Genomic DNA, 72,089 nt, shown 5'->3' with positions numbered 1-72,089 from the left:
TACTATTTGATGCTTCTTGGCATTGCTCGTTTGATGCCTAATAATGCCCGGTGATGCCCGGATGTTATGGGATGCTACATATATGCTTTGGGATTGATTTGGAGCAGATTTGAGCACCGTTTAAGCTTCATTTAACAGTAAATTACTTACAGTAATACAGTGGACTGAAGCTCATTTACTTGGTGTCAAATACATGAAGCAATGTATTTGGAGGTTGTCAAATGCTTCTTCTTGGTTCCGGAATGCTTTTGAGCTTGTATTAAGCTCCGACTTGGTTGTTCTTCACTGGCATTTGGCTTCAGTTAGCATGCTTTGGACCGGTCTATGCCTATTGTCACTGCTTGACAATTAGGCCTCTTGTATTTATGCTTTGGTCAGATATGGATGCCACTTGGTTTGCCCATGCTTAATAGTTACTTGGAGCTTCATCTTCAGATGTATTTGAGCATTTTGGATGTACTGGGTATTACATTTGGTTGTCAGTTACATGCTCTTTGAATGCTTTCAGGCTTATGCTTTACGGGTCTGAGATAGCTTGGGATTTATGCTTCGGATGTACCCTACTAGGATTTGGCATGTCTGATGCTATGTATTTGATGTATTAGAGCGTTGTTTGCTCTCTTTGCATCTGATTTCACTTCTAGTGGGAGCCTCTTGGTATATTCGAATGTACATAGAGTCTTATTTACAAATGAGCTTAAGCTTGTGGAACAGTTACATGCATTTGCTCTCTTGAGAGCTTTATGTCTGCAGTTAGTCTATAGTGGGCTGATTTGATACGCCTATTGGGACAGGCACCTATCTTTGTCACAGGTTTGTCAGCTCTGTATGCATCTTGGCTGGTTATGTATTGAGCTTCTTGCTCTATCAGTTGTGCTTGTGCTTGTCTCTTCTCTTACCCTGAGACCCATTACATGCATGACTTCTGGACCTATGAGATGTCTCTTGCCTGACAAGTTATTGGTTTGACAATTCTTGGTATCTTCTTGCCCCTGGAAACTCATTGTTGGATGTATCTTGTTATTTGGTAGTTGGAGTGACATATGTATTAGTGATTGCTTCATTTTGGGACAGTTTTACATACTGCTGTCATTTATTACAGCAAGCTGAAATCTGCAGATTTTGAGCACTTCTATGAGGGTAATGCCTACTACTTGATGTTATCTTGGTCATATTTGGTGGACAGGTGCTTCTCTTGGTAAAATCCACTCTTTCAGCCAGTTTTAACAATGATTTTAGTGCATTTTTTACTAATTACAACAACCTGTAATTTTTCTTTTTTGCATTGATTTGGGATATTATGGCTAGTCATTTGAAAGGCACAGCTCTCTTTAACATTGCCAAGTTGGATAGTACCAGCTATGGGTATTGGAAGTCCCAAATATGGCAGGTTTTGGTGCAGAAGTTGCAGATTAAACCCTTGCATTTCAAGGGTGTCAAACCTGAGGATATGGATGATGACGTTTGGATGGAAGTTGATGAGTTATGCAAGTCTACCATTATTTTGTCACTCTCAGAAGAGGTCCATTATAATGTTGTTGAAGATAAGAATCAGAGTGCATGGGATTTAGGGGAGAAGATTCAGGAGCTCTATGCGCAACACAGTCCCGCGTCACAGATGTATTGGCTGAAGTAGTTAATGGACCTTTGCATGAAGGAGGGGACCTCCCTTTCATCTCATTTCAGTCAGTTGCATGCTATCATGAAGAGTTTGTTGTCACATGGGTATTGAGTTCAAAGACAACTTGCACCCGTTGTTTCTACTTGGCACCTTGCCTGAATCATGGGATGTCTTCCGTACTGCCATATGCACAAACAAGCTTGATGGGCTGAAAATCAAAGATGTTGAGAGTGCTTTATTGACTGAGGAAATCAACATGAGAAACAAGCTTGATGGGCTGAAAATCAAGCTTGATGGGATGTCTTCCATACTGCCATATGCACAAACAAGCTTGATGGGCTGAAAATCAAAGATGTTGAGAGTGCTTTATTGACTGAGGAAATCAACATGAGAAACAATGATGCTTCCCACTCTTCACATGCATTGACCGTTAGAGGTGGCAGACATGGCATGCATGATAATGATCATAAGGGTAGGGACTCTCAGAAGTCCAGGTCCAAGTCACATGGTCGTAGTTAGTCTCATGGACGGAAGTTTGATCTTATCTGTCATTATTGTGGGAAAGAAGGACATATTAGTCCATAGTGCCATAAAATGCATGATGATAAGCGCAAGCAAAAGGGAAAAGAAAAAGTGCAGGAAAAGTCTTCTAAGCGTAGTATTGTACCTGCAAAGTCTAGTGTGAAGATAGAAGAGGTTAATATCATACTACATGCCACTGATTCAGATGACGATTACATACTTGCAGGTTCTTCATGCGATGCCTTACAGACTTCTGAGATACATTCTATGTATGCGCAATGCTGGCTCTTGGATTCAGGTGCGTCCTTTCATGTGACACCCTGTAGAGATTGATTTCATACCTATCGTACCATGTCTAGTTCTGTGCGTCTTGGTGATGACAGGTCTCTTGACATTATGGGCATTGGAGATGTTAGGTTGCAGTTTCCTTCTGGCAGTTCTTTTATTTTGCATGATCTGCACCATGTACCTGCGTTGAATCGCAGCCTTATGTCAGCTGGACAGCTTGATGATGCAGGGTATTTTGTATCTTTTAGAGGCTCTGCATGGAAAATTACTCGTGGCAGGCTTGTGCTTTTGCAAGAGGTGCCAAGTTTGGCAACCTCTATCCCTTACTTGTATCTGGAGCTACATTGAATTATGTTTTGTCTGTGGGTTCTATTCCCCATGTATCCCTTTGGCATGCTCGCTTAGGGCATATGTCTTTTAAAGGAATGAAAATGCTTCGTGCTTTGCAGTATCTTCCCCCTTTTGACTCTTCGAATTTTGATTCTTGTGATCATTGTTTGTATGGCAGGCAGACTAGAAACATGCATAAAAAGTCTGGTAAGAAATGAGTGGGTGAGCCCTTGGCTCTTATGCACTCAGATATATGTAGGCCCATGTCCTATCTGTCACTTGGTGGGGCAAAGTACTTTGTTACTTTCATAGATGATTACTCACGTAAGGTTTGGGCTTATCCCATAAAGAGAAAATCCGATGTGTTAGACAGATTTCAGTGTTGGCTTGCATTGACAGAGAACTAGTTTGGGAAAAGGCTAAAATGCCTAAGGTTAGATAATGGGGGTGAGTATGTATCACGTGCTTTTGAGTAGTTTTGTGATGAGTGGGATATTAAGCGTCAGTTGACCGGGGCACCCCTTACACCCCATCCCAGAATGGTATGGCTGAACGCATGAGTAGGACCATTCAGGAAAGCGTCCGTACCAGGCTGGCTTACTGCAACACTTTTGGGCTGAGACAGTTACTACTACAATGTATCTCATTAACAGGTTGCCTAGTAGTGGCATTGACTTTCAGATTGCAAAGGAGGTATGGGCAGGCAAGCCCCCCCTCTTATGATCATTTGCGTGTCTTTGGATGTGAGGCATTCTGCCATGTGCCCAAGGACAAACACAATAAATTGGATCGTAAAAGTATCAAATGCATTTTCATTGGCTATGGAGATGCAGGAGAGATGGGATACCATCTAATGGATCCGCAAGCACGGAAAGTGATCCGCAGCCATGATGTCATCTTTCATGAGGACAAAATGCATATGCCGCCTGAGAAAGTGGTTGAGGTACATAGAGTTATCTTTCAAGAGGACCACTTGCTTCAACCCACTCCACGATCAGCTAGACAGTGCCCAGCATCACCTGATGCTCATGGCCCAGATGCTAGACATGTTGATGTTAGACAGGATGTCGGTCAGGCAGTAGAGCCTGGATTGAGGTATTCTACTAGAGATAGACGACCTCCTGACCGTTTTGCACCCTCTATGGATTATGTACTGGTTACAGATGCAGGAGAGCCTCTCACTTATGATGAGGCTATGTGCAAGGGTGATTGCCACTCTTGGGAGAGGGCTATGCAGTCTGAGCTTGACTCATTACATAAGAATCAGACTTGGGATTTGGTTTCCTTGCCTCAGGGTAAGAAGGCTTTGCCATGCAAGTGGGTGTACAAGCTGAAAAGTATCCTTGGACATCCCAAGCCGGCATACAAGGCTCGATTGGTTGCTAAGGATTTTAGGTAGGAGCATGATGTTGACTTTGCTAAAGTCTTTTCTCCTGTGGTCAAGATAACCACCCTACGCTTAGTCTTAGCCTTGGTTGCATAGCTTGACCTGGACTTGTACTAGATGGATGTCAAGACGGCCTTTTTTTCATAGGGACTTGCATGATGAGATTTACATAGAGCAGCCTAAGGGCTTTGCAGACCCTGGCAGGGAACACCTAGTGTACAAGCTAAAGAAGAGTCTATATGGCTTGAAGCAGGCACCTAGGGAATGGTACCATAAGTTTGATGCGTTCATGCAGTCACAGGGCTACAACTGCAGTGCTATGGATCCGTGCTTGTATACGAAGAAAGCCCATGACGGTTCTTTACTGATTTTGGTACTCTATGTGGATGATATGCTTTTAGCAGGGACAGCTCATGAGGAGCTAGATGCTCTTAAGGCTCAACTCAAGAAGAGCTTTGAGATGAAAGATCTGGGACAAGCTTCTCATATACTTGGTATGCGCATTACGCACAATAGATCTCACGGACTACTTATCTATCACAAAGGGAGTACATTCATAAAGTCCTTAAGCGTTTACGCATGCAGGATGTTAAGCTTATTGGTTGCCCATTATCTTCTCATGTGAAGGTTTCACAGGCCAATTGTCTGCAGACAGATGAGCAGAGGGCCGAGATGGCCAAGTTTCCCTATGCATTAGTCATGGGCAGTCTTATGTATGCCATGATAGCCACCCGCCAAGATATAGCTTTTGCAGTTGGGGTTGTGACACGTTATATGGCTACACTTGGCAAGAAACATTGGGATGTTGTGAAGAGTATCACGAGGTATCTGAAGGGCACAACAGATATGTGTCTTTGTTATGGTAGCTAGGATACAGGAGTCATGGGGTACACTGACTTTGATTATGCAAGACATGCAAATAGTAGGAAGTCCACCTTTGGCTATGTGTTCATTTATGCTGGAGGGGCTATCTCTTGGATGTCCAAGAGGCGCAGAAGTGTACGGCCCTTTCTACTACAGAGGCTGAGTATACTGCAGCCACAGAGGCTTGCAAAGAGGCTATCTGGTTAGGTTGTTTGATTGCTGACCTTGGTATGACAGATGCTATGCCTACAGTGCATTTGGATTCTATGAGTGCCATTCAGTTGGCCAAGAATCTAGTCTTCCATGCGAAGACGAAACATATTGAGGTGAGGTATCACATCATTCGCGAGGTCGTTGAGGATAGGTCTATTGACCTTGTCAAGATTCCGACTGAGTAGAATCCTATAGACTTGCTCATGAAGAGTCTCTCTACCGAGCACTTTGCCTTCCTTAGGAGATTGATGGGCATTGGATGAGATGACGTCTTTTTCCTCATCCTGATTGTACATGTGTACATGTTGTACTGTCTTTTCTTTTTTCTCTCTCACTAGGGCAGATTCGCCTTTAAGTGGGAGGTTGTTGGGGGTAAAAGCGCCTCCGCCTAGTCGCTCATGTATTACTACACTGATAGTACTTGCCATTGCACACTGTAGGTGGTGGACACCTGTCACAGTCACTTATTCTTTATTCTTTTAGTGACAGTTTGAATAAAGGAAGGCCCGGCCACACATTGTGGTTGTTGGAGTTCCCACTTTTGGCTCTCTCTCTCTCTCTCTCTCTCTCTCTCTCTCTCTCTCTGCTCTTCTTCCTCCCGGGTTTCCACTTCCCTTTCACAAATGGTTGATCTATAAATGAGTCCAATACGGCAACTCATAGAAAACAGAGAACTGTTGCATTCTATTTGGATGTGACTCCTTGTGGACCATTTTCAACTCATACTACCTTTGGGCATTCATTTGTGTTAGAGGTCGTCCAAGAAAACCTTCCCTCAGTTCATGACCTTTCGGCAAGAAAGCGGCGTGTCCTTGATATACCATCTTCTTCATGGGTTGTGACCTTCGGGAGTCTCACAACGGACATGCATGATAACTTGAGGTAACCAGATCTATCACAATATCCCTATTTAGTCAACAAAAACTTAAATGAGCTATGTTAGATATCACCAATGAGAACGGAAGCCCGCTTACTTGAGCACTCCCCAAATCCTAGAAAGTCATGTATGGTCCATGTGAGAATGGCTCGTATATTAGCGGATTTTCGACCATTGTGCTTGCTCATGTCTTCTACAGCGACCCCCTCCTCCCACAAAATCTTGAGCTCATCAACTAATGGACGGAAGGTAGACATCCATGCTCTTGACTTTATAGCGCCCAGGAACGAGCAAGCTAAGGATTAAGTGTCCTTTTTCCGTAGAAAGCCATGGTGGGATGTTGTAATTAACAAGGACTACACGCCACACATAGTAAGAAGTTGAGCAGAGACCAAATGGATTCACACTATCCATAGCAAGACCGAGCAGAAGATTCCCTTGCTCTCGTGGAAAGCTTGGAAAGGTGGAGTCAATGTGGCTTCATGTGCATGAATTTGCTAATATTCGTTGGACTACATCTATGGATCTATTATATGCATGCCACGTTGTCAAGCTCGCTATGCCTGATGTATGAAACATGTGACATATACGTGGTATAAGTGGAAAGTATCTAAGAACTTTCTAAGTGATGGTTTGCCCTTGCAGGTCTTGTCGATACCTATGAGCACCACACTTTGAACATGTCTCCATAGTCTCGCAGTCTCCTCGAAATAACACACAATCGTTGACACATGCATGGATGCTATTGTAGTCCATGACAAGCTTTTTTAACACCAGTCGTACATTATCATAGGACTCAAGCATTGTGTTTCCAGGTGGTAATATATGATACTTTACCAACCTGAAAAAACTCAGAATATGCCTTGAGAAAGCACAATAAGTGTTTTTTATAATAAAATAAAAAAAATCAATGGAGCATAGAATGTACCTAAACAACTCGATCATACTCATATCGCTCCACTCGTACTTTTCTTGCACACTTAGGAACACAAGTAGCGTGTTCAGGCAAGATACTCGACACCCATCATTAATTGTATGAACACTTCCTCTCTCAGTAAACCAGATGACTCGGCATCCATGGGCATCAATGCATTGATCATTGCCTCCATCTTAGGCTCCAGGATTGGAGGAAGGTTTGGAAGGCTGATTGTCTCCTCTAGTATTAAGGGTGTAGATTGAGTCGTCCCTTCAATTGGTGTATTGGCTCAGGCACTCCATCCATCACACACCCACAAATTCTTCTAACTAGTCGCAATAGATACATTCCTTGGGATGAGGTGTCACCTTCATGTACAAATTTTACAGACACGTCTATATTTTTGTATATGATTTTCAATTACTTTGCGAATGTAAAGCATAATGGATACACACTTTTCTTACCATTTGCTCAAAGTTGGAGATCGCCTAATCAATGATCTCCGATATTGAAACTCATCGAAGCGTCATATGTATTCTATGGACAAGCAATGCTTTCATCTGATTGCCAACTTACATTGAGTGCAAGGACACATGACATGTTGATTAAGATATGCCTCATGATCTTGGACATCATGACCATCATCGTTCTCCATTTGGTCTATGTTACAACAAAGAACGAGTTTTTGTTCCCCTCATTGATGATCTTCCTTCGTTTTAATCTCTACTCCTCTTTCTCTTATTTTCCCTTCATTTGTTTGCCTCCCTCCATCTTTCTTTATCCGTTCGTTTTCTCTCCATGTCTCTTTGTCTTTATCTATCCCCCCCTCTCCCTCTCTCTCTCTCTCTCTCTCTCTCTCCCCTTTTGTTATTTGCCTCCCTTCATCCTTCTTTATTTCTCTTCCCATATTTCAAATTCTCTCTCTTTCTCTTTTTTTATTTGTCTCCCTTCATCTTCTTTGTTTCTCTCTCTCCCCCCCTCTCTCAATGTTTCTTTCTCTCTCCCATCTTATCTCCCCACTCTCACTTCTTCTTTCTTTTCCTTTCCCTCCCTTCTTTTTTCTATGTCTTTCTCTCTTTTCCTCTCCACTCGCATTCGACACATCTCTTTACAATCAAAATCAGAGATACAAAATAAAAAACTCATAAAACAAGACATTGAAAGAACCTCTCTCCCCACCCCTCTTTATGTCTCTCTTCCCCCTCTCCCTTTACTTTTCTATCATTCCATTCTCTCTAATTCTCTCATTATTTCCGTTTTTCTCTCACTCTGTATTTGTTGTTCCTTCTATCTCTCTTTTTCTCCCTCTTTCCATCCCTTTTTCTCCCCCTCTCTTTTTTTTCACTCTCCTTCCTCTCTTTACCTCACTCTTTTATCCACATGTTCCTTCACTCTTCGTTTCTTTTTATCTTCCCCTTCTCTTTCTTTCTCTCTTTCTCTTTCTTTGTTGCCTCTCTCTTTGTTTCTCTCCCCCCCTTGTTGTTTCTCTCACTCATTCTCCTCTCTCCCTCCCTTTCTCTCTCCCTTTCTTTTTTCCTCTCTTTCTTTATTACCTTTCCTCTTTTTTTCTCTCTCGTTCTCTCTTCCTTCCTTATTCCCCTCTCTCCTTTCCTCTTTGTTTCTCTCTCCCCCCGTTGTTTCACTCATTCTCCTCTCTCCCTCCCTTTCTCTCTCTCTATCTCTCTTCCTCTCTTTCTTTGTTACATTTCCTCTTTTTCTCTCTCTCGTTCTCTCTTCCTCTTCCTTCTTCTTCTTCTCTCTCTCTCTCTCTCTCTCTCTCTCTCTCTCTCTCTCTCTCTCTCTCTCTCTCTCTCTCTTAATGCATCTCATTACAAAGAAAAACAAACAAAAGAAAAGAAAAAAACACAAGAACAAAGCAAGAAAATGCAATGTACCTACCACAAAGGTCCAAGGATGGATTCTTCACCTCCTCTTCATGACGTCCCTTCTTTCTCCCTTGCGCACTTCTCCCTCTTCTTTTGCGTATGGCCGGAGCGGTGAGAAGCTCTCCTTCTCTCTCTTTCCCTCTTTCTCTCCCTCTCCCTCTTAAGGCAATGATCTCTATCGCTTTCTCTTGAAAATGTTTGCAGCAAATGCCACACTTGGGCTTTTGGTGTTTTTTTTTTTCTTAGAATGGCATTGCTATTTGTGTCACAAACAACATCGCAAATAGTGTCGCAAAAGGTTGCAACACAAATAGCGACACCGCTATTTTACGTCACAAACCGTCGTTTGCTATTTGCCCATTCCCTTTTAGTATTAGATAAATGGCACATTTCTCTAGGAGAGTGTGTTGGTCAACTACTACAAAGGTGAGCTTCCAACTTGTTTTGCCTCTTTCGAATCCCTTTTATTGATTTGATTTTGATTCCGATCTCTGTGATTGAATTGATTCTACAACACTTCAAGGTAAGAAACAATGAATGCCACTGTGTCAGTTGGATAAGGTGGATTCATAGCGAGTCATAACAAGTTGTCCTTTGCATCTCTTTGATAGTCTTGCACGCTATCATGCAATTGAATACAATACTAACTATTAGTTGAGGTTATCCTACAATATCACTAAGCTGTATGAGGACCACAAATCAAATTGAAGTTGAATTGTGAGTAGCATTGAAAAGCTAAACTATTCATTCATTCAAAGAGCCTACTTATAATAATCTTAGATAGATAGCTACCAAGGACAAATGTTGGTCTTTGCAATCCGCCTTTGAAATTTTAGTGAGGTTCTATAGTTTCTTCAACTTGATGAGTTCCCTTTTCCATGTAGATTTTGGATAAGAGTAAAAATATGTCTTCTGACATGGCAAGATAGAAACTTAGAATTTCCTTAGGCTTTACCATAGGTTAGTATTGTAGGATAACCAACCTACAAAGTGCATGTGAACCCTCAAGACCATGAGAGAAGAGCAACTCCATCCTATGTATGATCGACAACATGGAAGTTCTGGTAGGCAACTACGTGATAAGAGGTCAAGACCCTCCCTCCCTCTCTCCCCAAGCACCTATTATCATGGCCCATTCTAAGTTGAGGTCAAAGAGAGTGTGTAATTGTGGCAAGTAGGGTTGGAATCAAGGTAGAAGGGTGAAGAGAAGCGATCATGAGGTGCACATGATCAATTAGGAGGCTTCAAGGATTGGTAGCTACACAACATGATGTTGAGACTGACCCACCCACCCTCCCTCCCCCCCCTCTCTCTCTCTCTCCTAGCTCCCACCATCATGGCCCATTTTGAGTTGAGATGAAAGAGATATATATGTTGGTGTGTGGCTATTGTCAATAGGGTTCAAGACTCAGACTATTTTACCTACTTTCTTCAAAGGCTTTGATAGCATGCTAGCTTCAATTTTGTATCTTGCTTGGCCAAAAAGAAGAAAAATATGTGTCATGACAAAGAAATAGAACTTAGAGGCCCTAATAGGCTTGTGTTCAAGTAGAAATAATTTGCAAAAACAACAATACTTGACTATTTCTATGATTTGCCTAAGTTTGCATTCAGCAACAACGAATTGTTGGACTCTCAGAATCTGTAGCCCCCCAAAGTTTGTGGGACAATCCATGTCCCTACAAGTAGTCCGTGTGAGCTTCATTCTTTGCCACCTAGGAGGATAGTCCTCCATAATTCATTAGACAATCCACATCCCTGTGAGGAGCAGCTTGGATGGGAGTGAGCAAGTGAGAGATGAAGGGGAAGGAAGAGAAACGGGGGAAGGGAATTGTTAGAACTATAACTTGAGAGAAAGAGAGAGAGGTATGGGGAAGTGGGCTAGTGTGGTCCTACCATGTGGCAAGTCATGCATTGCATGGCCTGCCACGTTGCACTGGTCCTACACTCCCCCATTGCCTCACGCCTTTATTATATGTGTCCTCCACTCCCCACTCCCACACTAGGCGTCATCCCCACACTTCACCCACTAATTAAATTAAATATATCTAGATGGCTTAAATGTAGATATAGATGGAGATAGTTTGTCTATATTTTATTAATATAATTAAGAACATACATTTCTTTCATCAATATTTGTGTGTGTGTGTGTGTGTGTGTGTGTGTGTGTATATATATATATATATATATATATATATATATATATATATATATATATATATATATATATATATATATATATATATATATATATATATATATATATTGGACTATGCACATTTAGATTTATTAATTGATGCATTTAAAGATATAGTATAGATTAATACTTAATAATGCTTATGCATATCTATGTTATAATTTCATTATTACTATGTTGAAATAATTATGTTTGCATTGTTAAAAGTGATGTAAAGCGTAATAAAATGTTGTGTGTGTGGAATGTTATTGTTTCCTCCCATTGCTTTTTATTAAATGATGCTTGGTTGCTTTGATCTATGATGCGTTTATGCTGCATGAATCGCTCTCTCTCTCTCTCTCTCTCTCTCTCTCATTACATATTTATACGAATAGATTAATCTTTTGTCCTTCTTGCATCGAATTTTTATATGTCACATTAATTTTTTAAAAATATTTTATCACTATAACATATAAGGCTTATATTGACCATTACTAACATAGTGATACTAATAGTGATGGTTATAGTAAAATAGCAACAATAAGAATGATGATTGCAATAAAAATTTGTGATACTAATAGTCATAATTTCAGACCCAAAAAAGAAAAGGGTGGCAGGGCTACATGTCAGCAACATTGCCATCCTTCTAGCCACACGGGCTCAATATTCTTCAACATTGCATATACAATCAAACACACAATTAAATTTAAAAGATTGTACATCATGATTCGATAGAATGTAAATACATTTCCAAAAACAAGTAATCCATTAATTAAATGTCCAAAAATCATAATGATAATATGAATAACATAGAACTACAAACAATGAGCAATAAAACAAAACAACAATATAAAAAAGTCTCTATAAATATTGGTCAATGTAAGCCACATTCAATGAAGGGAAAAGATATGCATAAACATGAGATGTACACAAATAGTCAAAAAAAGTGTGTATGGAGCACAAGGCCAAAAAATGAGAGGGTGCTCTAGAAATCCAAGATCTTATAGATAGTCACCATTAGACAACTCATCTTGATGCAATGGATCATCAAAATGGCTCTTCAACATAATAAAAAATCAATCCAAATTAGACAATGGATCATAAGAACTAAAATTTTGCTACATGATCAAAAGAGACATGACATTTCAGACTAGAATGCACATAGAGCTTGTCAAAAAGTGTAGTTAAACCATGTCTTTATACATATCATGTTTCAAGGCCTGTAGGATTGTGATTTGTGATGGAGTATTATAGTAAAAAAGATAAATTAATATTGTTAGAGTTAGATTAGTATTATGAGCAATAGTGAAAATAAGAAAGGTATCATAACAAATAGAGAACTTACAAAATCCTCCAGGTAGGTCCTGTGGGCAACCACTCCCACAATAATGCATGACTCTCGCCTCTAGTTGTGGCCGCCACTCCCAAGGTGATGTACGACTCCCACTGCTAGTTTTGCCCTCACCGCTTCCTATTGTGCTACCACCATCACTATGGAGAGGAAGTGGCCTCTTCTCTCAGCTTCCTCTAGACCTCCTAATCTTTCTGATCATAAAGTGGGACATGTAGGTGAGCATTTGCTCCATCATCCATCCTACATAGAAATAACCTATCATAGAAGGTGATGGGGACTCCTGTGCAAATATTCTATCACATAGTCCTTACTAGCCTCAAGTACATTTTATCCAAGTATCCAATACATCGTATCTAAAGATCTATTAGCACAACTTGCATATATATGTTATGAGTTTCTTCCCCTCATCTTTCATGTATGCAACACTAGTGGACATCTCCACCAAGTACCCATAGCCCAATGGGGTAGGTTTGGTATGTTTCCTCTCCCACCTAAGAGCATGATCCTAAGCATATCTAGGAGATCTATATACATTTGGTGTACCTATAGGAGTGGCACCTATAGGAGTGCAACTTGTAGATGGCTAAGCAAATCCCAACATCACAGGAGTGGAAGTGCCTATAGGTGTAGCTAATGTTGGTAATCGGCATCCACTCTACCACTCTATCAATGTGAGGGAAACATTGCATCTATATCTCTATAGCAATCGTAAAAATTACATGGTGCAATGAACATAATCTGAGCAAGGAGTAGAAAATACATAACAAATATGAGAAGAACATAAGCTACTTAATATCAAATAAATCGATACAAAGATGGCTTTGTTTACATATACACTTCCATTGTGAAGCTCAGATGGTAATCCAGACAAATGATAAGCGAAGAGCTTAAGGCTAGCTAGAAGAACTTTGACAAGGTGAAATATGGATTTTGGATGGCTTTAAAGGGGTCTTCATTTTATAGTTGGAGAATGTATATTTAGCTTATCTAACCATATTATGAACCTTTCCTAATTAGTAAGGGAATATTCCCTTTACTATCCCAGGCCAAAGGTATTGCCCCCATACCCCCCTAAGACCCCGAGAAGACCCCATAAGATAGGGGCTGTGGAATAGGGGTCCCTCATAACTCCCATACTCTGCAACTCGATGTATTGTGCCTCAAGTTGTTGTAGCATAACCACTCTATCTAATCCATAAGCAAGATCCACAAAGATCGCATTTTTGCAATTTGGTCACATAGACCTCATCTAGCATACAAGTTAGGACCCACTGAGCTCACACATGGCTTCTCCTCATAATGGGAGCCTTACAACTTAGACATACAAGTCAAGACCCATCGAGCTCACACATGGCTTCTCCTCATAATGGGGGCCTTACAACTTAGAGCACCATGGATTATTGGTGGCACCCTAAGAGCGTGGGGCATTGAGCATATATGATAGCCACCACTAGACCCATCCTCCCTAGAACCTCGATAGAAGCAAGGAGTACCAACTAGCCATGGGATCATAGCATGTATATCTCCGTAGTATCCCCAGAACTAGTCTTGGTATGATGAGGAGAGGAGCAAGGCATACTTGAGCCACCTTTCTTTGAGGCCAACTCTGTCTTTGAAGCGTGCCATTTGATCTAGATACATACATATCAAAGTTCCCTCCAGCTCCTCATTTGTGAACTATCAATTCATATTTCTTTGTAAACCAAATGTGGTGACTTGCACAATAAAAAAGAGACATTTTGCATTGTCATTATATTTTTATACCAATAGCTACAAAAACCCTCCTTACACACATCTCTCTCTCTCTCTCTCTCTCTCTCTCTCTCTCTCTCTCTCCCCATCTTAATCTCTCTCTTAATATAAGTGCCCATTATTTAAAAAACATTAGATCAAAGAGTTGATAAAGAAGAATTGATTTGTATGTTCAAATAGTTGATCAAAGAGTCTATCAGCCAAGTCTTGGGTTATACGTACCTCCCAACTCAAGTGGTGACTACATTTGGTAAGGAGAGATGAAGTTTTCCCTCTCTTTTTTCCCCTTTTTGGCAACATAACACGGTATGTGGGAGAAGAAGAGAGAGGGGGAGAGAGAAGAGAGATGGGAAAGAGAGAGAGATATGACGAGAGAGAGGAGGGATGGAAAAGAAGTATGTTACCGTTGGACACTCTTGAGTGTAGTAGTAGGGTTTCCTGATCGCTCCCTCTCAACGTTGGAGCACCCCCTTCCCCCCATGGAACACTTCCTAGTGTACTATAATGATTTATAACTATCAATTCAAATTTTTAAAAATTTACTTTCTTTTAATGCCATGGCCTGTTAACTTGGTAGTACATGCTAGCCCTTTGTTAAATCTCCATCAAAACTCCTAGGAAGGCTTTTAGGGCAAATACAAAAAACAAATCTAAATAATCCTAGGTGGTATTTGTAGATATTAATAATATCTTACTCTCCCTCTCTTTCCCTCCCTCTTAATCTCTCTTCCCTCTTTCTCTTTCTTTATCTCCCTCCCTCTCTTACCCTCTCTCTTAGTCCACCTCTCTTCCCTCCCCCTTAGTCTCCCTCTTAATCCCCCCTCTTACTCTCTCCCTCTTAATGCCCCTCTCTCTTAACTTCCCTCTCTTTCACTCCCTCAATCTCTCTCTCTCTTACTCTCTTCCTCTCTTACCCTCTTGCCCCCTCTCTCTTAATCTCCCTCCCTCTCTTTCTCACCCACTCACCCTCTCACTTTATCTCCCTCCTTTTCTTTCCCTTCCTCTTAATCACTCACTCTCTCTTCCTTTCTTACCCTCTCTCTTTATCTCCCTCCCTCTCCTACCCTCTCCTTCTTAATATCCATCCATCTCTTTCTTTTCCTCTTAATCTCCCTCTCTTCCTCCCTTGTCTCTCTCTCTCTCTCTCTCTCTCTCTCTCTCTCTCTCTCTCTCTCTCAATCTCCCTTCCTTTCTCTCTCCCTCCCTCTTAATCTCTCTTCCTCTCTTTCCTTGATTGTACTCTCTCTCTTAATCTCTTTCCCTCTCTTTCACTCACTCACTCACTCACTCACTCTCTCACTCTCTCACTCACTCACTCACTCACTCACTCACTCTCTCACTCACTCACTCACTCACTCTCTCTAGAAAAACAATCGTGATATTTTGATGCAATTGTTTCGACTTCCCCCATAGTATAGTGTTGGTATCAGTGTCAATATTGAAGTTGCTACTAATCTTGCTATGCAACATCACTATTACTGCTGCTATATAGTGATGCTAATTATGACTTTGATTAAAAGTATTGCTATGGTCCATTCCCTTGTAGTGTATGTTTCCCTCCCTTTTATTTCATAACGATTTCTTTAATGTTTTAATGTGTGATGCATTAACTCTCTCTCTCTCTCTCTCTCATTGTGTATTTATATAGATGTATTGATTTTTTTGTGTGTATACAATTGTATGTTACATGCTTGTCCTTAATTACCTCTCTAATGAAGTGATAACACACCTCAATGTGCTTGGTTTTCGCATGAAAATCCAGATTGCATGCCAACTAGATGTCACTCATAGAGTCAAAATGGAAGGTAGAAATCATATAAATAATACCAAGGTCTATAACCAGACAACCTAACCATAGGGCCTCCTTGCAAGCCTCAGCGTTTGCAATATACTCAACCTTGGTAGTAGACAATTTTGTGCATTTCTACACCCTAGATATCTAAGAAATATCCCCTTGAGCAAAGGTGAAGACATAGCTAGAGGTGGACTTTCTACTATCTGCATGTCTTGTATAATCTGAGTCAGTGTAACCAACGCATCTAGTATCCTTGGCTAACATAGCAAAGACACAAGTTTGTAGCATCTTTGAGGTATCACATGATACCTTGTACAACATCCCAATGTCGCCATCCAGGTGTCACCATGTAACAAGCCACAACCCCCATTACAAATGCTACATTAGGTTTAGTGGCTATCATAGCATATATCAGGCTACCCATTGTGGATGCATATAGAACCTTAGCCATCTTAGCCTTCTCATCATCAAACTAGGAATATTTTGCTTGACTAATCTCCACATGAGAAGGTAAAGGGGCACCAATGGATTTACCATCCTATATATGGAACCACTCAAGTATCTTGCTCGTATCTTGTGAATGTATTCCTTCTGCGAGATAAGTAAAGGAGTCCCTTAGAGAGATTGCATGTAATACATATACGAAGTATATGAGAAGTATGGCCCATGTCCATCTCAAAGCTCCTCTTGAGCTGTCTTTGATGCATCCAACTTATTATGAGCACTCCCAACAATCAATATATGATCAACATATAATATTAGGATAATAAGGCTACCATCATGAGCCTTCTTTGTGTAGAGACAAGAATCTGTGGCACTATGGAAATAAAACTATGAATATTTTAAGACATCAAATTAGGATACCATTCCCAACTGCTTAGGTCCATAGAGGCTCTTTCTCAACTTGCACGGTAGGTGTTCCCTGCCCTTTTTCACAAAACCCTTAGGCTATTGCATATAAATGTCCTCATGCATGTCCCCATATTGGAAAGTTGTCTTAACATCCATCTATACAATTCCACATATGGATGTGCAACTAAACCAAGTGAAGGGTAGTCATTTTGACCATAGGAGAAAAGATCTCATCAAAGTTGAACTCTCTTTTCTTATTTAGAATCCTTTGCAACTAAACATGCTTTATATGCCATCTTAGGATGACCAGGGGTGTACCAAGGGTGTTCTTCAACTTATACAACCAATTGCAAGGCAATGCATGTTCTCCACTAAGAAAGGAAATAAAATCTCAAGTATGGAATATTTTGCAATGAGTCAAATTTGAACTACATAGCCCTCTCCCAATAAGAACTATCACCTCTGTGCCGCATAGCCTCCTCATATAAGTAAGGGGCTCAATAGAGTCTTTCACCATGACGTAATCCATAGAGGGCTCATAATGATCAAGAGGATGTGAGGCTCTAGTAGACCATCACAAAACTAGATGTGGAGCTAGTACATCATCCCTCTGTATCCAACATCGATACGATCCTACATGATAGTAGGATCTTGGGCCATTGGAGCATCAACAACAACTACAAGCTATCTAATGGGGGATTAGCTGTATAGTAACATGAGGTTCCTTGTTGTAAAAGATCACCCTACACACCTCAATCACCTCCTCAGGTTTCTAAAGCACCTTATCCTCATGAAACACAACATCATGCTCCAGATAACTTTCCTAGCCTATAGATCCCAAAGATAATAGTCCATCTCATATGCATGACCATATCCAAGAAAGACAATAGTCCATCTCATATGCACTAACCTTTGGAAATATGGCAAAATGCCTCACATCCAAAGACTCTCATGTGTGCATATGAAGGAGGTTTATTAGACCATACCTCCTCTGCAACTCTACCACCAAGAGTTGTGCATGGGGATCTATTAATTAAATTATCTGCGATAGTAACTACCTTAGCCCAAAATATATGGGTTAAGTAGGCACATGACTAATCATACTATGAACTCTCTCTTGAATGGTCCAATTCATGTGCTTGGCAACACCAATCTTGGGGTGGGGTATAGAGAGTGGTAAACTAATTCTTAATGCTCCAATCATCACAAAACTGCTCAAAAGCATATGATGCATACTCACCCCATTATATCTTATCTTAAGCATTTTGCTTATGCCCAAACTAGTTCTCAACTAAAGCAACAAAGTGTTGAAAAATAGCTAGAATATCATCAATCTGACAAAACACATAGCATCACCCAAAGGTTGATAGGGCATGGGACTACATTAGAATAAATAAGAGCCAGTAGCTCATCCATGTGTGTAGAGCCAAGCTTCTTACAAGCAATATGAGTTTGCCTGCAATACAAGTAATGGTCATAAGAATCAAAACAAGAATAGTCCAAGGGTGGGAGATATTGAAAATGAGTCAAAACTTTAATTTATTTAAGTGGCATATGCCTAAGGCAACAATGCCACAGAGAAACATTAGGAAGATCAATGATGGACAATACATGATCGGTAGATCCAAAAACAAGTAAGGGACAAAGACTGCCAACTTTGGCACCTTTAGAAAAAATAATGTTGCCATGAGTAATCTTTCAAGAAAAATCACCAAAAGGGACATGATAACTAGTATCATCCTACTGTAAATAAGGCTTTTCACCAAAGTCGAGACATGTCATATATCATGCAAAACAAAAGAAGTACCTATAGGAAACTGCAAGCAAAAATCACTAATGCCAATAATGTCACATACATGATCATCTTCCAATCATATAGAACCTGAAATGGCACGGTAGGTGTAAAACCAACTATGATGTGGGTTCACATGAAAGGAAGCCCTTGGATTAAGAAACCAACACTAAGAGAATGAGAACTAACCACTAGTCAACTGTGTGGCACCAAGTGAAGAAGCAGCCAATATGTAGTTATCTAAATTGTACTCTAATGCATTAATCTCTTTAATCTTGATAGTGGATTTAGTGATGCACTAATCATTTGATGATTTAGCATTATCTTGCATTTTCCCTTTGCCTTTATCATGCCCTATCCTCGCGTATCTTATAGCACTCTGGCCATATGTGTTCATGCTACTGCAATAATAACATGTAAGTGAAGACTTAGGACTTGAGGATTTATTGTGAGCATGCCCATTGAGATCTATACTTAGACATGTTTTACTAAGGGTCTCTACCACAATGGTCATAACTGCCTCTAGCATCATTCCTGCCTCAAGCTGTGAGAGCATGAGAGGCACAATTGCATCAACATTCTTCATAATAACCTCTTCAATGATGAGTAATGCTAATGACTATAAAAAATGCATCCCATGACTCATGGAGAGTGAAAAGCAAGAACATAATTAAAATTAACATAAAAGACAATCTTACGTGATGTAAGTTGGATATAAATAGAATGGAACTCATTCAAATGAATCAACATAAGAATTCCTTCCTTCATACAAAGGTTCACAAGCTTCTTGAGCCAATATAATTGCAAAGTCACGCTTTGCTTATCATAAAGATCACATATCTTTTTCCATAACTACCATGCACCACCAATAGTCTTAGTGACATTAACATAGACTTGCTTAGACAAAGACAAAATAATTGTGGACTTGCATAGCTCATCATGTTCTTCCCAAGTGTGAATGTCAAGATCTTATAGCTTTATACATTTGCATTTCAATGGCTTAACCTTCTTCTTTTAGACCAAATCTTGCCAAATCAATGCCTTTTAGTAGTTAAAATTGTTGGCATCCAACTTGTTAATGTTAAAGATAACACTATCACCAAAAGCACTAGAAGAACATGCCATAATGATTGCAAAATAAAGAGAATATGGGATGATGTAATTTTAATAAAATAGCCCCAAAATTGAGCCAAAAGTGCATACAAAAGGAGGACTACAAAGCAATGTATTGCTATTCATAAAATAGTAGCACTAAAGTGCCCTAAACAAGCGTTTCCCCTCAAGAAAATATTCAAAGATGAAGTATAGTAATATTATCCATAAAATTGTAGCAAATGAGAACTCAATAAGCTGCATGCAAATTTTTAAGATAAAATGCTCCCACTACTAGGAAAGGATAGAGCGTACAACAAGTATCAAATATTGTTAGAGAAGCATAGAGTGTCTCATACATAGATGAATCTTGAACCAAGGGGTAACCAAGTACATAAGCTAATTGTGCATAAGAGATCTCCAAGAAATATTAAGATCTACAAAGTTGCAACCAACCCATTTCTCATGTATAATAAAGCTTAGTATATGGCAAAGGTATATGTCCATAACTAACAACCTCTCTGACATGAGGAAGTACTAGGTAACCAAAAATCAAATGAAGATCAATTCACAATTATTAATATTTGCAAAGATAGTGCCTACACAGAGCGATGAGCATAGACGAGAGACTCCCACAAGCTCTAAAAGCCAAGCTCTATAATAAAATCTAAAAGTTATCCCACTAGAAGCAAATTGAAATATCCCTCAAGAGCAAAGCAAGCTCAATACATGTATGTCATAACATTTAGAAGTCCAAAGAGAGAGAGCTATGTAAATATTTTAAGTATCCAAGCCTGTAAATAAGAGATCATCTGACCTTGCAACCTCTACATATGGATGTAGGAGAGCCTAGGATCAAACCTCAAGCCTCGAAGGAGAGCATACCCATATATGACCAACATTATCAATCATATATATGATCAAAGAGCATTCCCAAATGGGATGTAAGCATAGATTCACTAATGTTCAAAGAATATGCTTGTTGTTCATTGTATATGATAGCAATGATCCTTCCGATGGCTAAGAAAAATGAGCTCTAATCAATCCATAAAGCATCCTCAAGCATCAATACATCATCGCAACATTAAAATCTCAGTGACTAAGCATCATTAAAGCATAAATATTCAAATGCTTGCTATCTCAAATTGTGAATAGCAGGTTTGTCCAAAATGACAGTCAATGGCTGATGATTTCTTCCTTGAATGATGCCCAAGATAGAGCCAAAAGTGCTAGGAGAAGAGCCTAATAGTTAGGGATCGAGAGGAAGTGCTTGATTAAATGGATGATGAAGATTGAGTAGGATAAACCCCTTGAAATTGTGTCAAAAGTTGTAAATTGCTTCTTAGGGGGTTTGTTTGCTACTCTTGATCCTCCTGGGTGGCTTGGCATTGATAAAAGGTTGTCCTAAAGCCGAGGAATGAGCTAGGAAATGTGGGGAGCCTCCTCTAGTGATTGAATATATGGTTGCATGGAAGTTGGGGTTGAACCTCTCTTTCTTGGATTGAAGTGAAATGGCGAAAGCTCCTTGAATAGTTACAAACCCCTTGAAAGATATATCCACTGAAAGAATTTAACAAGAAAAGAAATCCAAAAAATTTACAAACAATTTTGGATTTAGTATAGATAGAGTACCCCATACCACCATTTGATATGTTTTAATATTTTCCCAACTAACAAAAATATATGTCATGGAAAGGTCTTTACAGGGGTGTTTAGGCTCTTTCTAGGAGGATAGATCCACTATTGGTGCTATGAAGAAACATATTGAGAACTTAACCCATGAGGATATATGTTATTAGTTGGGGTACCTCTAGAAATTCTATTTGAGAGAGGGAATGGTTTTCAAGGATGTTTGGTAGATTTCTGGTGAGAAGATGAAGATAAATCACATGTATAGTATTCCTTAGTATTTGTAAGGAGGCTCTTCTAGTTCATATTCATTCTCTAAGGTTGTTGATGAAGATGTACAAAGGGATTGATGATGTGTACCAAGAGAGGCTTTTTCAACTACAACAGATGAAAACAGACAAAGTTCTGGCCTTAGAGCATTATGATAAGGTGCAAAACAAAAGCCAAGAAAGGATCAATCAAGCATATGAGGAAAAGTATATCAAGGCAATTTAAGGATGAGGCATAACAACAAGTTGGATTACACCTTCCAAAAGGAGTTCCAAGTGAGATGGGAGGGTCCATTCAAAGTGGTGCAAAGATATGATAATGGTACTTATTAGCTTACGAATCTTAATGTGGAATCACATAAGAGAAAGATAAATAGATATAAGTTGAAGAAGCATAACTCTAGGATAATATCAATGATTAACACATGGATGAAAGAAGGAGAGACTATGGGGGACATGTTCCTTGAGAGAAGAGGAGGGTTCAAATTATTATCTACAAGGACGTTTCTCCCAATGAGCATGAATGCTCTATTGGATTGGTGGGTGGCTAACTATGCTAGGCACTTTTCCAAGGATCTGCTTTGTGGGTAGGTGTGTGTGATGCACACACGCACACACGCACACACACACACACGCACACACACACACACACACACCATCATCATTGTCTCAAATTTGTTGTTGTTGATGTTCTTGTTGAACTTTGTCATAAATTTATGTGCAAACACGATACAACTAAATTCCATACTACACCTCCTCATGGCCTTCTTTGCATTTGTACTTGTCATGAACTTCCTGTCCCTAACCTCATACCTAAGATTTTAAGGGGGATACTTGTGTCAAACACCTAGATGCATGGGAGAAATGTGGTGACTCCACACTATCAAAGAGAGGCTCACACATGTGGCTCAACCACATTGTATAGTTTGTCTCAAAGCACCTAGCATGTATACATGTTGAACTATAATCTCCCATTATAGTTAGTGATAAAGAAAGGTATCTCTTATTATTCTTATAGCTCCATGAAATTATAAAGAATATAGATGTTTATGTTTCCAACCTAGTTGAGAGCATCTATTGTTATGGGAAGGCATACTAGTTCCATAATGCATGGTGACATTTTGGACAAACAGGAGTGCATAGGCATGCAATACCTATGTGGACTATGTATGATTACCATGATTATGGTGTTTGCTTATGTATGTATTTGATTCTAGGCTTCTCTTAAAAAAATCCTTAAAGTACATTTTGACTCATTGACAATCAAATTCTTCTAGTGTGGAATGTCGGGTAGATCTCAATATTAGGTTATCTCATATGTCTAATACGTGGGCCCACATTATAGTCAAGATACTCAAACGTCTTAAGAAGTTAATATGAAGGGCACAAAGGATATCTACCAAATGATCATTTGTCTCTCATGAAGGATTTGTAGGGTGGGCTCCATCATCCTTGACCATTAGTGACATACGAAAACCAAACTAGGACCCTTCCTACAAGAATAAAGAGGCCTTCCATATTCTATTAACCTCCCTATTGGAGTGACCTTCTTGTTAAAAATGACAAGCACAAAGGAGAGCAAGAGTCAAAGAGAAACTTGGAAAAGATTGGAAAGATTGTGTGGGCACAAACCAATGCAAAAAATAAAAATTATCTCCCGTGGATAACTTGGGTATTGACCAAACAAGAGTAGTGTTCGATTAAGAAGGACACCTCAAAGTAGTGTTGGGTGAAGGGCATCTCAGAGTTCTAAACTCCTATGAGATGCATGCATTTCTCAAAGGGAGCCTTCACTAAGAACAAGGAACTAAAGTGGTTCGAAGCCCCATGATTGGCATTGATTTCTAGAATGGGTACTACCAATTGTCATCAATGATTGCTTGATCCCATAAAATACAAGGGACCATATATGTTATCAGTGGATTATAGAGTCGAATATCAAAGACTAATATTAGTCGAGATTTATTGAATGTTGCATGTCTCATTTCCATAGAGGCTCTACCATGGCAAACAAGTTCTTCCCTGCCCATGAGCATTTATTGAATGTTGCATGTCTCATTTCCATAGAGGCTCTACCATGGCAAAAAAAATTTCTTCCCCACCAATGAGCATTTATTGAATGTTGCATGCCTCATTTCCATAGAGGCTCTACCATGGCAAACAAGTTCTTCCCCGCTCGTGAGCATTTATTGAAGGTTGCATGTTTCATTTCCCATAGAGATTAAGATTAGTCGAGATTTATTGGATGTTGCATGTCTCATTTCCATAGAGGCTCTACCACGGCAAACAAGTTCTTCCCCGCCCATGAGCATTCCAACCATTTTGTTGCACTTGTTGCTACACTTGGTGAACGAGGTGGTGATTGTAGGGACTACTAATGGATGTTGTTCCCTATGAGAGGTTCATGAAGACACTAAAAGGCTTCATTTGTCAAAGAGCTCAACTTGAGGGATGCAAAGCCTTTAGTACAAGAAAATGAAGATGCTCCAAGGAGATGGTGCATCAAATGGAGAAATACGAAGTTTCAATAGAGAAGACCCCAACAACCAATTTCCAAAAATGATGTTGACAATGTGGCTCTTACAATTAGTGATAATCTAATGACATAGAACCTTAAATGTTCTTAGAGGTAGACCATGGCAAAACCATCAAATGTTGTTCAGACATATCAACCTAGGGAAACCCAAGGACTAACATGGGGTAGTCACTCACCAATCACTTGTCTTAAGTATTACTACCTAGATCCCATGGAATACACAGGCTTAGATGGTTTGGTAGCCTCTAGGTCTACCTCACAAGGGTGCTTTTGGCTTAACCCATGATGATAGACATGGGATTCCTAATGACTCAACTATAGTTGCTAACAACATTCAAGCATCGAGTTAAGAAAGCCACTTATGTGATTAATTGAAATTCAACAGGGCAAGCACTACCCTTGGTTCAATGAGAATGAGAAGCGAGGGAGAGTAGAACATGATCCCTTTTCCCATAAGGCACAATCTCACATTGGCCCTCTAAAACAATGCTATGCCAAGCTCTAAGACATGATAGTGACGCGTTAAGAAAGCCACTTGTGTGATCAATCAAAACTAAAGTAGGCAAGCACTACACTTGGTTCAATGCGAATGTGAAGTGAGAGGGTAGAACATCAATCCCTTTGCCCATAAGGCATAGTCTCACATTGGCCCCGTTGTTCTAAGACATGGACCCTATGGAAGTGAGTGCTCAACTCTGGGCCTATTTATTGAGAAGCTACTCGACAAATTGAGTCCACCTTGGCATATGACAACTCTCATCGAAAGAAATCCTTGTGATTCCCATGGACACACCTAAAACATCTGTAATCTTCTAATTATAAAATTAGCACATGTAGTTTGGACATTTAAAATAAGCTTCCTTACATGCCTTTGGATGACATACACAAAAACAAGTAAAAGCAACCATTTAATTCAAACAACCAAACAAAACTTGGTTCTAGATGAAACCACCCTATATGAGGCAAAAACCACTTTGGATAGTCCATCTGATATCGAGTAAATCACCCTAGGCTAGAATTATCAATACTGAGTGTTACTCCATATAGACTGTCTGATATTAAGCAAACCACTTTGGACTAGAACTATTAGTATCAGGTCTTCACCATATACCCTAACTAGTATATAGGGACCTTTTGTAACACATCCAAGCTTGCAAGTCAGTAATCCCATCATGGACGCATGAAAGTGTCACTAGAGCCCCACTAGTCATGATGGTCTTGGATGATTAGTCACACCTTATGAAGAGGCTTCTTGTCTATGGGCCCAGTCCAAGCACTTGTTGGTTCTTGGTGAGAGACTCAGAATGGTGTGCTTGGGGATAGCCACACTTGCTCTCAATCCATCATTAGCTTTCTTATTACTTCACATGCACAATCATAAAATAAATATGCCAAGACAATGAATACAATCTTTTCCATCAAAGATTTTATTAATTATATCTACTGAATCGAAGCAATAAAGTAGGCATGACTACTCATCGACTGCAAAAGTATACTATGTTCTTCTTAAAAGAAATTAAGGGTTTGATTGGTTCTAGAAGACAGAAAATAGAATATTCTATCCTTTTAATAATGAAAAATCTAATAAAGGCACATGTTAAACCAATGGAGGTGGAAGAGGGGTTGCACTTATTATCGCAACTGCTTGCTCCATCGCAACCACTTGATCCACTCCTATTGTGACTGGGACTTGCTTTGCTATGGTTGCACTCCTCCACTTACATACCATCACTGGAGAGTAGATGATAAGAGTATCATTGTAGAGAAGATAATGGTCACAACTCCTCTCTCTCACAATTAGAATTATGGCATCCTCTTCTAGTCATGGCTATCTCTATGCCATGGGCTATCCCCCTTTATATACTAATTGGGGGGGGGGGGGGGGGGGACTTGCTTTTAGTATTTTAGCTATCATTGTCGATGACGTCAAGGGGCCTGTTTTGGGAGGTGGGGAAGAAAAGTAGGGTATTTCTTTCTATGGCATTGCCATCTTTTACAAAAAAGTTCCAACTTTTATGAAAAGGAACCTTGCAATTTGCTCAAAAGTAAAAAAAAATTAGCATCACCCAATGGCAGATTGTTGTATACTGGGTGAGCACCACATTGCATTGCATCGGATGGCATGCCTCTTGTAATTGGCGATCGATCAAACCTTGACATACTTGGCAACAAGGCTATGAAGGCTTCATTAGCATCATTCTTGCATGCGAGGTGCAACAATTTGCTTGTGGGGAAAAATTCTCAGGAGGTCACCCATCTTGGTACTATCATCACCCAAGTGCACTTACTTGTCACAAGTAACTAAGCTAGTCCTTGTTGTTGTTCTATATTATAAAGATGGTTTCTATAAACTTGTTTTGGGAGAGCTTTCCAAGTACTTCCCACTTATGAATTGGCATAAAAAAACTCATCAAAAGTAACTTCTATCCTCTTTATCGAGACACGGTTAAAGCTAGTGGTAAAAAAGAAATGGAGTATTTTATTGCATGAAATTGGGAACATTATAGTTAAAAGAATGGTATAAACAAATCATGATGTTTTAATATGACCATTGATAATTAGGTACAATCGAGTAATATAATATTCTCAAATGTCGTGATCAAAATTTGATACAATATCTAATGTAGTATCAATGGCTCTTCAAGAATTTAGATTATTCTTGGATTTACCATAAAAATCAATGTATTTTGATGTTAAAATAACAAAACGAAATGGCAATACTATTGAGAATTTTAGGGTGTAACTCCCTAAGTTCATTTTGATTCTTGCTTATATGATATTTTTTATATTTTTTTCAACACACTTTTTGACAGCTTGTATCATGTAGCTTTCTCATGCCTATTTCAATGTAGGTTTTTATTATCAAAACTAACCGCCAAAAGGTTAGCTTTCTATAATAGTGGCTTTGCAACAAATATGAAACTAATATTGCAAACATCAGGAAATATTTTGATGTAGCGATAATAAAACTATCCCAAAAATATCATTTTGTTTGATTGATAGGTGACTACATTAGCCACCCATTTTTATATTGGACAACTTGATTGTTTGGGTTGATACCTAGCACACACGAGAAGTGCAAGCTAATGTAATTTATGAGAATTATGTAAAAATTTTGCATTAGCTTGTTGACTAAGCTTGACACATGTATGGTATATTAACATATTGCTATATCTAGTGCCCTTCCCCCCCAACACACTACAAGTGTGAATCTATAATTTTTCATCAATTTTTTGCATCAATATGAGAATTTCAAGCCTTTGCATTGGAATGGACAATGGAGGAGACACAAGATTGGAGAGAATGATATCAACTATCCAACATATATATTGTATGCTACTCACTTTTTTGATGAGAGTAAATTAAATTGCTAGTTCATTTTATTTTTTAGCCATTCTCTTTCCTTCATAAGGAGAAATATTGGTGCACAAATACTCCTAGTTAAAAACGATATCAAGTTGAGTATCTTATTTACCGATATTTAGTTAATGGCAATGTTCCAAGTTGAAAAGTAAGCTTGTAAGTATGATCGCTTTCTCATGTATTAAAATATGTGGGTATTAACATAGTAAAACAACTCTCTCTCTCTCTCTCTCTCTCTCTCTCTCTCTCTCTCTATTTTTTTGCAAACGTACATGCACATGCATCCGTGCATGTATATCCACTATTTCAAACTTGGATGTGGCATGTCCTTGAGTGAAAAGCACCATGAATATAGTAAAAATTGGGTGATGAATCCAATTATTGGGCTTGATTTGGTCCTTGAGGTACATATTTTAGAAAGTGTATGCACTCATAAATAAGGATGCTTATATACTACATCATGTGTATATTATATACATTTGAAAAGAACAATATAATTATCTAGGCATTGACCTACACTCACATATAGGGATCAATTTATTTATAGGTAGAAGGTGGTTAAATCCTACGGGATAAAAGTGTGTATATAGAGACCCTCAAATGAAAAAGACATTTTAATCTACATTAGGGGATAAATATAACCTAAAACTATTTACTAGTGGTTTGTATGTAGAGGCTTGGATGAACATGATATAGGCATTTTCTTAGTAGTGACCATGTGCTCAGTGCCTAGATTCTCCTGGTGCTTCACATCAGTGTTCTCCTAGTGCTTCACATTGAGGTTCGATACACCAATGTTAATTAAAAAATTCAGGATACTTCATGTCCTAAAACATGTTTCACACACTTGTACACACAAAGGCTTGGACTGCTTATATAAGTGAGAAAAGTGTAGCCCTATGCTACCTCTGTTATGTGAGATAGTGTTGAGGGCGGGGGGGGGGGGATAGTAGGTTCTCATCCTCCCTATTCATCACGCCACCTTCTAAGAGAGAGAGAGAGAGAGAGAGAGAGAGAGAGAGAGAGAGAGAGAGAGAGAGAGAGGGACTTGGATTACTTGTATGAATGAGAAGAGTGCAGCCTTATGTTGCCTTTGTTATGAGAGAGAGAGAAGGGGAGACTTGGATTGCTTGTATGAGTGAGAAGAGTGTAGCCTTATGCTGCCTTTGTTATGTGAGATGTTGGGGGTAAAGGTCTCGTGAGCATGTGCCTAATTGCCCATGTATTCATTACACTAATAGTACTTGCACAACTATACACTGTAGGTGATGGGCACCCATTGCTGTCACTTCATTCTTTATTCTTTTAGTGATATTTGAATAAGGGAAGGCCGATCATGGAGTTCATACATTCGTTGTCTCTCTCTCTTGCTTTCTTGCTCCATCTGCCATAGCTCTTGCTTCTGCTTGTGTGCTTCCACTCGAGCTATACCTTTCAACTGGTATCAGAGCCAATCATTCGAGGGCCTTCTTTATCGTTTGCTTCAGCCTGGATTCAAAGCTTCAATTCAAGGTTTCTTGGTAGACATTGTTTCTTTCTCCTAAGGTCTGCATTGAGTCTTTTCTTCTGTCAACTAATTCTAGCTTGCTTCTCGCTTGTTGAAGATCTTGCCAAGGCTAAGCTGAGCCTTATTGAATGCTTATTAAGGTGAGAAGCAACCATCCTATCCATTTTGAGTGGATACATATAGTATGCTCTAGAGGTTGTGGACAACTACGGCAGCTTGACAGCATTGTCATATTTTGGCCATAACGTTTGCACACGGTATTGGATTCAGGTATTCTATAGCTAGAAACTAAGAGCATGATGAGAGCTATATATTTGAGGACTCACAAAGTTGATTTTGTGCAATTTTTCGTTCTCTATTTCACATAGAATAGTTCTGATTTGGATAGCAAATAATAAATTTCATAATGCACGTTTGATGCTTCAGGGATGCTATTTTGGTATACCCAAATGGTATGTTATGCTTTTGGGATGCTACTTGGATTGTTTAGAGCTTGATTAGCTCAGTTTTGTAGAGGTTTATTGCTGTCATAACAATTTGGACAACAAGCATACAATAGTAAGCTTCATGCTTTGAATGTCTATTATGTCTACATGGTATTTCGGGTATGCTATAGGTCTACAGTGATGTTTAGCATTGATGTATGAGCTTGGATATGGTTATGACATTGCTTTGGTACTTGGATTTGGCTACATTTGATATACTTGGCCTTTGGTCCATTGTTTTGAGCTTTTATGCTTACTTACGAGTATTAAAGCTTCATTTAACACTCGAATGTATTTGTGATGTGCTTGGGATTCCTGGATGCTTTGATGTATATGTCTTGAGTTTTGCTTTCTTACTTTGCATTCCAAATTTGCTTCCAATGGATAGTTACCCTAAAATGGGTTGATTTGATCACTTACATTAGACTTGGTGCTTATGTTTGTTAGTGTGATGTTAGTGATATTTATATGCTTCTAGGTTATGTATTCATTGGGTTATGAATTTTCCAGTTCTCTTCTCTTTACATTGAGATATTCTATGTGCATGATGTTTATGTCTACTATATGTATAGTTACTGACACACTGCAATTATGATAGCTTTCAATGTTGGTTGTTCCTAGTCTTTCTTTCTTGGCTGCTCACAGTTGGTTGTTGGCATAGTGTTGTAGTTTATTATAGCAATTTGTCATTTTAGTTTTATGCATTCTTTCCAAGGGGGCAGCCACTTGGATTTGACAGTTACTTGGTTAAAGTTTGTGGATGGCTCACCATTTTGACAGTTTCTCTTGCTTAGCTCTTTTGGCTATGACTTTGGGATTGTTTTGTTATCATTTACAATAGTCTATTTGTCTTGGATTGTGCTTTTATCTCTTGCATTATGACTGGTGGATTGTATGACAACACTACCTTAACATTGAGAAGTTGGATGGCACAAATTATAGCTATTGGAAGGCACAAATTTGGTAGGTTTAGGTGCAAAAATTGCAGATTAAGCTATTGAGACATGAGGGTGTAAAGGCCAAATGCTTTGATATAGAGGATTGGGCTAAACAAGATTTGTTATGTGAATCTACAATCATTTTGTCACTCTCGAAGTAGGTCTACCAAAATGTTGTCTCTAATGGGTAGACTGCATGGGAGTTATAGGACAACATTCACAATATCTATGATAAGCAGAGTCCTACCTCTCAAATGTATTGGCTAAAGCAACTCATGGACCTTTGTATGAAGGAGGGGACTTCCATGTCCGCCCACTTAAATAAGTTTTATTCTATTTTTAGCCACTTATCTTCATAGGATATTGAATTAAGGACAATCTTCCTCTCTTATTCTTGTTGCTTACATTGCCTGAGTCATGGGACATATTTTATACTACTATGTGTGCAAATATTGATGGGCTGAATTTGCATGATATACAAGGTGCTCTCTTGAATGAAGAGTTTAATAGAAAGAATGTGGATGCTTTTTGCACCTCTCATGCTTTAGCAATCAGAGGCAATAATGATAGGAACACTAATCATCACCGATGTGGGAGAGACTCTTAGAAGTCTTGTTCTAAGTCAAATGGATAGTTTCATAGTAAGTCCCTTGGCCATAAGTTCGCATTGACTTGTCACTATTATGGGAAGTAGGGTCATATTCGGCCATAGTACCATAAAATGTATTATGACAAGCGCAAAGAACAAGAATGGATAAAGTGCAAGAAAAGAATGATGATCACAACATTGTCCCTAACAAGTCCAATGTCAAGATTGTTATGCAGAGTGATTTTGATGACGACTACAAACTTGCAGCTTCTCCTATTGCTGTTTAGCAATTGATTGATGTCTCATCTACCTATGCTTTGTATTATATTCTTGATTTAGGGGCTTCATTTCATGTCACCTCTCATCGAGAGTAGTTCCACTCCTATTGCAGCATGATTGGATCTGTCAGATATTAGATAATGACGTGCATTGGATATTGTGGGCATTGGAGATGTCTAGCTACAGTTTCCTTCAGGTAGTATACTTACTTTGCATAATATATGCTAGGTTCCAGCTTTGACCAAGAGGTTACTTTCAGCTAAATTTTGGTGATTTCTCATGGAAGCTTACTCATGGGAATCTACTCTTGGCAGCACAAGGTACCAAGTCTAGCACTCTTCACCCCTTACTTGTATTTGAGTCTATTGACCATGTTTTGGTAGTGGTTGCAATATCACATGTATCATTATGGCATTGCTACCTTGACACATGTTATTAAGAGAATAAAAATGCTTACCCATTTGCAATATCTTCCGTCCCTTGACTATAAGTGTTTTAATTCTTGTGATTATTGTCTTTATGGCAGGTAGACTCATAATTCGCATAAGAAATCTAGCATTACACATATTGGCTGAGGCTCTAGCTCTTGTTCATTCTGATGTTTGTGGACCTATCCCCTATAAGTCTTTAGGTGGTGTGAAGTATTTTGTTACTTTCATTGATGATTACTTCATAAGGTCTAGGCATACCCCATAGAGTAAAAATTGAAAGTCTTGGCTACATTCCAGTGTTGGCTTGCTCTTGTTGTTTGAGAAACAATCTAGGTATTAGTTGAAATACCTAAGGTCAGATAATGGAGGTAAATATGTCTCTAAAGCATTTGAGCAGTTTTGCAATGAGTAGGGTATTAAGCATCAGTTGAGCACCCCTACACCCCATCCCAGAATAGTGTTGCTAAGCGCATGAATAGGACAATTCAAGAAGAGAGAGTCCATAATATTGTTAGCTAGGTAGGCTTATCACAATATTTTTGGGCTAAGGTACTTACTACTGCTATACACTTGATAAATAGATCCCTATGCATTGCTATTGGCTGTCAAGTTGTAGAAGAGATATGGTCTGAAAAACCTCCATCATATGCTCATTTGTGTGTTTTTGCATGTGAGGCTTTTTGTCATGTTCCGAAGGATAAATGTAATAAGCTAGATCATAAGTTCATGAAATGCATCTTTCTTAGTTATGGAGATGTAGGTGAGATGGGCTGTTGCCTACGGGATTGTGGGCTCGGAAGGTCATTCATAGCCATGATGTTGTTTTCCATGAGAAAAAAAAATATAAGTAGCCTAAGTAGGTTGTTGAGATATGTAGAGTGATATTTCAAGAGGAGCTTCCTATTAGCATACAATCATGATGTTGAATAGGATGTTAATGTCCCACAATGATCTACTAGATATAGACGTTAGCCTGATTGGTTTTCATCCTTAATGGATCATGTTATGGTGGCAGATATGCTGGTAATCCTCTTACCTATGACGAGAGATGCACAGAGGTGATAGTCACTCTTGGGAGAGGGCCATGTAATCATAGTATGACTCATTGCAGAAAAATCATTCGTGGGATTTGGTTCCTTTGCCTAGTGAAAAACGTGCTTTGCCATGCAAGCATGTGTACAAGTTGAAGAGTACTCCTGGATGCCCCAAGCCAATCTATAAGGCCAGATTGGTTGCTAGGGATTTTAAACAAGAGCATGGTATTGACTTCAATGAAGTCTTATCTCTTGTAGTCAAGATGACTACCTTGCATTTGGTATTAGCTTTGGCTGTATACTTAGATATGAACCTTTATCAAATGAATGTAAATATGAAATTCTTATATGGGGGCCTTCATGATGAGATTTATATGCAATAGCCTAGGGCTTTGAGGAAAAAGCTAGGGAACACTTAGTGTGCAAGTTGAGAAAGAGCCTTTAGGTCTTAAGGAGGCACCTGGGGAATGGCACCACAAGTTTGATGCCTTCATGTAGTCATACGGATATACCTGCAGTGATATGGATATGTGTTTATATAAAATAAGGCCCGTTTGATGATATCCTTATGATTTTTGTACTCTATGTGGATGATATGCTGATTGTTGGGAGTGCTCATAATGAGCTGGATGCCTTCAAAAGTCAACTCAAAAAGAGCTTTAAGATGAAGGATATAGGACAGTATTCAAGGCTTGTGGCTGGCGTTCACTTTCCACGTATTCTTCTTACACACACATGGACGTGATATCTCTTTTATACATATATATAAAATTATATAATATAAACACAATGGGTGATTGGAGAGAGAGAGAGAGAGAGAGAGAGAGAGAGAGAGAGAGAGAGAGAGAGAGAGAGAGCCACAGGCTACAGATAGGACCTTAGGGGTGCAAGGGTGCCATGTGGCACCCATGTAGAGCCTTTTTTGGGGGAGGGGGAGGGGCAAAAATGTGATAGCTAAACTAAGAGTCATTGTAACAATCCTTCTAGTGAATTTGAGAGTGATGAGGAGATTATGATCCGATCAATATATGTGCAAGTTTTTGTCTTCAAACATTGAGAGGCTCTTGCAAATTACTTGATTGATGAAGGCTTGAACATCAAATTTCATGGGTTTATGAGATATGGTAATTAATAGGTTCCATTACTTGAAGTTTATGGTAGGAAGGTGATGCGATTGAAGTTTAATCTCAACCATTAATATAATCAAATTAATATGAGTTTTCCTTGTATTTACAACTTTTTACATTTAATTTTATCCATAATACAATTCCTCCAAGTCACCATTCCTTTCAGCTTCACCTCCACTTTTATGTTGGGCAGGCCCTTGTGATTGCATCACCCTTTAAAGAAGTTCTTAGGCTAGGTATAAATTGGACATCCCAAAAGCAAAGAGGTATGACTAGTGCCTCGTTCAATGGCAGCTCAAATTCTAGACCCGTCAACTATCATGCGCATGCATGCGTTCTCATCCTCATGAATTAACTGTCATCCACCATGGCCACCTCTGCCGCCTCTGAGAATGCTGCTGCTGCGGGCCCTTCAGGTAGAGAGAGAGAGAGAGAGAGAGAGAGAGAGAAGGGGGACGGGGGGGCCAGGGGCGGGTTGCGGGAGCAAGGGAACAGTCAGCCTCCTTCGTAAGACCCTTGTACCTTCTTTTATTTCCCCAACCCTGGGCAGCAGTGGAGTATGATGGGAGCGCACGCGCGCGCGCACACACACAGAGCCGCAATGTGCATGTTCAGTGAGCACATCAAGGAGGCTAAGGAGAGAGATCTGCGATGTGCATGTTCGATAAGCACATCAAGCAGGCTAAGCACACATATTTGAATCCAAATGCTCATATTACTTCCACCATTTTTGCCAATTTAAGCAGCCTCTCAATCTTCTGGCCCTCTGATGCAAGTGTCACAGAAACTTAGCATAGGTCGTCGACTTAATTTGCTATAGCATAGGTCACTGACTTAATTAGCTATGGCTGACCGCTCCTGATAAGTTTTGTATTTCTTCTCTTCTCCAGGCAGATCATACTGCTCTAGTCTTACTTTGCAACATATAAAAGAGGGCACCACCATGATTCACTGGGACCCGTGGAGGCAATTCATTGTGATGAGCAATTTAGCGATATACACAAGACTTTTTGACATTTTTCCCATGACAAAAAGGGGTTTCTTTCCCTTGTTTTCCCCTATTTCTCCTTTTACTGTTTAACATCATGAGCTTCTTCTTGGGCACATACCTAGTTAAGTTCTGTTGGGGCCGGCAGTGGGAATTTATCTAAAAAATTCATGGACAAGGTCTCCAGATTTTGTTACAATTGAAAGAGAGCAAAATCTGGCACCTGCTCTGTACATTGGCCTCTTGTCTGAATTATCAGCATTCTTTTCAATGTTGGTGCAGGAGATGTTGCAACTCAAGGTGGAGTAGAGCCACCTGGGCCAACTTTCTCTGAAGTTTGGTTTGATGACCCTGTTGAGGTACCCACAAGGAAAGTTTTATGATGGCAAGATTATATGCTGGGATAGTCGCTGGCAAATTGTGTTCCACAGGGTGGTTTTCTCAGACAGATCCTATATGCCATGCAGGGTGAAGCTGCACAAAGGGCTGCATTGGAGTTAAAGCATAGGATTGAACTCCGGGCTAAACCTATCCGGAATTACCTGGTACATTTATATTCTCCGACTACCATTTTCTAGAGTTGGCATTAAGGCTTAGTCTCTACAGGGATTGTTTAACGCCTTTTATTTATCAGCTGATGCCTGAGGCTAAGAGTTTGTAGTACTATCCATGCTTGTTGTATGAAGACTGTTGATACATTAATCTGTGTTCTTGTGTTGAGTGTTGATGCATCGAATATCGTTGTTCTTCTGTTCAGTGTTGACACATTGAATGCGTGTGTTCGTATGTTCTATATGGAAGATTTTAACTCTAAGTCAGCAAGTATTTGCAGGAAGAAACTGTCGTGCCCTTGCTTTTACAAGGTTTACAGCATCTTGTTCTCGAAAGGTATGAATACATTGGTGAATATAGCAATACAATATCTTCATAGGTTTTGGATACCACTTGACATGCATTTTCACAAGGCACTATTATACCCTTTGCTAAAAGTTGGCAACTTTGACTCCGTCAAACACAGTGCACACTTCATTTACTGTCCTATTGTTGGCTAAAGAATACGTTCGGTTTTCCCTTTTCCTCTTTTCTTCACCATTGGAGAAACGTACTCTGTTGCAGCCTGGATATATTCTAGTAGTCATCTTAGAATAACAATTGGGTTTTGCTGTATGTTTGCATGCTGCTGTTTCCTGTTAATGTATCTGTTTCCATGTCATTGCATGTTTGTAACAATTGATATTATAAAGATGCTAGCATCTCTAGCGAACAAGGTTATGGTTGCTAGGCTAGAACATGGAGATTATATGAAAGCTTCATCATAGTGATTGTGAAGTAAACCAGTTGAGGCCAGACACGGATACCAGTTGCCCAGACCTCTTTCAGAATATGTTTTTTTGAGTAGGGAATTTGTATTGCAAGCTTGCTTTTTAGATTGGACTTCCAAGCACCAAATCATCAAAGCAATTCTGGCTCTGGTTCGAACTGATTGTCAATGCTCATTGGGTAATTGCGAAGGATTGCTTTGCAAATTGCAAAACTGGCTTCCTAAAGGTGATGGCCTAGTAGTTGAGGCTTAGGTTCATAATTGTGAGCTTGTGAGTCCAAGTCTTGTTAGGTGCATGACAGTTGGACACCTATGTCTTTTTCTCAAGATAATGGACAGCTATGCTCACTTGGTGGGTTCGTGCAAGTCCAGGCTCTTGCCTACCTGAACACTTGGTTGGTTCTCCTTGGTAGGGTCACCAAGTAGTAGGGTCCCATTGCAAACAAGCTCCTTGTTCATACAGCTTGCTAGGTGTCCAATCTGCACAGGAAAACTGCCAACAAGGCTTTTCCTCACAGCTAATCTAGGTGTCCCCCCCATGTGTGTCTCCTATCTCAGGAGAAGAAAGCTGGCATATGGCTTTAGTTTAGGAATTCGGATGTTGCCTGAAGTGTTACCACTACAGTTTAGACTTGAGGAATCATCAATTTGGGAACTTTTGGCAAGTTAATATAGCAGCTAGAGCATCATGCATGTGTTTAAGGCCTCAATTGCAGAAAATTATCATGCATTTTGGCCTAATTTTAATTTCACTGAAACATCCCCAAAAAGAATTCATTAAAGAACAATGATATATTATTTGATGGTAGGACAAATGCCCAAAAATCTTCGAAAGGATATGTTGGGCATTGCCACTCATCCCTCTTGCTTTTGGCCATCACCTTGATTGTGATGCCAGCCTATACCCATCATCATCATTGCACCCAAATCCGTCCATTAGCGTCATCCTCCTCCACTTGGCAACCTGATTTGCTGCAGATGACCCATCCTCCAGCTGCGTGACACATCAGGCTGCCGTCATGGCATCAGTTGTTGCTGCCTTTTGCTGCTGAAAATATTGTTTCTGCATGCATTGTCAACAGTCCTCTGGACAGCTGCATTTTGCTATTTGCCTATTAACTGCTGCCAGACTGATCATGATTGGCTGCCTGTGCAGTCCCAGCCCTTCAACATTGATGGACTGCCCCATTCAACAGTTAATTGCATCCTCTTAGCCTCGGAGTCACCATCTTCATTCTTTGACATTGAGTAATAGTGGTAAGCTGTGTTTAGGATCCATCTCGGGTAGACACACTCTTGGGGCTGTTGTTGGTGTCTGTGACACCTCTTGATCAAATTGTGTTTATCGTGTGTCATACATTCTGCATTTCTCTTTGTTCTTTACATGATATTAGAGCTTGATGCTTTTAACTTACACCTGAGCCTTGATTCGAAAAGCTTGGCATTCAAGAGCATGCGCAAACACTTTTGAAAATATCTTGGCCAACCTCACCCAAAGCCATCCCCCTTGGAGCCTATTCCCACACATCCACTTCCCCCCTCTTTAGAGGCTTTAAGGGAATGGTGATTATGAAGTCTTGAGATGAAGAGAACCAAAACAATGAGAAGAAGTAGGCCCTCTTCTATATTAAATTCACCTCGTGATACTCCCTTACCTTCGACATATCAACCCACTGCTCGCAGGCTGCTTGGCCACTCAGTCATCCCTTATGTTGCAGGTTTCAGCAATCAGTTCTCCTTCCAATGGCTGTCTAGCCCACCACGACTGCTGCCACACCCTCATCAGCCCCTAGCACCCTCTTCATCACCTTGTGACTTGGATTTTGCTAAGCAGGCACTCAAACTTTGGAAGGATCCACATCTATAAATAGGCGATCAGTTCATCCCTTGCTTTGCAGTCATCAATTCTCCTTCTAGTGGCTACCCAGCCCACCATGACTGCTGCCACGCCCTCATCAGCCCCCTAATGCCCTCTTCATCAGGTGGCAACTTGGATTTTGCTGCCCTACATTGCTGCATTTTCAATTTCAGCAGGCTGCCCTACTGTCCTCCTGCATTCACATTAGCATGATTGGTTGTACTCCAGTACATTGCTGCATTTACGAGTTCCAACCCTAGAGATTGCTGTATTTCTGTTTTAAACGTGTTGCCTTTTCACTGTCAGCATCATCTCAGCTTCAACTGGTGTTTACAACAGTCAGGATCCATCTTTGGTGGACATCACTCTCCAACTACTCCCTCAGCCTGCTCCCACAAGCGTCATTAGTTGTTGGACAACTTTTGTCTTTGAGCATCTTGTACACTCTTTCCTTCATTTATAGCATTCATTCATTCACTTCAGAGTTCTCTTTCTTCTTTGTTTGTGTTTTTGTGTTTCGCGTTTTTCCGTTTGTATTTGTGTTCTCTATGTTTTAGTCATGGTCGTATACTTGCTATTTTCTTTTGCAAACCCTAGCATATCTCCACATGGTATTAGAGCCAGTTCTCTTCTAAAGAGTTACCCGAGGCTATTGTGGATGGCTTGGTTTGTTCTTGATTACAGTATATGTTCACGTGCTGAATCCTGATTCATGATGACAACACTTCAATGGTACTTTTGTTTCAATGGAAATATAGCTTTCAATTAGTGGATAGCTTTTTGTCTAAATGTGTGCGACCAGTGACTGCTTCATCTGATCCTGTTGTCAAACTAACAAAGGATTTGGATACTTCACCTTTTAATGATAGTTGGGAAACTTCTTTGGCTTATTCACACCTGTCCCGATCTCCCTTATCCAAGTCCCCATTCTCAGCCAATACTTGAAAATACCAAAGAAATTTGATTGGAATAGGTGTATGCCTGTTTGGAGGTATATTCATGGCACTTATGATATGACTTCCATTTTAGTCAGGGACTAATATTGCAAGGCTACGTTGGGACCAAAGACTTGGATACCTGATCCTCTCATGGTAGCTACAAGTTCTCTCTTGGCTTGGCTCCCATTTCATGGTCTAGTTGGAAACAAGAGACCATTGCTATATCTTCAGCTAAGGCTGAGTATCGAGCTTTGTATGATGGTGCCACAAAGCCCATCTACTTGAGGAGTTTCATGGCACAGCTGCATTTTCCTTGTGAGGCTTCTAAAGTGAGCTACTACAACAGCCATACTGCTATAGCATTTGTTCAATCCTATCTTATCCAACAAGATAAAGCATGTGAGATTCCATTGCTGTTTCAGATAAAAGTAGGTAGAATATAGCACCATTTGCCTTGTTTTTGCGCCATCATAAGAAGTGACACTGCTTAAAAATAGTTTTTGGAGTATCCCAGGATGTAGAGAGACACAGCGTGTTGACTAATGATGAAAATATATTTGCAAACCGGAAGAGAAGCTGATTTTTGCATGACAATCAAAGATTAGAAAGTTGATGTGGAACTGTTAAAAAGTGAAATAATGTCAACTCAAGCTGTGTTCCATCTTCTTTTCTTTTTGTTTTGATCATGGAGCAAAACATCATTCCAAGCTGTGTTGCTGTTTTAGATGCTGAAGGCAATCAGCGAACCTAGTTATGTTTATGCTTCCGCACAGTTTGGAACAATAATCTGGAAATGAGAGGGTTTAGGGTTGGGAATATGTGAAACCCACTATAGCCACCTAGCCTGCAAGGGTGTGTTCGCTTTGTTTATGAGTTGGAGTCTTGGAGTACTTGTATACTTGGAGTAGCCTGTTAACTATTTTATTGGAGAGCAAACAGTCTTGGAAACCTTGGCCCAGCTCAGGGCAGTGCTGCATACAACTGGACCTTTGATTTGGACTGCATATTGTTGAGCTGACTGTGTAATCAAACATATGCCATAAAATGAAGTTGTGCAAGCAATAGACAACAAACTGAGGCAAGATGATGCAGCCTGGTGGATTGTATGCAGCAAACAAATAGCAATAACAGCAGTGAAAAAGGAGCAATTATGAAGACTGATTTAATCATGGGCCAAAATAATGACAAAATTAGTGCTATACTTGTGTAACACCAAAACACAAACTTGGCAAACATAACGACTTGCACAAATGACACTACAGGCAGCCCCACACACAGTAATCATACAGAAGATAGATGGGAACTCACCTCTCATAGATGCACACACAAACAGCTCATTCTTGTGGTTGAGCAAAGGATGGCTCTATCTTGAGACTCACTGGTCCTAAATTTTTAGCCTACATTTGTCATCAGCCACTTGTGTAGACTGCTTAGAAGTCACTTAATTAGATTGACAGACTAGACTAGAATATACAATGTTCAAGCCCACTTACCTAGAGTCTAGACTAATGTACATCAACTGTCCCTAGAGCATCATACCCATTTAAACTTACTCTTAAATATACAGTTAAAAATGACATAACTTACAAGGCTGAAGAATTCCACTTCAATTAGAGTGCAATAAGGCCCAACTCCAAGTCCTACAAGTGGATTAGGACTTATTTACTAATGTTCAATGGCTCATGACAACTTTTACTCTAACCATTGCACATCTCAATCACAGCTTTTTTCCTGTGTGTGTACCTGGCATAGCCTTATGAGATCTTGGCACTCTTTACATGTGGAGAAATAGTCCAAGTCCTAGTGAGCGCAAGTGACAGCTGTCTTCTTTACTTTGCAACAAAATTCTTTTGTTTTGTCTTGACTGATAAATCTAACAACAAATTGCTGTGTAGCTCATGTTGACTACTCCATGGGTACTCTTCTTGTGAGGCCTCTATTGTGTGCTTGTTGTTTTGTCCAATTAGCTCTGTTTCTTTCAATTATTTTGATATTAGACTGATTATGTCTGATTAAGTGATCCAATAATCCGTTGTTTAGCACCTGTAAATTGCATGTGGGAAGTATTTATTGTGGCCATGTTTCAATGCTCCTTATTTCTGGCTAGAAAAGTGGATAGTTCTCCAAGTGAACCTATTAGACACTTTAATGCACCGCAACAAGGGGAGGGGTCCATCTTCACAATGAGGTCAATTGGGTTCCCCTTCACAGTCGTGAAAAATCAGAGAGTACCATTATTGTCGAGCAAGGATGCCTGCCTATCATTGAGACTTTTGGCCTCTTATTTGATGAGCTTGAGGATTATTGAATCCACGACTGCAATTATGGGTACAGATTATGACCTATTGGATCAAAATTTTGCTGTATGCTGATGACACTATGCTGGTTTCAAGTATGGAGCAAAGCTATATACTACTTGCAAGCTCTCGAAGCCTTCTTCGGGGCATCAAAACCAGTAGTAAACGAGTCTACAAAAATAATGATCTTAGGCTTAAACAACAAGCACAAGCACAACTTGGCTTTACAAGTAGCTTGGTGAAACCAGCCTTCCTCCTCAAATAGGGTGGTAAATAACCTAATTAAGCACTAATTACAATAAGCATAAAATTTACATAAACTGAAAATGCACAATTTACCACTTTAATCTTGGACATTGGACACCATGTTAGCCCTAGAATTGGCGCCCCTTGTGGTATTTCTTTATCTTATATTGAAATGAAAGGAGTACAACTGAGATCCTTTGATCTCCTCCACTAATCCAAGTGCCGCTTGTTGTCAAAATTGAGTAGCAATCCTCCAAACCCATTTGTCCCTTGGTTTGCTTGGGGATTGTGTTAGAATTGGACATTCCCCAAATAGGCAGTAGGTATTCCAAGCAGCAATTGGTGTAGGAGTGCCACGTGGCAGCTACCACGTATTAGGCAGATTGCAAATTACAGGTTAGACATCTGATCGGCCAGTTTGCTGACTAGTCGGCTGCATTTAATGCAGTTGACCTGCTATTTTTGGGTCTTTTTGGCTGGCCTATTTATTGGCCTCGGTTTTTGCAGTCTTCTTCAGTTGTGCTCCCAGTTTTCAGGCTATAGACCATGGAGATTGCCCTCGGGGCTGACGAAGATTGAGATCTTTGAGGTGGAGACATATATAGACATTCTCTCTGCACCTGTGTATATCTCTGCATCCTTATATAGCATTCTTCATTGCAGGTTTTCTACATTTCACTATCTCTTCCTCTCTCTCTCTCTTCTCTCTCTATTCACTCTTTGTCTTGGTCATTCACTTCTGCATTGCTTCACTCTGACATGGTATCAAAGCATTGAAGGGCTGAGGGTGGACCCATTTGAAGAGGAGATTTCAGCGTGACACAAGTTCAAGGGCGAGTAGGAGGGCTGCGCATCAGAACAAGGCCGAGGTGAGTGTGGGCGTGTGAGAAATGAGAAGTTTTCTGAAGCTGCTGCTGGTTTTTGCTGCCAGAGAAGGAAAAAGGCTATGTTTTGGGCCTTCAAGTGCAGATTTTACCTTTTCATCACCTCTGGTAGGTGAAGGAGTGAGATGAGCAGTCAAGAGTCCTAGTAGGCTGTATTCTCACAGTGAGAGGGGGTTGCTTTTTGTGTTTTGTGCTGACATTGTAGGTTAAGATGTCTTCTGAGACCGAGATAGAGTTTCAGGTGATCATGGACCAGAAGGTGCCCAGAAGGTGTTCGTCTTACTAGCTCTTCCATCATATTAAAAGCTCGATGGCGAGAATTACCGCATTTGGAGGGTCATGATGTTGCCATTTTGGAGTTCTATGATTTAGCGGAGCTTGTTATGGAGGCTATTCATCATCCTTTTTTGCGAGACAAGTCCAGACTCTCTTCGAGTGATAAGGTGGAGTTGGCAAAGGCTCAAGCACGTTGCGATAAACTCAATGCTTGCATCCGCTCGTTTTTATTTCTCTCATGTACTACAACTGTTATCTCTCATATTGAGCATTTGACGGTGGCTTGGGAGATATGATTGGAGCTTGATCAAATGTACAATCGTATGACTATTATGAAGCGAGTTTCTTTGGAAGTGCATATGAGAACCATGAGTGTCAACGAGTCATCTTCCATGCGGTAGTATATTAACAAGCTGAGGCAGCTTCAAATGCGGGTACAAAACGCAAGGAAGGTGATCACTTATGAAGACATGGCGATAACTTTTCTTTCATAGTTATTGTCTTGTTTTAGTGGTTTTTATTCCGCCTTGATTGCTTTAAGATGGTTTGAGAATCTTTGGTGGAAAGAGTTGGTTCCTATGGTCTGTCAGAGTGCAGCGATGCGGAAGCATAGGACAAAGACTAAGAGAGAGTGAACACAGAGAGAAGAGAGAGAGAGAGAAAAGGAGACAATGTAAATGCAAAAAATTTGCGGTGTAGTATGCTGTATAAGAGTGCAGAAATACACAAGGGGGCAGAGGAAATATCTGCGTATGTCTCCGACTTGATGACCTCGATCTCCATCACCCCGAGCACAGTCTGTCTCAATCAACAGATCTCAAGATTAGAATCTGAATAATGAATATTGAAGTGTGCCACAAAACTGGCTATAAATAGCCGAAAAATAGGAAATAATTACAATAGGTCAGCTGCATTAAATGCAGCCGACTGTGCAGTAAATTTGGCCGATTGTACTGGTGCCACGTGGCATCCTACCGTATTGCTGACGTGTCCTGCCATACTGCTGACATGGAACCTGTTGTCCACCAACTGTCTAGGAAATGATTGTCTAACATCCCCTCTCAGATCCTGGACGGGTCAAAAGACTGAGGGGTCTGGAATGCTGTCGAAGAAGAGCCTGGGGAAGCGCCTTCGTAAACAAATCTGCAAGATTATCCTCCATCTTGCAGTACTCCACATCAATGGTCCCATCCAGAAGCTTCTCCCGAATGAAGTGATACTGGATCTCAATGTGCTTTGTCCGGGCATGGAATATTGGATTCCGTACCAAGGCAATGCAACTCTCATTATCGCACCGCAGAAGAGTAGAACGAGTCTGGGGGCAACCAAGCTCCTCCAACAATCTCCGAAGCCACACAACCTCACATGTGGTGGAAGACGCAGCCCGATACTTCGCCTCAGTAGAAGAAAGGGCTACCGTGGGCTGCTTTTTGCTACTCCAAGAGATAACACCCGTACCCAAGATAAAACAGTAGCCTGTAGTACACCGTCGGTGGCCCACATCTCCAGCCCAATCCAAGTCACTCCAACCTGCAAGAACCAAATCGGAAGCATCTGTACCTGCGGGATAAGAAATCCCTAAGTAAGAGGTTCCCCTCAAATACCGAAGAATCCTCAGGGCAGCCTGCTAATGCACGTGTTTGGGTTCCGTCATGAACCCTGCCGAAAGACCCACATCAAAACAAAGATTAACACGAGTGTTGAGAAGCCAAATCAAGGATCCAATCAACTGACGGTAGCGTGAAGCATCCATCACGGGAGAATCTGAGTGTGAAGCAGCCTTTAATTTGGATCCATAGGAGTAGTAATGGGCCGACAAGTCTCCATCTCAAAAGTCACCAAGAGCTCCTGAATGTACCTCTGTTGAGAGATGAAAATCCCTCTCTGAGATTGATAAATCTCGTGACCCAAGAAGAAATGAAGAAGCCCCAAATCTGTCATCTCAAGATTTGGAAGCTCACTATATAAGCTTCATCTTTATAAAATATTTCATCATAAGATCGTGTGTACGCGCTACTGCAGACAGAAATTCAATTAGCCTGAAACCCTAATCTCAGGTCCACCATAGCCAACTCACTTGAAGCTTCATCTTTCCTTCATTTTCTCTCTTCTAACACTCAAACCAAACCACAGTGACTCTGATCTATTTTGTGCTTCATTCAAATCAACAAGGGAAAGGATAAATCAAGTTGCTCAAAGTCAACAGCAAGCTCAACAAGAAGATCACCATCAGCAAGACTCATCAAGAATAGTATCTCTTGATACTACATAGTGTGTTTTTTACACTACCTTCACTTGTGTCTTTTGACACATTGAAGATCAACTTGGTTGCTGATTATTCTCAACTATTAAAGCTGATCAACATGGCAGAACTTGAGCAAATAGCCAAGTTCAATGGAGAAGGTTTTTGTGCCTAGAAGGAGAAGACCATGCACCACCTTATGCGGAAGGACTTGTGGGACCTATTAGGATGATGCACATAGCAAGAAGGAAGATGATGAAGATAGGTTCGTTGAAGAAGACCAGGTCAAGACAAAGGAGTGGAAAAAGATGAACAACAAGGCTCAAGGCATCATTGCCTAGGGACTATTTGATGATGTATTACACCATATCTCTAGTATCAGAGATGCTAAAAAGGCTTAGGATGAGCTTGATAAGATCTTTGGAAGTCAAACCAAAGACTCTAAGGTCAAGTTGTTAATATAGTTCTTCAAGCTTGATATAAAAAACAACACTTCAATGACTATGCATATTAACAAATTCCAAAGTCTAAAAACTCAACTTGCTACTTTGAAAAAAACAATAGATGAAGATGAAGCCATTGCTGTACTCATTGTTGAGATGACAAGCTCAACACATGCAGACATTGATGATGGACCACCAGGTTAGATGGGTCCACACGTCTACACTTAGCACGTCGATGGTCATTATGACTCACACATGGCCATTGACTCATTACTTATTATATTCAGGTTGTTACACCTATTTACAACTGGCATAGTTATAGCGCCAGTCGACTAGTGTAGTCGGTTATGCATTGTTTGACTTAGTAGGCCACTTTCCTTTATGTTGCATCTTATCTATACTTTGTGTACATTGTAAAGAGTGCGAAAGAAGAAGAAGAAACCAGCAAGAAAACGTTTTGGCCTCCATCTCTCTTCTTGTCTCTTGAGTGAGCTTCTCCTTGTGCATTTTGTGTGTGTTCGGCGCAGCATCTTGAGCAACTCCCCCCACCACGCGATTCTTGACATGGTATCAGAGCCACACCACTAAGAGAGACTGATTTCGAAGGTTGAAGCAAAGGAGAAGAAGCAAGGTTCGAGCAAGCAAGCCACGGGTAAGAAGCTCTCCTATCCTTCCACTCTTTCTCTTGGATAGTGCCTGTGGAGGCACTGAAAGCAGGGTCGAGTAAAAATCTCAGATTGCAGTGAGATTTGGTGTGCGCGAAGAGCGCTGTATATTCTGTAGATAAGCCCTTTAGGGCTTGCCCGCAGTTATTTTGGGCATCTGAGGCCGTTTCAGGCCCCGTTTTAGAGCCGCAAGGTTGCAGACAACAGTTTCAGGGTACACTGTGACTTCAACTGTATTGACCGAACGTGGGTGTGCAGGTTACAGATTTCAGATCTGTAAGTTCAAAGGTGTTTACCAGTGAGTAAACACAAAGTTTATCTGTAAACAGGTTGCAGATTGCATGTATTGTTGAGCAGACAGTGAAAAAGGCTGTTTGGTGTATTGCTGTGCACTACAGGTTGAGGGTTGCAGAAGATTTGCTTGCTGTTGGTATTAATTTTGTGATAATGGCAGAGAACAGTGGAAGCCCCATCATTAAGAAGCTCGACAAGAACAATTACCCATCATGGAAGTTTCGTGTCACGAACTTTCTTATTGGAAAAGGTCTCTACGAGTTTGTTTCAGGTGAAGAAAAGGAGCCGGAGGTGAGTGATCCTCCAACTGCAGAAGAGACAAAGGCACGAAAGGAATGGAATGCAAAAGACAAGAAGGTCATGTATTGGTTATCTGCAGTAATTGACAATAATATGTTGGGACACATTAGAAATGTAGAGAATGCATATGCAGCTTGGACCATACTTGAAAGTATGTTTTCTGTAAATACAAAGGCACGAAAGATTTAACTCAAGCAAGAGTTGAATACATTGAAGAAAGGGAAGATGCCTATTAATGAGTATGCATTGAAGGTAAGGAGCATTGCAGATGCATTGGCAGCGATTGATGCAATGCCCGATGATGATGATTTGGTGTCGTCAACCTTGGGTGGACTTAACAATGAAAAGGCTTGGAAGTCTTTTGTAACTTCCGTATATGTTAGAAAGCCATTCCCAGATTTTGATGAGCGGCAGGTTCTCTTCAAGAGGCCGTGGTATAGGATGTGGTAGTGACAACCAGCAAAACAGATTGAATCAGCAAATTGGCGATATGCAGGTTTCAGGAGGTCGTGGTAACTTTAGAGGCAGGGGGAGCTTTAGAGGAAGAGGTGGATGGCAAAACAGAGGCTCTAACAATTCTGGTATTGTGTGTCACTACTGTGGCAAAATAGGTCATATTGCAGCTCAATGTTATGCTAAGAAAGATGATATTCGCAGTGGTAAGTTGCAGCAAGGAAACTATGCATCGTCTTCACGACAGAATGAAGACAAAAATGAACGTCTATTTGTTATGTAGCATATGCTGAATGCTGTTACAGGAAAGGGAACACATGAAGATGTTTGGTATGTTGTTTCAGGTGCATCCAATCATATGACCAGCCATACAGAATGGTTTGGAGAGATGCAGGATTTGCAGATTGCAGGTTATGTGCAGACGGGTGATGACTCATGCCACCCAATTTCACACATTGGAAAAGTTCCCTTGTCCTTGCATGATGGTAAGACAAAGTCTTTCAGATGTATTACATGTGCCATCTATTACAAAGAACTTGGTGTCAGTCGATCAAATGGTAGAGCAAGGGCTGTAAGTCAGATTTAATGCAAAGGGCTGCTTTGTAGAAGACTTCAATGACAAGTGCAGGTTGGTAGCAAAGGGAAGTAGAGTTGGATGTATGTTTACTCTGGATGCTGGAATTCCTACTATGAATGCTGCTATGTATGCTAAAGGAAAAGGTGTTGTAGCATATATTGAAATTTGGCACAAACGCATTGGACATGCAAATGTACAAAGGCTGAAAATAATGCAGTCCAAAGGGTTGGTTACAGGTTTGCCTACATTTAAATTTGTAGAATTTCATAAGGTATGCGAAGCATGTCAGTTTGGTAAGCAGGCAAGACAACCCTTTTCACATGACAGAGATGTAAGCAGAAATATCCTTGATGTTGTGCATACAGACATTTGGGGGCCTGCACAAAATGTATCTCTTGGAGGCAGTTCATACTTTGTCACATTCATTGATGATTGTTCTAGAAAGCTGTGGGTATATTTTATGAAGGAAAAGAGTGAAGCGTTTGAGCACTTTAGAACTTTCAAGGCTGCAGTTGAAAGAGAAACATGCTTGAAAGTAAAGTGCTTGAGGTCAGATGGAGGGGGAGAGTACCTCTCGAATGAGTTCAGTGATTTTCTGAGGTCTCATGGGATAAAGAGACAGTTCACATGCAGGTATACCCCACAGCAAAATGGGGTTGCAGAAAGGAAAAATAGGCATATTGCAGAAGTTGTACGTGCCTTGATGGCTGAAAAGAATATGCCTAAGTATTTTTGGTCTGAGGCTGTTCATACTGCTGTTTATATTATGAATAGAACCCCCATAGCTGCAGTTCATGGTATGAACCCCGAAGAATGTTTTACAGGTAAAAAGCTTGATGTCTCACACTTGAAGGTGTTTGGCTGCATTGCGTATGTTCATGTGCCAGATGAGTTGCGAAAGAAATTGGATCCAAAGGCTGAAAAGTGTCTTTATTGGATACTCTTTAGAGCAGAAAGGGTATCGCTGTTATAACCCTGCCACATGTAAGTTCAGAGTGAGCAGGGATGTCATCTTTGATGAAATGAGCAGTTGGTATGCATCTAGTGGTGATGCATTGGATGATGATGATGATCATGACACTCATGTGCAGGCTGAAAAGCAAGAATCACGGACTCTTAGTGGACCAGAGACATCATCTGATAGTCCTTGGTCTGGGAGACTAAGGAGTACCTCTACATCTTCGGGTGCATCTAGTAGCACTATAGGTAAAGACAAAGGAAAGAATAAAGTGACAGAATGCATTGATGTAGTTCTTGATGGAGATTCCAATGGCTCAGAGAGCTTGGATGATGAGCTTGGCATTCCTTCAGTGAGGACTCCAGGTGTGCAGAGAGCACGCGTTAATGTAAAGACTCCATTGAGTGATCCAGTGACACGCAGATCTAGCAGGGTCAGATACCCTGTTAAAAGATTTGGTTTTGAAGGTTATACAGCTCACCATTATGCTTATATGGTGAAACTAGTTGAGGATGTTGAGCCCACATGTTTTGAGGAGGCTGTTGGTCATGCTCATTGGGATGCAATAATGGATGAGGAGATGGCTGCATTAGAGGCCAATAAGACTTGGGATCTAGTATCATTGCCGAAGGGCAAGAAAGCCATTGGATGTGGGTTTATAAGATTAAGCACAATGCAAATGGTTCTATTAGCAGGTACAAAGCTAGGCTAGTTGCAAAAGGCTATGCCCAGACATATGGCATAGATTATGATGAAACCTTCAGTCCAGTTGCTAGGATGGCAACTGTCAGATGTGTGATTGCTTTGGCAGCAGCCAAAGGTTGGAGGTTGCAGCAAATGGATGTGAAGAATGCATTCTTGCATGGTGATTTGCAAGAAGAAGTGTATATGGATCAGCCAGCAGGCTATGAAGATTTAGAGCATCCCACGTATGTGTGCAGGTTGAAGAAGGCGCTCTATGGGCTCAAGCAAGCACCTAGAGCATGGTCTGACAAGATCAGAGAGTATCTTGTCAATATTGACTTTTATGTTTCTGATGCTGATCACTCACTTTATGTGAGAAAGGGAGATGCAGGTTTGGTCATCATAGTCATCTATGTGGATGACTTGATTATTACAGGTGATAGTGATAGTGGGATTGCTGAAGTCAAGGATTCTTTGAAGAAGAAGTTTGAGATGAAGGATTTAGGTGAGCTAAGATACTTCCTTGGCATTGAGGTGATCAGATGTGATGATGGTATATGGCTGTCCCAAAGACAGTATGGCTTGGATATGTTGTCAAAGTATGGTATGACAGCATGCAAACCACTTTCAATCCCATTGGAGCAGAATGTAAAGTTGAGTGCTGATGTTGGGGATGAGATAGAAGACCCTACTATGTTCAGGAGGATAGTGGGGAGTTTGATCTACATGACCATTACAAGGCCAGACTTGAGCTACGTTGTTGGTCTTGTGAGTCAGTTTATGCAAGTACCTAGAAAGCCACATTTGGATGCAGTCAGACGCATATTGAGATATGTGAAGTCCACACTACATTATGGACTTTTCTATGAGGCAGGTACAGATGCACAGGTGTTTGGATACACAAATGCAGATTGGGCTGGTAGTATGTCTGATAGAAGATCTACCAGCAGATACATGTTCTCTCTTGGTAGTGCAGCAGTTGCTTGGAGCAGCAAAAAGCAATCTACAGTTGCTTTGTCGAGTACAGAGGCTGAGTATAGAGGTGCTGTTGTTGCAGCATGTGAGGTAGTATGGCTGTAAAAGTTATTGGCTGATTTGGATGTGCAGGTGGAAGGTCCAGTTGTCATTTATTGTGACAACATGAGCAGTATACAGCTGGCTAGAAACCCTGTGTTTCATGCCAGGACAAAACATATTGAGGTACACTACCACTTTGTGAGAGAGAAGGTACTAGCAGGTGAGATTGACTTGGTGTATGTCAGCACACAGGATCAGATAGCTGACATCTTCACGAAGGCATTGGGTATAGAGAAGCTTCAAAAGTTTCGAAGCTTACTTGGAGTTGCAGAGATGTAGTTAAGCTTGAGGGGGAGTGTTGAGATGACAAGCTCAACACATGCAGACATTGATGATGGACCGCCAGGTTAGATGGGTCCACACGTCTACACTTAGCACGTCGGTGGTCATTATGACTCACACATGGCCACTAACTCATTACTTATTATATTCAGGTTGTTACACCTATTTACAGCTGGCATAGTTATAGCGCCAGTCGACTAGTATAGTCGGTTATGCATTGGTTGACTTAGTAGGCCACTTTCCTTTATGTTGCATCTTATCTATACTTTGTGTACATTGTAAAGAGTGTGAAAGAAGAAGAAGAAACAAACAAGAAAACGTTTTGGCCTCCATCTCTCTTCTTGTCTCTTGAGTGAGCTTCTCGTTGTGCATTCTGTATGTGTTCGGCGCAGCATCTTGAGCAACTCCCCCCACCACGTGATTCTTGATACTCCTTACTAGTGTGAACGAGGATCCTTATGAAAATCTTGTCTCTACTCTCAGCAATGTTTCTAATTTGTCATAGAAAGATATTGAGCACTCTCTTCTTGATGAAGAGAATAAATAGAAGAACAAGAATGCAAAAGATGGTGTCCCATCATCTAGAGAAAATCTCTTATACACCAAAGGTGCTACTGGACCTAAAGGAAGAGGTCAAGGATTCAACTCCGACAACAAAGATCGGATGACGTGTCATTATTGTGGTAAGACTGGCCATATAGCCAATGAATGTTTCCACTGTAAAAGAGCACAACAGATGCAGAATGATAACCATCAAAATCAGTTCATGAATGAAAGAGAAGAAGAACATGCTTCTGCCATCAACAACAACTCTGACAGATTGTTTTAAAGAAATTTTCTTTCCCATAGTGGATTTTGTTTCCCTTAGTGGATTTGCTTTGTAAAACAAAACCCTTACCAAAATGTAAAGTTTCAAGCCTTAACTTGACTAGGCTACCAAAGAGCTAGTCTTTCGGGCCATGTCATCATGTAGGGGGGGCAAAAGCTAGTAAGGGTAGAGACTCATCATTTGGAGGGGGGGTGTTGAGAAATGACAAATGATGTATGCTCCAGGAAGAGATGTCCTGAATCCCATATGCACAATGAGGAGAGTGGAACAACCTAACTACTATAAAGCATTATACTTGACTATCACTTTCTAGATGAGTAATGCAATATCATGATGCTTTTCTCTTTCAGTTAGTGTCATTGTCAGTCCATTACACAAGATTGTGTTTATGAGTCCAAGCTTCTATCTTGGAACCTAATTCACTTGTGTAACAATTGTCTCTATAGTCTCTATGTCAACATGAATCTAGCTTTCATCTTCCATCCTTCATAGTTATTGCCATGCTCTAGATCCGTGCTTTTCACAAGTTTGAGATGATAGATATGGGACTTCTTCACTTCTTTCTAGGTCATAAGATCTATCACACTACGAGGGGAATCTTTATTTTCCAACAGTCGTATGTACAAGAGCTCTTGACTACATGTGAGATGGAGGGATGCAAGTCTCTTATGACTTCTATGAAACTGAATTGGAAGGCTACTGCTCATTCCGATTCTCCTTTGGTGTATGCTACCCAATATAGGTAGTTGGTTTGCTCCTTGATCTCACTTCTTAATACTTGTACTAACCTATGTTATGTTGTAGGTGTGGTGGCCGGGTTCATAAGTGAACTCAAGATGGTGCATTGGTAGGTTGCTCAAAGGATTTTGTGGTTCCTACAAGGGACTCTTGATCTTGGGATCTATTATCCAGCTAGTACAAGTACTATAGACTAGGTACTTACCGGATGGAGTGATTTAGATTGGGCTGGCGATGTGGATCATCGGAGGTCCACGATAGGTTATTGGTTTACCTTGGGTGCTCGTGCTGTTTCACGAAGTAGCAAGAAGGAACCCATAGTTGCCCAATCTTCAACTGAGGTGGAGTATCGGGCAATGTCTTCTACTACATGTGAGACAGTGTGGTTTTGTAGGCTCTTGGAGGAGCTTGGCTGCCCCTGCAGAGCGGTCCTACTGTTCTTTAGTGCAACAACGCAAGTTGCATTGCTTGGCCAGGAATCCTATGTTTCATGCTCAGACGAAGCATATTGATTTCCAGTACCATTTCATTCGGGAGAAGATTCTAGATGTGACTATTTCCTCGATCTATTGCAAGAGTGAGGACAATCTTGTAGACTTGTTTACAAAGGCGCTTCCTTAGGCTTTACTTTGATAGCACTCTAGATTCTTTAGACTTCTGTCGTATCTAGGATCTGAGAGGGGGTGTTAGAGCTGGACATTCCCCGGATAGGCAACAAGTACAGCAGGTATCCTATTTAGCGATTGGTGCAGGAGTGCCATGTGGCAACTGCCACGTATCATGCAAATTGCACGTCTGACAGCTGGTTGGCCAGTTTGCTGACTAGTCGGAGCGATTGGTGCAAGAGTGCCATGTGGCAGCTGCCACGTATCAGGCAGATTGCATGTTGGACAGCTGGTTGTTTGGACAGTTTGCTGACCAGTCAGATGCATTTAATGCAGCCGAGCCGACCTGCTATATTCTAGGTCTTTTTCGTTCGCCTATTTATCGGCCTCGGTTTTTGCAGTCTTCTTCAGTTCTGCTCCCAGTTTTCAGGTTGCAAACCATGGAGATTGCCCTTAGGGTTGATGGAGATTGAGATCTTCAAGGTGGAGACATACGCATACATTCTCTCTACACCCGTGTATATTTCTGCATCCTTATACAACATTCTTCACTATAGATTCTGTATGTTTCACTGTCTCTTTCTCTCTCTGTTCTCTCTTTGTCTTGGTCATTCGCTTCCGCATTGCTTCACTTTGACAGATTGGCCTTCACCTCGCTCCTTGAAAGACAAAATCAACTCCAAATTTGATGTTGCAGGCTGGCCTCTTGAATCTGCTTGAAATTCCTCAATTTCAATTGCTGGAATTCAAGTTCTAGGCCCTCAATTCTAAGCATGCATCTTGAGGTGGTTATCAAACTCTAATTTCTGCTGAAGTTAGGGTTTACAGAAGAGATTGACTAAAATTTGAGATAATTGAGAGATGGATGGGATATGAGAGAGAATGCTGTGGAGAGAAATTTCGGAGTTTCATCGTGAGAAATGCTAAAAAGCTATTGCTGCCTTGCTCAAACAGCCATGGAAGCTGTCATCTACAGCTTAGGATCACCAGAAAGACAATTGTCCCCTCTTATATGTTGTCGTCTGTACCATAGAACTACCTTAGGTTACGGTTACCTGCTCCTGGAGGACTCCCAATTACTGTCACATACTGTAGGATTCATGTCTAGTGGTTGCAAATCACATCAGTAGCCTCTCCTTGCTCTCTAGCAGCCTCATTTTCTCTCACAATGGCTGGAATAGACTTCCACTAGCCCCTAAAAATGTTTTTTTCACTTGCATGGGCAATTTTTGCTAAGTGGTAGCCTTCTAATTCCATTTTCTAGCATTATCTAGCTTCTTAAATTAATTTTCAAAATATTAATTCTAAAATTTGATTTAATAATTATTGGAGTACTCAAAAAATCAATTTTACCAGCCAATAATGAAATTGACCGGGCCAATTTGTCTTTCAAGTATCCTTGAGCAGTTATTAACCCTTAGACTAATATAAATTAATTCATTAATACCTAATCTCTAATATCACCACTGACATTAATGGCCACTAAATTAGTCTAGGCCCAAATCTGACACTGGGTAATAGTTAACACTTGTCAGGCATAACTTATTACAACTTTTGCTTTTGGCACCAACTGATATCTTGGTATCTTGGGTCCCACAGTGTGAAATAATTTACTTGCACCTCACATGTACAAGTGACATTAGCACATTTGATTTTACTTTTAATCAAATGCTAAGCAAGGCAATAAAATTTCATGTCCTTGTGACACTTGGCATAGAGTTCACTTACTATTACAAGAGAGTGCACAAGAGGATAAGCCTTGTATAGCACCTTAAGCATGTATTAGAATCAACACATTTGAGTGGAATATGAGGAAGATATTGATACAAAAGGTCATGCTATTGTATAACACCCTAAACATGTAGCAGAACACATTTGAAATTGGAAAATGAGAAAGATGTTGGCACAAAAGGTCATGCTATTGATCCTTGACTTGGGGCCAAGTCTATCACGGATGATGTGGGATAATAGTTAGAGGGTGCAAGAAAGGTTTCCTTTGGAGACAAGAATCTTGACTACTTAATGGAGTTAGAATGTTAGATATGTCCACAATGGATGTGTGAGATAAGTCACCCAGTGTTGCACAATAATGGGAGGTATGGAGGACCTGCTAGACATAGAGATTGGAATGAGGAAGGTAGTATGTGAAGGTGGTGCAGAAGATGTGATAAATTTCAAGAGTAAAGAGGGAGTTCTATTAATGTGCATAAGTAAATCTTCATGACACCATTGGGAGAAGAAAGAGAGAACTAATCCTGCAAGCATTGTTGAGCTTTCATAAGGGGGGAATCAAAATTGGATGAATGCACAATGTGCTGATGTTGCCATCAAGGGTAGACATGATGGACAACACACATTTCTCGAGTGTTCAGGCCTTGAATTTCTGCATTTGCTTTATTGCTGCTACTTGTAGCTACCATAGATTGAAACTAATTTTTGCATTTAGGTGAATGGCTGTTGCATCAGCTTGAGCCTACAGTTTCTTTTGTTGTGGTGGATCTGTACTTGAATTCAATTAAATTGATGTTGTGATGGGATTTGCACTTGAACATCAATTAAATTGATGTTTTCAAGTGCAAGAAAAATTATATTGGTAACACCTCGAAGAAAATCCCCTCAAGGTCAAATACGAAGTTCAAAGAACCCTATAGAAAGCAACTAAGTACATTGTAAATACAATGGTGGTGTGAACAACCAATACCATGTGCTATAATGCCAGACCATCTAAGGGCTAGGTGAAAGAAGGCGCTAGAATCCCAGGTCCGCAAGAAGGCATTTCTCCTCCTTATCCTCTTAGAGCCACCCTACAGCCTCTCCCATCTCCCACATAGACTTTGGATGATCTCTATCCCAATCCTTGAGAGTCTTTTGCAATGGAGACCTTTGGAGGTCTATAAAATGGCTGCACCTTGCAGTCCAAATGTACAAGGCAATCATGCTATCAATCAGCTCCCATTTGTGACAATTCCATTGTTCCTTCAAGTAGTTTGAGGCTAGGCTCCTATGCAAATGTTGGCCAAATGATGAGAGAGAAGTGGCTCCTTTGAAAATCCTCATATCCACATGTCAGCTCTCTATCTGTGGCCCAAGGTATGGCCCTCCAAGTTGCAACCATGGGTCCGTGTTGTGTTGTGAAAGACCATTCTGAGGTCTCTCATCCATACAAGTTGAGATCTGGGGTAGCCCCATAGATAGTATCTTGGTGCCTTCTTTGGTTCATCACATCTCGGACATGCCATTGGAACCTTGCTATACCTCAGCCATGTGCCAATTGGTGAGCTTCTATGAGCTACCAGACATCGGAAGAGGTAGAACTTCCTAGGCCTGAAGCTGTTATCCAACTTCCTTTGAAAGTCTAATAGAAAATGATCTGAGATGTCCTATCAGTGCCAATGAGGATCGCTGCCTGCGCTCTGATCCTACTCATATGAATCCTCCTATCCAGCCTAGTGGTGTAGCTAAACAAGGTCACATCAAATGGCCTATTGAGAAATCAGTCCCTCCAATTTCACTCTCTTGGATCCAAAAGGAGTGTCTCCATCTGCCATTCAAGCAGGTGGCTGGGTCTCTATTGATCTACCACATCCTCTCATAGCATGCTGCCATGATCGTTTGTCGAGTCCAAGTCCTCTCTTTGAAGGCAACCATCCTCTTGTTAAGCTAAAAAAGGTGCGTTACACATTAAACCTTCTTTAGTTGATTAAACAACCCCAAAACTCAAATGCACTCCGTGTGTTTGTGTCCCATAAGCAAACTCACCACTTTTTGGTTGGTTCCTCATCTATAAATAGAAGTGTGCTAGGCCACTTGCATACCTTGTTTTGCAGATTAGCCTAGTTCTTCCCAGTCTCCATCCATCAGGCACCCCATCATGCTGATTCTCAGTTTGGCACCCATTTGCTTGGTAACTCCCAGCCTATGTTTCACTCCTTTTGGTTGTGCTGCCACTACCTCCAGCTCCTGCAGTGGCCATCCACAGTTGTCACCTTCATCCTAGTGACTTCTTTAGGCTGCATTTTGCCCTAGTTGATGTCATCTCCATTTAGCCTGCTACTGTGGTCATCTTTGGGTGTCGCCCTTTAGCTTAGCGACTCCTATGGCTGGGTTTTGCCCCAGCTTGCTAATGCCAACATCATCTGGGTCAGACTTTGCTCCCAACTGGTGGTTATTGCACTCTGGATCCATCTCCAGTGGATGACATGCATTGACACCTCTCTCAGCCTGCTCCCATGAGAGCCATCAGCTCTGCCCTTGAGCATTCTGTACATTTTCATTCATTTATCCAGTCATTATTCAGTTATCTGCATTTTATGTTTTGCATTAGTTTTTTATTTTATTGTGTTCCAGTCGTGGTTGTACACTGATGTTTTATTTTGTAAACCCTAGTGTATCTCCACACCTCCTCCATACTGAAAGTGAAAATCTTGTCGTTGCCAGTTGCAATGACCCCAAGGAGGATGTTGCCTCTGGAGAAGACCAATCTGGGGATCAATCCAGGTCTGAGAAGTGGCTGTGTTTGTCCTCCAACGTAGAGGGGCTCCCTCTCTCATGGTCTTTAGAATTTTTATTATCAACTTGGCCAGAAAAGATGAGTGTCTCATGTCTTCCTAGTAAGTTAACTGCTCTTGTGCTTTTAGTTGAAAGCCTACTTGCACACTCAAATTCTGAAGCGCATTTTGTCTCAGTTTGTCTTCGCGGCCCCTAGAATAGTTTAGGTGAAGAGTGGCATTTTTATTGCCAAATTGGGCAGAAAATATGAGTGTCTCAGGCCTTTTTAGTAACTTAACTGCTCTCATGATTTTAGTCGAGAGCCCACTTGCACGTTCTAATTCTGATGTCCATTTTGCCTCAGTTTGAGAGTTGTGTGTATCTCTTTCTCTAATGGCTTTGCAACTTTCCCTCTACTTTACTTGCACAAGTCAAAACGGATCTTGAAACCAACCTTACTCTTTACAAGACAAGGGGAAATTAATTTATACACTCTTATATACCATGGTAGGCCACACATGGCTTCAGTTTTCAGATAGACTTTTTTCGAGGGCTGAACACGTAAGCAAGATGCAGACCTTTTGGAGTGTCAATCATAAACTTGCCGCAGGTCACAGACCTGTGTTTAGGAAACACAAATTGCTGCATAACTACACTAGATGTCCAGGAGTGACAGTTAGATTTCCAGTGCTAGGGAATGCCAGCAGGAAATCACAGGCAGATTGCAAATGCCAGGGAATTGCAAGCACAATGTTTGTGCTGAATGGACATGGGCACAATCAAACAAGGGTAACTTGTGAATGATGAGCAATGAATGGGCTGCAAATGATCACCTCTCATTGATCTGCCTAGTTGCATGACTGAACCGTAGAATTAACCACAACTTATGTAAACACAACAAGGCTTATTTCAACCTGCTCTTGAATCACAACTCTACCAGGCTCATTAATAAGCAGACCAATACATCAAGTACATACTCGTGTCATCATGACCGTGTTACATCAAAGTGTACACGATACTAGCATTTATAAGATTCCACAGAGCGCCACAGATGATGATCTTGCTATTTTGCTCTTTTGTTACTTGAGAAATAGTTTTATTTGGGTGATCTATATGCTACTAGAGGGCTTTTCCTCGGACGTTCTTAATCATGATATTCTAGACAATTGACTGTGATGCCATATGCAATGGCCCTTTATATGCTGTATTGCCTTTTGACAACTTTGCAGGCCAGTGAATCCGGTTCAATATTTAGCTGCGTTTTTGTTGAAAAATGATCCATACCCTCCACCAGCAGAACTGGAGATTAAACTGCCTGATGAAGAAGATGAAAATAAACCTCCTCTAACAAAAGACGAAGCGAAAACAGCAACCTAACGCGCTCCACAAATGCATATTTAGTCTTCTTAACGCGATAAGGTTTGGAAGGTTAACCATCTTTGCAACATGTGATCCATGTGAAGCACACAATCCGATGTAAGCTCTGTTAGCATGGCCCATTGGGGCATATGCGCTTGCAATGGTACGGTGGAATCAATCAAAAATTGCACCTAGTTTGCTCTTAGAGTTAAGAGGCAGACTTTTAAAGTGAAGTTCCATCTTTTCTTAGTTGTAAAAAGGAACCCTTGCTCCTAGGAAATAATGATCCCTGCATTGGGGGGAGCAAAGAATAAACAAAAGGGCAATGCTCCAATCCACGCTTGCTTGAATATGCATGCTTCATAATTGTGCAAATTATGAATTAATTTTCATGTCTTAGGTGTTGATTTGTAGAGTCTTTCATGAGTTAAACATCATCAATGTCTTAGGTGTTGATTTGTAGAGTCTATCATGAGTTAAACATCATCAATGTGAATACTGGATTGTGACATCTCTATTGGGTTGGCAAAGAGTAAAGACCACACTTCAATTGCTCATAGCATAACATTGTTGGGGATCGATATAAAAACACTTGTCTTGGTCCATGATGTTTTGCAAGTCTTTTCTTATATTTTTGCAAGTTCTATTGTCTTATTATAGCAAAAAATGACCCTAAATTCTATTGAGAAACCTTAAGTGCATAAATTTCAAGTATCAAACAAATATTGATCCCCATAGACATAACATGACCAAACTAGTAACTTGCTAACTTGAAGGAACCTCACAGATAATTCATTAATTAACATAATAATGAAGGATTAGGCCAATTAAGGGCCAAGCTATGCAAGCACACGTGCTTACAAAAATGATAAGGAGACATTGCTCTTGTCATGATCAATCATTTGTTTCACAATGTTACCAACTAGGCTAACAACACCAAGATACCCAACGCTCACAATGGAGAAGGAATGACTATTGAAGGACATGCTAGGAGAGTTGAGTGAAGCCCTGGGTAACTTCCATGTTGTGGCCCAAAAGGATACCAACAAATTGACATCAATAGATATGGAAAGGTAGCATTGAACGTTGGTGGATTAGAATGAAGATATGCCCAACAAACCTAAGAGACATGACCATAATTGCCTAATGCAACGAGCATGTCGCTAGAGATGAACAACACTGGTGCAAAGGAAGTTGCTTATTGATGGTAAGGGATGATTGTGTAGCTTCATAAAGCAATTTGAACAAGTCTATGAGGCTAATCTCACCTCAGATTCAAAGAAGGGGAAAACCTTTGGGCTATACCTAGGTCATAAAGAGAGAGCATGGCACACTGGGTTGGACACAACTAAGAAATCTCATTTCTCTACCTTCAAAGACTTGTTCATCATGTGCTTTACAAAATCCGGGTATGTGTACAACCTCCTCTTATGACTCATGAACTTAGAAGAATAGGAGGGAGAGAACTTGCAAGACTATGTCTTTGAAACTTGTACAAATGAATCCCTACTACAAAAAGACCCCATGTCAAGGTTGTTGCCAAGGCCTTCATTAGGGCATTCAAGATAAATGAGTTTATGAAGCCATGACTAGCAACTCAACCTTAGATAGGTCCAATCTCAATGCAGTAGTAGATGAGACTATGCGCATTAATGCAAATGCTTTCGATGTAGGGCAACCCATTATCAAGCCAAAAGCTAGCCATACAAAGAGCCAAGATCAACCTATCGGGAATACCATGATCTCCCATACCAATCCTTACTTATCCTCCAAGCAATACACCTATACATTGTATAGAAGGATTGGGTCAATCCTTAGATTCCACAACCTAGAAAAGCTAAAAAATGTAAGAAAAAACTACCCATAAACTTGAGAATGCAAAAGTTGGAGGATGCTTAGAAGAATTGAGACTTTGACAAAGATGATAAAAAGAAAGGGCAAGATCTCCCTAGGAGATTCACTCAATTCAAGGAGGAAGATCACATTCTTGTGATGCTTTGTACCAAGAGGGAAGGAAAATCTAGTGATCCCATTGATGAGGGACCTACAAAGGTCAAGGTGGTGAACCTCGCCAAGGAGGGGATCCCCCAAGGTTGTGTACATCTTTGATATCTTCTCAAAAGAGGATGAGAAAAAGCTCATAGAGCTATTCATAGAGTTGCAAGATGTGTTCACTTGAAAGTACACCAACCTTAAAGGGGTATTACAATATACATGCTCACATATATGATACCAATCACCCCAACATCAATCCCACAAAACAAAGACCTTACCCAAAGAAACCTAGATATGTGCACCTCATGTGGGAAGAGTCAGATAAGATTGTCAATGAGATAGACCATATAAATTGGGTATCAAACCATAGTAGTGGTGCTCAAGAAGAATGGGAAAATTTGAGCGTGCCAATTATAAAAAGGTAAACAATGCTACTAATAGTGACCACTATTCATTTTTGTATACATTGAATGTATGATTGAGGGAGTGGTACACAAGGAGGTGTACAACTTCCTTGATGGGTTCTCAGGTATACCCTAATAATCGGCACAATATAGCATTTGTCACAAAATAAGAAATGTCGGCATATATAGTGATGCCCACTTTCTAATGCTTAATGTGTACTATATTCAATGACATTACACAAGTATCTCAAGGTGTTCATGGATGACCTTTGTGTCAACTCTAGATAGAGCCAAGACCTAGACAAGCTTAGAATAGTCTTCAGATGGTGCATGCAATATCATCTCTCTTTGAATCCCTCTAAAATGCTTATTCTAGGCAAAACATAGGATCATCTTTGGCTATCTAGTGTCCAAGAATGGAAATACCATGGATAGGGCCAAAATTTGAGTCATCTTGGAGCTTCCACCACCATCAAATCCCAAGGGCATGTAGTGCATCCTTGGTCACACTAGCCACTAAAAATGCTTAGTTTTGAACTATGCAGCCATTACTAGACCACCCTTGTAGCTCTTACTAAATTGGGAGTGGATAAAGGAGTGCCAACAAGCATATGAAGCCTTGAAGAAGGCTCTCGCCCAATTTTTAGAACAGTCTTCAAATGGTGCATGCAATATCAACTCTCTCAGAATCCCCCTAAAATGTTTATTCTAGGCAAAGCACGAGATCATCTTTGGCCATGTAGTGTCCAAGAATGGAATTACCATGGATAGGGCCAAAATTTGAGTCATATTAGAGCTACAATCACCATTAGATCATCCCAGGGGCATGTAGTGCTTCCTTGGCCACACTAGTCACTATAAATGCTTCATGTTGAACTATGTAGCCATTGCTAGACCCTTGTAGCTCTTAGTAAATTGAGAGTGGGTGGAGGAGGGCCGACAAGCATATGAAGCCTTGAAGAAGGCTCTCATCCAACACAAATTTTTTACAAGTCCCAAATTGGAGGGTTACATTTCATATGCATATCAAAGCATCCAAACTCGTAATTGGGGGGATACTCAGCCAACCTAGTGAATCAGTGGGATTACTCATAAGTACATAAGTGTATCACGTGGATTCAAAAGGATAGATTTTTTGAATATCTATTTTATGCATTTCTTACATACAAAAGGATATCATATGAAGGGATTAGTTGCATATTGAATAGAAAAGGGGTTTGTTTTATTTAGGAAAAATTCATGGAGATAAGGGTATTTTTGAATAGGCCTTAAACACGTGTGATATTTGGGATTTACATATATCCTATTTAGAAACTAATCCCAAATAGGACATGTGTAAATCCCGAATAGGACGTGTGATATTCGGGATTTACAAGTATCCCAAATATCACATCTTATATTTACACGTGTGATATTCGGGATTTAGGATTTACATGTATTTCTAAATAGGCCTTAAACACGTGTGATATTTGGGATTTACATGTTATGCTCATGTTGTGAAAAAAATTTGTCACTATTTGCTAGCCACTCCTTTCACCTTCTTTGTAGACCATCATTACACAAGCCTTATGTCATTGGCCACATCACTAGATCATTAGTATTGTTGTTGGAATTTGATTTCAACATGGTTGTGCATAAAGGAAAGCAACGTTATATGGCTAACCACATGTCTAGGTTAATGAATGGAGAGAAAGCAACTGGTGTCAATGGGAAACTTTCAAACTATGACTTATTTATGATGTGATAAGAGGCTTAACTCTTCAAAGCTTACATCGTCCAAGCTCACCTATTGGACTAATGACATCATATACATACTGGAGTGACGCAAAGAGAAATCTCACCTTTTATGCCTCCTCATCCAAGCTACGCCCTATCAATTAATTATAGAACAATAGTGCAAGCTAGGACAAGACAATCTATTGAGGAGACATGTTTGACACAATTTTGAAGGAGTACTATAGGAGGCACATGGAGGAACGATAGGAAATCACTTTGATGCCACCAACATAGCTCAAAAGATACTACAAATGCAACTTTGGTGGTTGGCCCTATTCAAGGATGTAGTATGATTTGTCAAACACTTCGATGAGTACCAATGCACCAAAGTGCACATTAGGAAGGGTAAGCAGCTTGTGCCTATTTTAGCCCATCAATCCTTTGAAAACTACTTCATGGGACCAATCATCCCCATGACACAACATTCTCAAGCATGTTACATTATAGTCGATAAAAAATTACATGACAAAATAGGCTAAGGCAAGAGACACACATAATAATGACACCAAAGTGACAGCCTCGTTCCTATGGAAACATGTCATATCAAGATTTGGATACTTCATCGAAATTGTAAGCAACTAAGATATCCACTTTGTTAATAAAGTGATAAGGCACTTGCTCTCCACATTCCTAGTTATCCATAAAAAATCTACTTCATATTATCTAGAAGCTAATGGCTAAGTAGAGTCAATGAATAAAATTCTAATCAGTGTATTGAAAAAAGCTATTTTTAGGTCATAAGTCGATTGGGACATTAAAAAACCTTTAGGCCTGCCAAATCATGTATAAGACATCCATGGGCCAAACACTTTGTAGATTGACCTATGACATCAATGATATCCTTCCCATAGAATTATTAATCCCTAGTTTGTGCATAGTTACAAGAACTTTAGGAAGAGAATAATTATTAGATCAAGCAGCTCGTCAAGCAGGAGCCCCTTATGGAGAGTATCCTCTTGCCCACATGCACTAATTATTGAGAAAAATCATGATTCAATAAACATGTGCAACATAGAACATTTGATCATGGGGACTTAGTCCTCCTTTGTTCACTTAAGGGACACAAGAATCAGCTAAAATTCACAATGTCTCATCGAGGCAACCAAGCTTCAAAGTGAGTATAGTTGTATGTAACAATTTGGACATGATGAGGACTCATTATGCCACCCACCTATCTTAGGTTTAAACTAAGAGTTATGTTAAAAAAGTCCTAGTTGATACCCTTAGTGACAAATGTTTGTATTCCCATACCTTGCCCAATGACTTTTGGGATAAAGTAGGCAAACCCTTGCTTGTACCAATTGATGCTAACGTGTTAAATTCCATTGGCTTGACCATTTTCATTTCAAACCAAATGTATGTTTATTATGTGGAAAAGTGCATCTACTGATGCTCCCTAGAGCAAGGGTGATCTCCACCTTCAACACATGGAAATTAGTTAAGAAACACCCACAAACTACCAAATTGACTACATTGCTTGTACTTAGCAAACAAACAAAATCCCTAATGCAACAACTATTATCAGCCCACGAGGAGAAGCTACCACTACTTAGTGTGACCAAAAGGTGACCACCCATGTAAGACACAAACCAATGTCAATGGTGCTAGATGAAGCAACTAAATGCAATAGGAAGCTCAGGTAGACTATACAAGTAGCATAAGAAGCACAAACATGACTGCATAAGAAACTCCACCATGGTGAAGTGGATCCCCATGACCCTATTTGCAACATAAGGGTACTATGATGGCAAACACTACATTTGGCCTCCCAAGTGTATCACCCAAGCTTCTAAGACCCCCTTAGTTGGTAACCGGTAAAACATGACACCAGTCGTCTAAAGAATGTGTAACTTTGACTCAAAATTTTGAAACCTTCATGAGAAGCACCAATTCAAACAAGCCATCTAGTTGTATAGACCCAAGAGATCCAAATTGCCCCATCATGAAGAACTAATCCCACATGTGCCAAAAGAACCCCACCATCAACAACTTGACTTGTGTGTAGCTCAACCTCCAACCAAAACCATGAAGAGTCTCAAATTGCCCCATCATGAAGAACTAATCTCGCATGCACCAAAAGAACCCCACCATCAACAACTTGACTTGTGTGTAGCTCAAGCACCGATCAAAACCATGAGCCTTGTAAAAAAATTGTCGATATAATCAGTGCAATCATGAATTTGATCAAAACCCCCTCTCTTAGACAAAATTCTTCTTGAAGAATAATTTCACATCACAAGCCAACTCAAACAACCATCCCTATTAATGAACATCACTAGATATCTTTCTAGCCTATCTTGTTGACCCTTTCACTTGGATTCCCTTGCTAAACTCCCATACAACTTGCATGTCTATAAAGTGTTGACTCTCCAAGGAAACTATGAATCCAGCTTATATATATTAACCTACCTTCCTTTTGTAAATATGCCAATAAATTTTACTTCCACCGCAAAACACTTGAAGGGCCGCCAACACCTAATTTCAACTAGAAAGCTATCCGTTTGCTATCCTTTTTTTTTGGGGGGGGGGGGGGGGGGCACAATGGGCATGATACAATGAAATGTTAAGAAGGAAATTGAAGCGAGCTAGAAATCGAATGAAGTGAAATACTAAAAATAGAAGTATTGAGACTTTGAAAATTTGCACGAAACTATCTAAAAGTACCCTACCCCTTATGAGTGTGTTTATATGTTAGTTCATTATCCATTCTTTATTCAAACAATGTGTAGATATCAAAACAATCACCCACTTCAAAGATAAGGCCTATCAAAGAAATGAAGAATCATGAGAAGATTGTCCTTACTCCAAAGCAACAATATGCATTTGCTCTCTCCAACTCATCCTCTTTATTGTGGAAGATTTGAAATTCCACCAACTATAAAACTTAGAAAAAGCTATAGCAAGTAGTTTCAAGGCCAAAACATTGATCACTAAGTGTGGCCTTGAAGAATCATATTATGTCAAAGTCACACTCACACCAGAATTGGTGGAGCATGTATGGGTATAACAAAGCAGGATGGAAGCTATGATAAGTTAAAGAAAGAAATAATGATGTCAAGCACCTGGCCTGACAAGGAAGAGCTAAAGAATGATGGACTACACTTTAGTGCCATTCCTCAAGGGGATTTGTAATTTACCACTCAAATCTTCCATATGATGTTTACCTACATCAAACTACCAACGGAATCCCTAGAGGCTTAATGTAGGATGTATTGTCACAAAGCATCACTAAGCAAAACTTGAATGGTTGTGGCTCAAGGTGGTTATTGAGTCCTTCACAAAAGCCTGGATCATCATAAAGACACCACCACGGAATTTGTTGTCATGTACACATGTAAAGCCAAGGATCATAGTCTACGACTCTTCCCGGATTAGATTCATAATCGCTAGCTCAGGTCCCCCCAAACAATGCAAACAAAAATAATAGTATAATCCTACTAAACTAAAGGAGGTTCAACCTAATAAGGCAAAAATCACAATGAAAACCAAGAGGAAGAGTAGAAAGAAGACACAAAACATGGCAATATAGATCAAGGAAAAAATAAAGCAAAGAAGGTAAAGAGAAAATGCCAAGAGAAGAGGACATTGACCCAGAGGAAATAGAGGAGGAAGAAAAGAACAAGAAAAAGAAGAAATCATGGTAGATGAAGTAGGAGAGGGAAGATTTTAATGAAGCCATCAGAGGACCCTTGAATTTTCAGAAAGAGAAAAAAGCACACCTAAGGGACGATGAAAATATACTCATTGGCTTAGGGTGACCAGAGCTACTCTTCAACTTATACACCCACTTTTATGGCAATTCATGTTTACCATTTGGCAAGGAAACCATAGAGGATAAAAGGGAAGAGGAGGTAATGGGAAGGATAGAAGTAGAGATGGAGAAAAGGGTAGAAATCTCCAACAAGGGGAAGGAAAGTCACACAGGGGCCAACAATGCTAAAACTAGGAGAGCTGCCATGCAAGCCCTACAAAATGACATACAAGATCTCAAGAAGGTGAGATCCTTGGTGTATATGTTGATTATGTGGAAGATCAAAAGGCACTATTAAGTCTTGCCACCCACATCTTGGATAAAGTGGACTTTGGAAGGGAGTTCATAGTAATAACTACAAAATTATTGTGGGAAGACTTGTGGACCACCTTTGCTATGCAAGATATGATGACCATGGGTCTCCCCTTCCTCATCAACATGTGATGACCTTCAACCCATACCAAAAGTGTACATGGAACCACAATCGATTGTGACACCCTCAACATAGATGCTAGGATGGCAAGAGAAACATAGGATGCCATAGAAACAAAGAAAATTACTTGAGAGTAGTAAGAGGTCTATGAAGGTCAAAAATCCCCCACTCAAAAGGTAACAAACATCCCACTTGACATTTTGCAAGAAGAAGAAGAAGAAGGAAGCCCAAAGGAGAAGTAGTAGAAGTACCAAGAAAGGCATTGATTAGACATTGCATTGACCTTTCATTTTAAGATATATCCAAAGTTCAAAAGGCCTCTCCCTCACAAACTGTGCAATTGCTCACCACGATAAGAGAAACATAGCACAAAAGTGGCTCAACCAACAAAATCTAAAATCCTTTTGCAAGGTATATCCACTTGAGGGCACTAGAAGTAGTTGCGCCAAAAAGTAGATAGGGACATGTGGCCAAGGAAACAAAAGTGGCACTATCCCATTCTAAAATTTGAACTAACCTACCTATTGTATGGAAGGTACAATTTTTTGAAATTCCCAATGTTTGAGTCCTTAAAGTTGACAAGATGATATACCCCAATCCATGGACCTTATGCCCTTATTCAAAAGTTTTGCATAGAGATTTAACAACTATCATGATCCCTATTCATTACTACTTGTAATTATATGTAATTGTCGGTGAAGTTCCTCCAATTGTCAATCACATCCTATGAGGATGGACTCCAACTTTTATTTTTTGATGTGAGTGTGAGGATTGACTAAGTGGTAATTTGCATCTTGGGTAGTATTACTACCTTCATACTACATCATTCTACTTGAAGATATGGTATATAGAAGGTTCACCATGTGTATCCATCCCTTTTTTCTAAAATCCTCTTTTAGTCTCTGTGAATCTTTCAAGTAACACCTACTTAGTAGAGTATACCTACAAAGGATGTTGTGCTAGTAGTAAACGCAAAAAAAAGGAAAGAAAAGAGAGAAATGCAACCACATGCACTACACCTAGGGGGGCTTGTGAAACCCTAGCCCTTTTTCCACTTGACCACCTCAAGGCAGATCAAGGGCGGGACCCCCTAGCTACCTCAATCAACCTATCATTTTCAACACAAGTCTCTACACTCAATTATGCACCAATTGGTTTCTCAAGTCTGGGGTAACACTTTGGACTTTCAAAATTATTGTTCACTACACAGAGAGGTAGCCACATCCCTAGAGAGTGCATAAAAATTTGTAGAGACTTTGAGATTTATCCTCGAACATCAGTGGCCCGATGATCCTTCACTCTACCACAAGGTAACATCGTTGAATTCATCACCCAAGCTCATGGTAGGGAATCCCTCCATCCCAAACTAAATTGCAACAACTATTGATCCTCCTGTGAGTACTAGTACCTATGTCTACCACCAACCAACCTTCAAAGTGAGTGCTTAGGGGAATTGGTACTTTTCTCAAAGGGGAGTAATGTTAACCCTCAACACCAATGGAAGAAAAGAGCAAGAAAAAGAAAATCTCTAAACATCCCAAAATTTAATGGACATCTTTTGAGATTCCATTTTTTTCCAATATAAATGATTATTCAAGCCACGATGTAATAAAGGGCATCAATGTAAATTATTTTGTGAGAGCCAGGCTCAATTCCATGCAAATGATAAGCAAGATAAGTTTAAAAAGGCATGATCTACCTATGGAAGGGTAGTCAACATCAACTCTAATCTACATAAAATCAATGGCAAAGCGATATTTGGTTTGCACCGCCTAATTTGGGGAAAACCATAGGCAACTTGGCTGGGAAAGAATACAAGCAACATGGCTAGAGAAAAGCAAGTTGATTTGCTAATATCATCGGTAACTTCCTACTATCATGGGCATCAAAAAACAAGTTGGAAATATGCACCATCTACTTGGGATTTATAGTAGTAGTCATGTCCTATTTTGGAGGAATTCTAGGGAGTAATCAATCCTTTGATACCCCCGAATCTAAAGTATCTACAAATAAAACTACCAAGGTTGAATTAATAGTAGTATTGGGGTAGGAAATCTACCATCATGGACAGTAAAGAATAGGTTGGAAAGAGGCACCATTTTCCTAGGATTGGAGGTAGCAATGGTGGCATGTTTTCATTGCATAGTGGACAACAATTAACCATTTGACATCCCTTAATCTAAAGCATCTATAGGCACAAATACTAGGGCTGAATTAGCAATAGTTGTAGGCTAAAAATATGCCATCATGGATAGCAAAGAATAGGCTAGAAACAAGCATCATCTTCCTAGGATTAAAGGGGTTAGCATTCGTGGCATATTTTCCCTCCATAGTGGGTAGCAATCTTGTAGTAGCATACATCTATGGGCTAAAAGGTTTTGACCACAGTAACAAATGGGGTCTGACTTGGTCACTAGAGAAATCCATGAGGTGTAGAGAATTTAACAAGACAATCTCCAAATATGTGCCTTTAGCAACTTCCTTGTTGCATCCTCTTTACTCAGCCTTCATAACCTTCTTCCACTTCTGACCTATTCTCTATCTACTCCATACCTCAGGCCATCCTTTAGCCACCACTAGAAGGAAGAAGAAGAGCTATCTCCCACCATTGGGAGGAGGAAGAATCACCAATTAGGAGGAGGATCCATTGCATGAAGAGGACAAGGTAGGGTTGCAAGCACTTCAATAGTCAGAGAGGTAAATTTTATCTCTAAGAGTATGCCAACCATTAAAAATTGCACGACTACCATCATTAATCTAGGTTATTAACCTCTACATTAAATAAGATAGAGAGAGGGGAGGGGGGCAATTGACGGTTTAGCTCATGTGATTCCTGACCTATCTAAAGCGGGAAGAGAGGAGAGTTAAAAGAGTGGAGGGAAACCGCTTAAGAAGTTTTGTTTTGTAACAAATTGATTAAAGGTGAATATTCCTTGAATTGGTGCTTTAATCGTTTGATATTTTTGATACACACACATGCATACCTGCATGAAGTCGACTAGTCATTAATGCACATTGCACATCCTTCATAGTGCACAAACACCCCTATAAACCCAATACACATCATGCACACCATAGTGCACTAGCCTCATCCTAGTGTATTACACCTTTGTACATTGCACATATGTATACTAACCACCACGCCTAACACATAAGTGCACTACCCAATGCACACACACCATGCACCAACCCCATCCTAGTGCACTACACTTTGCAATGTACCTTGAATTCTAGTATACTAGCCTCAACCTTGCACTCTAGTCCCACCCCTTAGTGCATTATGCCCCTAGTGCCCTACACTTATGTGCACTGTGCGCACTGACCTAGTGCACTAGTGCACTCCACCCATGAATATACACCATTGCCCCTTAGTACACATACATCTACATACCTTTGCATACCACTGCTCACATAACCCTGCACCTAGGTACACACACCTCACTTAACCTCATGCTGTGCATTCACCATAGTGCATTGTGTACTAGTGCATATGCACTCTACACCCATAGTGCACTAACATTCCCCAACTCACATAGTTGTGCACACCATCCTTGCACCTAGCCCAACACACCGCTACACCTATTATAATCTCCTCTCTCTCTCTCTCTCTCTCTCTCTCTCTCTCTCTCTCTCTCTCTCTCTCTCTCTCTCTCTCTCTCTCTCTCTCTCTCTCTCTCTCTCTCTCTCTCTCTCTCATCCTTGACACCAACCCTATTTGCAAGGGAGGATCAAGGGGAACTAAAAGATGGATAGATGGTACCTTCCTTATATACCACCCTTAATCCATTCTAGGCTCATTGCACACACCCTTGTGTATCTAGGACACACCATTATATTTTAGGGCATAATAGCATAACCCTAGTGTACACTAATACACTAGATTTTAGGGCACAATAGCATAACCCTAGTGTACACTAATACACTAGATTTTAGGGCACAATAGCATAACCCTAGTGTACATTAATACACTAGAACTCCCCTAGTGTATGGGTGCAATGCATTGGCCTAGTGCGCGTGCACAATTCACTAGTCCCCTTGTGCACAATTCACTAGTCCCTTGTACACTAGTGTACTTCACTAGTGCATACTTATTGTGCACTAGCCCCATTCTAGCTCACCAACTCTAGTGCACTACACTTCAATGCCCTATGCACTAGCGCACATGTGCATTGTGTACTAGTGCACACATGCATTGTACACCCCCCAATCCAACTTAGTGCACACACACAATGTACTAGCTTCGTCCAAATGTGCATACACCTACTACCATACACTCTAGAACTAGCCCTTGCACCACCCAACTAATGCACTCACTTATTATCTTGATTGGTACACATCACCCTTAGGACACATTGTACATACACATCACTAGTGCACTATTAGTGGACGCACAATGCACATGTGGATTACATTAGTGCACTACACCCTCGTGCACACGTGTACTAATGCACCCCATCCTGAACCGTCTTAGTGCACCTACCCTTGCATACCCCATGTATACATGTCACTGCATATAGGGCACATCATTCAATCTAGTGCACATTAACTCAACCAATGCACATGTGTACTAGTGCACTCACCTTGAACCATCCTAGCACACATCCTAGTATAGATGTGCACTAGATCGCCAACAACATCATTCACCATGCACACATACCCCAATGCACCTAGCATATCCCTTTCCCCTATAATCTACATGTGCAAATGACCACTCCACACAACACTCACTTCATTGTACCCAAGTCCACTACACTAGTGCACCAGCACACTGACCATGCATAGTGCACTAGTCCCAGACACAAGCATATACAATCATACTTTGTACCCCTCTTGCATACATTATCTAGTGCACACTCAGAGTGCACTTGTGTACCCAGCCACCACATCTTATCCACATCAACACACCCTAGTATACATGCACTATACTAATGCACTACCATAGTGCACTATGACATTCATGCATTTACCGAATGCATTCTCATGTGCTTGCAACCCTTGTACACTAACCCTCACACACCACCCCT

The 72,089-nt window shown here is 40.3% G+C and overlaps 1 protein-coding gene across 1 annotated transcript; it reads left to right on the top strand.

Moving 5' to 3' along the window:
* Nucleotides 1–34,185: 34,185 nt before the first annotated feature.
* On the top strand, nt 34,186–59,088 carry LOC148037358 (uncharacterized). The gene is made up of 5 exons (XM_087677290.1): nt 34,186–34,320; nt 35,175–35,251; nt 35,360–35,437; nt 35,725–35,780; nt 58,577–59,088. The coding sequence occupies exons 1-5, from the start codon at nt 34,272–34,274 to the stop codon at nt 58,722–58,724; spliced, it is 408 nt and encodes a 135-aa protein (XP_087533416.1). The 5' UTR covers nt 34,186–34,271; the 3' UTR covers nt 58,725–59,088.
* Nucleotides 59,089–72,089: the final 13,001 nt, after the last annotated feature.

This window comes from Lygodium microphyllum, chromosome 4 (genome assembly GCF_053477565.2).
Source record: "Lygodium microphyllum isolate KBCC chromosome 4, Lygodium_microphyllum_v1.1.10, whole genome shotgun sequence".
Taxonomy (NCBI): domain Eukaryota; kingdom Viridiplantae; phylum Streptophyta; class Polypodiopsida; order Schizaeales; family Lygodiaceae; genus Lygodium; species Lygodium microphyllum.
Note: the sequence above shows the minus strand (reverse complement) of the source record. Positions and strands in the feature narration are given on the sequence as shown.

Excerpts from the sequence above, each read along its gene's own strand:
- LOC148037358 (XM_087677290.1), top strand. The coding sequence starts at position 34,272 with ATGGCCACCTCTGCCGCCTCTGAGAATGCTGCTGCTGCGGGCCCTTCA. Across the intron at positions 35,252-35,359 it reads GGTTTGATGACCCTGTTGAG|GGTGAAGCTGCACAAAGGGC; the intron begins GTACCCACAAGG and ends TATGCCATGCAG. Across the intron at positions 35,438-35,724 it reads AACCTATCCGGAATTACCTG|GAAGAAACTGTCGTGCCCTT; the intron begins GTACATTTATAT and ends AAGTATTTGCAG.